Source organism: Halichoerus grypus, chromosome 6, assembly GCF_964656455.1.
Source record: "Halichoerus grypus chromosome 6, mHalGry1.hap1.1, whole genome shotgun sequence".
NCBI lineage: Eukaryota > Metazoa > Chordata > Mammalia > Carnivora > Phocidae > Halichoerus > Halichoerus grypus.
The window spans coordinates 145,583,607-145,655,695 of NC_135717.1; the positions used below are offsets into that span (position 1 = coordinate 145,583,607).

Genomic DNA, 72,089 nt, shown 5'->3' on the forward strand with positions numbered 1-72,089 from the left:
GTTGCCTGCCTATTTTCATATTCATTAGAACTGGGAGGTTGCCCGACGAGCCCAGCTGAGTTTCAAGATATAAAAGCAACTTCGGGTGCCCCCTTTCCAGCCGGGACGTATTAAAGGGCTCGGAGCCGGGCAGCTTCCCCTTCCCTCCTCGGCCCTCCCTTCTCCCGCCCACTTGCTCCCTCCCCCAGCGCTCTCCAGCCTCCGCTCCCCAGGAGCTCCGCGACAGCCTTCCAGGATTATGGAGTTTCTGAGCGAGAAGTTTGCCCTCAAGAGCCCGCCGAGTAAAAACAGTGACTTCTACATGGGCGCAGGAGGCGCATTGGAGCACGTTATGGAGACGCTGGACAATGAGTCCTTTTACAGCAAAGCGTCGGCGGGCAAATGCGTGCAGGCCTTCGGGCCCCTGCCCCGCGCCGAGCATCACGTGCGCCTGGAGAGAGCCTCGCCCTGTCAGGAGAGCAGCGGTGAGTCGCCTGCCCGAACCTCGGCCACCCTTCCGCAAACCCTAAGTGCGGGGACGCGCCCGGACAGGCAGGCGGGGAGGATGGAAGGAAGGAAAGGGGGAGCGAGAGAGCCCGGAGGGCGGAGGAAGGCAATGGAAGAGTGAGCGTTTTAAGGAGCGGTGTTGGCTACAGCCGACTTTGAGGGGCAGGGGAAGGATTAGGCACCGGATTGCCTCCGCGCGGCTCTCTTTTAGCTGTCGAGTGCTGTCCCTTATGGGTCCCGGACTCCCTGTATCTAGGACCCAGGCGTAAACTGATAGGACGGTAAATAGAGTGTAATTGAGTCAAGACAGCGCGCTTCCTCTGTGAGCCCGACGCGCTGCCCCCGCAGAAGGAGCTGAAATCGATCATAGCTCGTTAGAGGACGTCACTGTCGTCACGAATAAGAAAACTTTGAGTTCTTTTAGGTGAAAAACATTTTCAAAACAAGTTTTCCAAGACGTAGCGGTATTTTTCTTTGTGAAGCTGGAAGATTGCTAGATTAGCTTGTGTGAAGTTGTGATGCGGATTCTTTGGGTTTGCAATACAGCACACATAAATTTTTCCGAACACCAAATCACTTTCAATAGCTTCGGGTAAAGAATCCCCAATATAAGCACTCACTCCCGAACTCTGTATTGTCTCTTTTTCTGACTCTACATTAAAAGTCACCTAAGAACCCTCTCTCGGAATGCTTCTGGGTAAAATCTTCAACTTTGAACGGCCAAGTATCTCAAAGTCAAAATGTTATCAAAACAAACCATCTATCTTTTCTATCTTGTAACCCAATACAAACCTATTTTTTTTAGATCGCGAAAGCTAAAGCAAGTTTACAATTGCGAGAGGACTTTTCCTTATCACTGTATATATTCCACAGTTAAGCTGTAAGGAGCGGGTTGCTTTAAAATAACAAACGAATTAAGTGTGAAATATTTACAACAAGCCTCCCGCCCCCTGTTTTAATGGAGGGTCAAAATCTGGCAAGGTATTGGCTCCTAGGAGCTCATTTTCTAAATACTTTGTACACAGTAAGTTTTTTTTTTTTTTTTTAAACCATCTCGTATATTTTACTTATTCAGCGTTGCAGATTCCTTGTGACTTGCAAGGTTGAACCAAAATAGTAGGTGGGAACGACAGAGAAAATCAGTTAAATCGTTTCAGTCATTTATTTGGAAAGACACACGCAATTAATTTTTATTTTTAATATGTTAAATTTTTGGCTTTCTGTTTGTATTTCAGACTGCAGTATCTTTATTTTTGGAATTCTTATATGTATACGTAAAGTTATTCGAATGGACAGGATTTAAAAAAAAAAAAAAGATTCTCTGATATCCTGCTGGATAGGACTACATCCTATTTTAAATTGTCGGGAATCCAAAATAAGAAGAGAAATAGGTGATTTTTGATACCTTAACAACTTTTTAATGAACATCACACTTTTAGGATGAATTTTAATAGGAAAGTATTAAGATGAATGTAGGCAGCAGTTCGCTAAATTTAGGAAAGCTCCTGTCTTTCTCCTGAGATGCCCTTACCCTCACGGCTGCTTCCCCTCCCCCATCCCTAATTACCGAAGTTCCCCATTTAACTCTGCCGAACACAAAACCTTATTGTTAATCAGTCATGGCTCTTCGTTATATCTAGTTTTACATCCCATCTTTTGCATAAAGGATATTAAACATTTAAGTTATTTTAGGTCTTAAAGTTCAAAACATTGGTATAATGATTAGAACAGTTGCTAAAATAGGTTATGAGAGAATTTTAAAAAAGATACAAACGAATAAAGTATGGCAGTTCATTGGAAATTATTGTTCTGGCTGGGTTCACTTTTTCAAAAACTCTTTCCAATTTCATTATGTGCATCCATTGCATGTGTGTGTGTGTGTGTTTGTGTGTGTATGTGTGTGTGTGTGTGTGTGTGTGGCCACAGGATAGATTTTTGTTTTATATCATATTGCAAACATGCAATCAAATCTGGAGGAAATCACTGAAAGTTAAATACCCCTAAACAGAATGGAAGATGGCATCTTTTGTAATCTTTTAATAGATGTTTTAATGCCTCTGCTTTAGGGAAAAATAAAACTTTCTGTCTTAAAACATAGTTCATGAGTTAAACGTAAATACGACCTATTTAGAAAGAACTGCAAGTGAGTTATTACACTAAAGAAGTCTACTTTAATCTTATTCTGTTCTATAAGAAGCACTTCCAGAAACTGATATGAAAGTCATTAATTTAGTAGGTCACTTTTTGAAAAAAAAAGTAAAAAACAGACATGAATATACAGTCAAAATATTCAAAATATAGTAGAAACAAAACCATATCTAAATCTGTAGTCCATATGTTTTGAGTGGAGCAGGAAGATTACTTTTGGGAAGAGTTTGGATTGGGGTTTACAGATATTATTTTTAAAATTGAAATTTTTCAGTTTTTAAAATTGAAATGTCTTTCTTGAGCCATGTAAGTAGCTCGATTTTGTCTGCTGTGAATAAATACGTATATCACTTACATTAAATTTGGTTCACTTTTCAAACATTATGCTCAATTTTTTTAAAAATCTAGAGCATCTTTTAATTTGATCACCTTATTTGACTATAAATTATGTGCATAAGCATTACATTAGCCTTGTAAAATAGAACTGTAAAATCTGGCAAATTATATGAGTTCCATGTAACACATTTTTAAATGGCCCTAAACCTGCCCAAAGTGGATTAATAGTAGTACACAATGTGATGCTTGAATTCATACTGGCACAGTAAATCATTAACAGACTGCTTTCCTGAGGCTGTAAATTACTTCAACTTCATTTCTTCATTGAAATGTTTCACAATCCTGAGAACTGTTGTTTTCCCCTCTCTGGGTACAGTGAACTATGGGATCACTAAAGTAGAAGGACAGCCTCTTCACACAGAACTAAATAGAGCTATGGACAACTGTAATAGTCTCCGGATGTCTCCCGTGAAAGGGATGCCAGAAAAGGGAGAACTGGATGAACTTGGGGATAAATGTGACAGCAACGTATCCAGCAGTAAGAAGCGGAGACACCGAACCACCTTCACCAGCCTGCAGCTGGAGGAGTTGGAGAAGGTCTTTCAGAAAACCCATTACCCGGACGTATACGTCAGAGAGCAACTTGCTCTGAGGACAGAGCTCACGGAGGCCAGGGTGCAGGTAGGAGCCAAATGAAGGCCTTGGGTATGTGTTGGGAGGGAGAGATACTGTTAGAATAATTCAATGGTTGCATTTTGCCACAAAAGAAGAAACTGATTCTCCAGCTAAAGACATAGAACAATGTACGATATGCATGTCGGTCTATGAAAATTTCTTTTTCCATGCAAAGAATTTAATCACTCACACAAAAACATAAAAGAACACTTGACTTATTACATAGGCATACAAATTAACGATTATTTAAAACAACAGAATGTCATAAACATCTCTAATTTAAAAATTAATTTTAAAGGGCAAAAACACAGAATCATAGCTATCTATTTACTAATACATTTATTTTTGTTTTGTTTTGTCCTATTTTATCAGACGTTTAGGTTCTTTTTAGGTTATGTACCAGGTATTGGTAAGTTACATGTGTAATGGCCCGTAGATCTGTAATTTTATTGAGGTTGGGGTTATAATAAAACAAAGAAAAAATGAAACAATTTCACAAATCCGCAATTGTTATAAATACCATAACTTATTTTTACTATGCATAAAGAAAGATCATATAGCTCACCTATAATTTTCCCAGCTCTAATAGTTGCCTTGCCATTCCATTTTAACTTTTAAATGTAGATAGCTTATATCTTTTTTGCAGAGGCAATAAAAAGAATGATCTTGAAGTAATTTTAAAATATATACTCAATTATATTTATAAGTTGTATTCAAATTATCAAATTGGATGGCACAATATACTAAACTTTTAGAATCATTTGAAAAAAATTATATTAGGTAAAATTCTATCTCTTAGGCATATTTTATTTTTACTAGAGTTGGTATTCTTAAACTACCTTTTATTAGTTCTCACGTAACAACAATTTCAGGGAATAGCATGTTTCTTTGTGCATTTTTACCACGCTAAATAGGAGAATATTGAAGCTTGCAAATCCCATACAGTATAAGAATAGAGAAATAAATAAGATAGTGAAGGATTTTGTCCTGAGAGTAATAGTATTTCTTCTGAAGATTAAGCCGTTGTAAGGCCGTTTCATCATTAAAGGCAACATTTGGTGGTGCGGGAATACCAAGCAGCAGGATTTTTCTTCAGCTCGTGGAGGTGAATAGTTATTTATTTTAGTTCAGGAAGTAAATGTACAGAAAGTTGATGCTAATGAAGAATTTTAGAGTTGTCAAGTGTTAATATCAGTCCCACGTGTATGTGCTGTTTTATTTTTTGCCTTGTGTTCATATATTAGAATTAATTATAGTTGTAACCATTGAAAAATATATTTACATCTAGAGTGATCAGCTGTGCACAATGGATGTTCTCCCCTTCACATTTCATCAATTCCTGATTAATTTTTGTCTAAAAACATACAGAGAGCCAACCCAAACCTAATTTACTCACGTTTTCTCTTTCCAGCTTTTCGTATCAGAGTGGTAATTCATACCTATTTTAAGGAGATTGTAAAGATCTTTTTTTCTCATAAAAAAAAAAAAACTCATTACTAAATTTCCTTACTATGCTCCTAGCGCCTGTGAAGACAGGAAGAAAATATGTTTTGTTTTGTTGTTGATGTTATTATGGGCCCTGGGCATTGTGCGTGATACAACTTTACCAACAGTGTTCTAAGAAACCATACTGAATAGATAGCTCTCATTGCCTTATTTTAATTGCTGGAGACTCTTTAAAGTGCCACCTTAAATTTGCAGTACATACTTGCACATTGAACTGAGGCTTAGTATGTATCCATCAGTGTGATGGTAAAGATAGAGAAGATTACAGCTAATTATGAAAAAGAGTAAAAATTTCAAGTAAATTTTAACAGTTTTAACAATCTGCATTTGATAGGTGATTTCCAGCTTCTTTTGTAAGCATTTTGTATTCTGAACATAGTTCTGTGAAGACTGAAGAGCTTCCTGACAGCTGCTTGTGAAATGTCTACTCAAAAATATCAAATGACACATACCAAATATAACTTTTTGTGTCTCCCTTTAACTCATTAAAATATTAAAGTGAAGATTCCGGAGAGCTCCAGGTGTGAATTAGTGATTATTTAACCCTCTGAGGAAGATGGTTGTTATGATGAATATTATTAACATAGAAATAGAGAAATTTGGAGGAGAGCTTTGTGATTCTGTAGAGGTTGTAGTAACTCATAGGCTTTCTTGAACTTGGTTCTATCTTCCCATTTATCCTACTATTTATATTACCTATAAGTCTCTTATACTGGAGAAATGATTTGGAGATTTCTGAGCATTTTCTATAAGGGAAGATAAAAATTATAAGTGGTGTAATTTATGTAATAAGCGCATTTGTATATTTTAAAACCAGAGTTCAATTTCAGATGGTTCCATTTTACCCATAGTCTTTATCATGCTCAATATAATATGTAATCTTAATATTTTCTGTTTCTAAATAATCGTGATATTTCTGCCAGTGCCATGAGTTTTGGATGTAATCTTTGTGTTTAAATTTTTCTAAGATTATCTAAGTATGGGTACAACCCAGCACAGTCTTCACTTTGTGACATGTTCTAAAGATAATTGTTTTGACAGACCCAGATATTAATTTGGTTATAGTTTGGCTGGGTTAATGTTATGTGCATAACCCCAAACTAAAAAGTCATGAATGTCTTCCAGATTTGCAGCATTCTCTGGGAGGAGGATTATCTATGATAATTTGGAGACAAAAGGAGTCTTCAAAATCATATAATCTAACTCCTTTTTATTTTCCAAAATGAAAAAAAAAAGAGGCTGAGACAAATTAAATAATTTTTTAAGTATTTCCTCCCTTTCTATTAATTCATATTCCCTTATGGACATACCACTTATCAGGGTGAAATAGAAAGTAAAATTTGTGGATACTTTTGTGACATAAATTTCTTTCTTAGTGATTTTGTTGACCTGGTTTGTTCTTTCTGATCTGTGTCTTTTAACATCACCATTGCATTTTCAAATATTCCTCAGCTAAAATTGTACTTTTTAAAAAAATTAGGTTTGGTTTCAAAATCGAAGGGCCAAGTGGAGAAAAAGAGAACGTTATGGCCAAATACAACAAGCTAAAAGCCATTTTGCTGCCACCTATGATATATCAGTTTTGCCAAGGACTGACAGCTATCCACAGGTATGGTAAACTTCACAGAATATTGATCGAGAAAAATAGATGTGGTGTGTATATTCTTGAAAGGGATATTATTATTGGCTTTATTATATCTAATACAGAAGTCGAGAATGAAAATTTTAACCTCCAGAAGACTTTTTGCATGTTTGTTAGATGATTATTTTACTAAAATATTTATTTTGTTATTATTTTCTTTTAGAGCTGTTTGTTCAAAAATATTTTAGGGTCTCTTCCTTGTTACACATTGCAACAACTGAAGTAGCATCATTCATAGTATAAGCCTTTTAATCAGTCTACGTTTTAACTATTCAGACTCGTTTCCTTTGTTAACTTTTCAAAATAAATAAAGCATTGCTTGGTGTGCTCTCTCTGTGGCTAATGTTTGATGAACCATCCCCTAACCTAGTGTCTGGTGTGGTCTATGAAACCTTCAGTTCCACTTAAAAATATCTCTTTTCCTATGTTGTCTTTCCAGCTTTGAAGTTGCTCATTGTTTCAAGGAAACATTTAGCCCTTGGTTACTTAAAACATACATAGGATTAGTACTGGAGATCATTTAAAAAATTTATCACATTAAAAAACACATCCACCCCTTTATAATGGGGGCTCTCATCTCATTTTAAAGAGCATTTAGAAATTCCTTTTCTTCTTATTATTTCCTTTCAATTTAGAGGCCTTTTTTTTTTTTTCCACACTTTGTAATGCATGTTAATAAAATACATTTTATCTTTTTAATTGGACATTAATTTTTCCTATTACTGAGTTAGAGTATCCGGAACTGTATTTGATACATGATAAGGAACATTTGTATTATAAGGAACAAGACATTTGTTATTTCATTCCTTAGTTGTTTAAGGATATGCATTGTTACAGACCATTTTGAAAACAAATATGTAACATATATGCTGGGGGAATACCTTGATAGTCCAGTAACCAAATCTTTGCAAGCCCAAACTTAAGGGTATTCATTTTCTTCAACTCTGAGTACATACCTCGTGAGCATGAATTCAGTGCTTTAGTTTTGTGCATCCTTGCATTCTGATGCTTTTTATGATTCTTAAAAACCTATTTTGAGACCTTCACCCTTCCAGATAAATTCACCAAATTTATTAATGTAATGTCATATGTGAGTAAAAGCCTTAGAGATCACCTAGTTCAGTCCTTTTAAACATTAGGAAACGAGACCCATGGGAGTTAAGGAATTGGCCCATGACCACAGGAGTGCTTCCTTATAGGACGGCCTGTGCAGGGCTGCTTGCGCCAGGCCTCACCATTGTGGTCTTTTGAATAAATGTCCATACCTGCCATCAGAAGAACCTTGCTTTTCTTACTCTTCAAAATTTATCTTAAAGGAGATCTTTTTTTTTCTCCAGTTTAAAAGCATATATATATATAAGTTCTGTTATTTATCATCATAGGGCCACTGAGCTTCGACTGACTGAATAGTTTTGAGTGTCCTGGCTGAATTCCGAGCACAGTGCTGGGAGGAAGTCTCCCTGGTAGGCTCTAGGCTCTTGTCTCCACGAGAGCAGGTACTGCAGTGGTTTCGTGGTTGTTAGCCCAGCCGAAGCCCTTACTGTATCGGGCCTTACTATATTCTGAGCAGGTTACATGGAGTAACTCATTTCATCCTTACCACGATCTTATGCAATAGGTGCTACTAATGAATTATCCTCATCTTCCATATGAGGAAACTGAGACACAGGGGGGAGATACTTACTCACCTTCACTCGTGGCAAAGCCGGGATCTCATCACAGGCAGTCTGGCTCCCATGTGCGAGATCTTAACCCGTCCAGTAGACTGTCTCTCCCAAGAACTGAGTGTTGAAAAGATTGAATAATTAATAAATGAATACCAAAGGAGCGTAAGGCTTAAGTTGCATCATTCAAGTCTGCAATTTAGTTCAGGGGAGCAGAAACTATACTCAGAGCCAGGGAAACAACAATGAAAATGACAGAGATGGTGTATATTGGCATGTACTCTATATGTTTTGAACTACTTCACTGTGATGAATTTAGAAATAGTAAAGTTACAAATTAATGAACTCTTTTCAAATGGACTTTATACAGTCTTGCTAGTCAAGTGCTCCACCACACTTGACTACAACATACTTTCTTGGGACCTTTTTATTTCAGTCTTCGATTCTTTCCTTGGAAACCCCATTTCTGTTTGTGTGTGTGTGTGTGTTTTTTTCCCACTTCCTTGTGCCTTGCTGATGGTTGCCTTCTCTCTAACTACCCTTTCTTCTTCAGTGCAACATAAAACATTTAGAATAGTGCCTGGCGCAAACTAAGCTCTTTATAAGGGCTTAATGTAACTTAATATACTCTTAGTCATGCTTTTTTCCTAGGGTTATCTTGCCATTGTGTTATGGTGCCTCATAGCTTTAGAGATTGTCAGCACACTGAGGTAACCTACTAAGGAGCTCAGGCAGGAAGGGAGATGGTACAATCGGGTTATACATTTATAGTCTTTTTCACTCAACAAAGGATTAATTTAAAAATTTCCCCTCACAAATCATGGGAATTTTGCACTAATTCTCCCTGTGGTTTCTTCATAATTTATGTACATTGGTTATTCCAATTCTTAATTTAAGTATGGCAACACAAGCATCATATGTTGAAGTTACTGTTTTTGAAGTTATTTTGACAGTATAATTCATCAACAGTAATAAAAATCAATACTGTAAAATCCATTGTAATTTTTTATATGGGTAAGTCATTAGACGCTTGGTTGCCAAAAATACTGAAATCAAAATGCCTCTCACTCTCCACTGTGGGTATTGGATAAAGTCAGGAAAATTCCGTTTTAACTTAAAAATATGTGGTTGACTTTTTTTTTATTTTGGAGAAATAATTATGCCAAGATCATGTCTCTCAAGCTTCAGCCTAAAGGAAACTTTTTTTTAAAGCATGTGTCTTGAAAATAGAAATTATAATCAGAAAATAGGAACCAAAGCAGAATCCAACAACTCAGTGCAGTCAGACACTGAGCTTGGTTACTGTTACTAATTACAGAAAAAAATATTAATTACCAAAAAGTTAGAAACTAGAAAACTAGAAACAGGACAGAAATAAAGAACTAACAATTTGGCGGGAAAGCAAAAGCATACACAGAAATACATGAAAACAGAAATGGTTGAGAAAATGATTTCCTCAGGTCTGCTCAATGTGGATAATAATCTTACCAACTATAAAAGTATCTCTATATAACCTCTATATAATAGGTTTATTTATGAATAGTAATTAATATTTTCTAAAGTGTTCTAAATACTTTGTTTCCAATGCTCTCATTACAAAATAGTAACAACAGCCCTACTGGTAAAATTAATACCTACCAGTTGAGGGCTTATTTTAAGCCAGGCTTCTTTCTTACAGCCATTGACTCATTGAATTTAAGTCCAGGTTTTCTGAGTACAGGGGTTCAGGGCTCTTTAACGCAGCATCACTGAGCAATGAAATATTTCAGTTTTGACCCTAAAATGCCAAATCACTTTGGAAAGCAAACATGCTTTCATTTTTTTAAAGGTATAAAATAATGATATAAAGCATTTACAAAATGTAGACACTTTTGAGACTGTTTTCAGGTATTCTTTTAAGCTTGCTCATATTTGATAGCAAACAAACAGTGAGAGGAGTGACGTCAGTAGTACTATAAAGTAGTATATTTGGATGTACTGAGAAATGGTATCTGTCTTTTAAAAGCCCTTGATTTTGGCTCATGATATCAGTTGTCATTTGGCAACACTATGATTTTGCTAAATGAAAATACTTGACCACCCGATGTTCTCCATGACCTGACATGTTAAACAACAGTCATGTGCTGCAGCTATTCCTTGTGCTGTGCCGAATTCTCTTGAATTCCCTCCTCTTCACCTGACCTGGGTTTCCTCCAGGAAACCTTCCCTCAATTCTCCTTCAATCAGCACATGACTTTCGCACTGACATGGTGGTGGGGTGTATACAGTATCTGCCGCCCCATTTACAATATAAAGTATTTATGTTTTAAAAAGGATGATTCAGATCTTAACTTTGTATTGTAACAGTATTAAGCAAATTATGTATACACTGAATAGATGTGAAAAAAAAGTTGCTTTGCTTCAACATTCTGGAATATGTTATTAACCCCAAATTAATCAATTTTCAGTTAAAACAGATGATTCCTAGATGTCTGCTATTAACCATCTCTAGGGTCCTCAGCAATTCACTTTCCCTCTCTGAGTCTCAATTTCTTCCTCTATTGAAAAGAGTAGTTTATGAAGATTTTGCAGAACATTTTCGACTTAATTTCTTTTTTTCTTCCAGAGTTATTTGCATTTTAGTCAAGAAATACATGTTGGTACTGTGTGAGGCACGGGGCTTCTGGAAATGATCCAGACAAAATCTCTCTCGGGTTTGGGCAGATTACAAACTAGGTGATATTCGTACCAAATTCTGCAGACACTTCTTGATGCAACCTACACCCAGCAGACCAAAAAGACCTATGTAATTTTGTCTTTGAGTTGAAAAAGCAAGCATCTATCAAGAGTAGATTCTAATTTATTTCTAATTTGTGAACACCAAAGCATTTCTTTAAATAATTGTTCTGTTGAATAAAATATTTTTCAAGGTATAAACATTTTCTGGAGGATTATAGCCAGCCTTCGTTCTTACAAGAAACTAGTTTCATGCCCTTAGGTTTGGCTCAGATCACATGTGCATCAGCTTTATCATTTACTTGCTGGGTAACTTGGGGTAAGTCTCCTGACTTCCTTGATCTTCAGATTCTTTCTTTGTAAAATGGAGGTATTATTGGTGCTAGAGTTGGTGGTGTGGCTGATGGTAATGATCATCTTCTTAATACTTTTCTGTTATTGAGAGGATTAAATTGATTTCCAAACAGTCTGTGGAGCCAAGTCATGGGACTTGAGGAAGGCTAGGTGTTAATGTTTGACTATGGGCTTCACAGCCAGGGAGTTGTGGGTTCAGATCCTGACTCTGCTACTTAATAGATTTTAGACGTTTGGCAAATGAATTAACCTCTAGGCATGTTTCTCCTCATTTGCAAAATGGGTATAAAAATTAATATGATGTTTGTGAAGATCAGAAACAATAGTTTCTGCAAGGTGCTTAGGACATTGCCTAGAATATAACGAGTGCTCAATAAATAGTAACAACTCTATAATAGCCATTAGTCATTATTGATTCTACAGTACAGACGTAGCTAAGTGGTGTGAATGTTCTGTTATTGTAGCATTTAAACTAATCCAATTTTTAAGTAAATTCACTATTTAAGAGTCTAGGGAAAGATCAAATTTAGTTAAATGTACTTTCCTCTTTAAATTAGGACAACCAAATATGGTAATTTAAGGAATGTTTGGGTATATTCTTAATCCACCAAAATTATTTTCTCATGAAGAAAATATTTTCATCAAAAAATTTTAAAAGGTTTGAAGTTGTTTCCCACCAAAATTTTCCATGCGGTTTTACTTAGTGTATAGTGAGAATCATAACTAAATCTATGTTTACATAATATACAAGGGGACCCATGCAGTGTCTTGCCTTCTGTTGTTTAATTGATGACTTAATAAATATATGCCACTTGGAGTTTGAACATACCAAAGGTTGGATTCAAGTTATAAATAATTTGTGGTCATTGGAGTGATTTAAAACACAGATGAAAGCTGTACAACATTTCTAGTTTAACAAATTCTGTTTCAAACATTGTAATTATACAGTTTTTTAAAGGAAATGTTAACATTTCTATAAAACAGTGATTGTGAAAATATTGTTCACTCTGCCCTTCTTAAGAGTAGCGTCAGTTTCTGTATTAATCTTAAAGTTTACCTTTACTTAAGCTAAATAAAGAATATGGAGCTTGTCTCCTTCAACCACCGCGGTTTAGCAATTTAAAGCATCTGAAACAGCAAATAAATAACCAAAAATCTTTTAAAAATGTTAGTAATGTAGCTATACTTGATGCATTGTATAATAAATATTCTCATATCTATGAAACAACCAATGAAATGGTCACATAGTGATACAGTGACACTTCTCTTAGGAGGAAGGAGGGACAAAAATATTAACATCACTGGGTCAACAAGTCATATTGATATAAAAGTGCTAATTTAATTAAATGTATAAACATATATACAAGTTGTATAACAATTTGTATGAAGACTATTTCATATATATGTATAAGTACATATTAAAAATGAGTTACACGTAACATGAGGCAGGTATTCTCAGCGTCAATTAAGTGATGATGCAGCTGGACACAAAGAGGGAATGATTTTTATTTTGTTGAAAATACAAACACTTTACAGAGATAAAAAAAAAAAAACCCTGCAAAAGAAGCAAAGTGCATTCATATCTTAGATTATGAATTTAGACATATTTTTTGAAAAATGTGATATTCAAGTTTAATGTGACTTAATGACTTTACACAGTAATAATAACTTAGCTGATTTTCCTTTTTTTTTTTTTTTTGCTTTTAATAGGTGATTGCTGTTAAAGCATTGAATTTAACTGAATTGGTCATGAGTATTTTATATTTTAAGAGGAAAGAATGAATTAATAAATTGAGTAGATTACCAAAATAAATAATAAGAAAAATGTAAAAATAAATTATTGAAGAGTGCTATCGTTGCTTATACAAATAAAAACTATGGGGGATGGAGAAGAACCAGGGGGAAATAAAGTCTGAGCAGTCTGTGACAACAGACCTGTGGGTTGAAACCTGCAGCACACACTGCTTTTGTTAGTGTGAACTTACGATATATTTTAATTCAGAGTTTTCACTTGCCATATTTATTAAGCCTCGTGTAATCTCTAAATTTAAAGATATTCTTGTAGATTAAAATACTTGCATATTGGATTTATATTTTAAGTTATTAATTCACAAGGAAAACTTAATTTATATTTTAATCTTTGTTTCTTATAATTGTGGATTTTGTTTTAATTGGGGAATTGTGTCATTAAAAATGAATCAAGCACTGTCAACAATGACTATCATTCGTGTATTAAAATACATGAAAAATAATGTGACAATTGGAAAATACCCCATGTTGATCAATGTTGCTGAATAATAAGTAAAATAGCAAATCCTAAGTGCTATTATTTTATTCTGTCCTTAAGTGAGTTGATTTGAAAAGTGTCATTTTAAGGCATATAGAGTGAGATTTCCTATAAGTCTTCATAATGATCATAATTACCATACAGTTTAAGAACACATCCAACACTAAAAGAAGAGAAAAAAAATGTCCTTAATGTTTCTTATACTTTTGACTTGGAGCACATATTTCAAATAGTACTTAAATAATGCAAAATTTAAACACATTTATGTGATGTCATTCTGAAAATTTCCAGACATTAACATTTCTTAGGAGGGTTAATGCTTTTAATTTTTGCACTAAAGAGATACATACACTTATTTTTCTGTAAAGCAGTTTTCTTCTCAAATTTTTAGTCCCATATGATTGTTCTATCTTAGTGATTTTTTAATGGAAAATTCACTCTTCCTTGTTCCAAATCTCTGTATACATTTCTAAGATGGAATTTTATTTAAAAAAAATCAAAGTAGCAACCAATATTTCATATGTGACCTTTTCCTGATAATTTCTAATCACTTCAGGTTAATGATACTATATGTTGAAAAGGTATACTTTGAAATTTTTGAAATATAAATTGATTCCAAAAAATCTTAATGTTATCTGAATTTTTTATGTGAAAATTACAGCTAATAAGTAGGCACTGATGAAAATGTACCCTCATTTCTATCTTAGGTAGTACCTAAACATGCTCAGATTAATCTTTTCACTACATAATTTAATTGGGATTTTTTTTTTTTTTTTTCCAGATGGACAAAGTATCAGTGTTTGAGACTTATTCACTTATTCTCTGGTAACATGTGAGACTTACTCACTGGTAGCAAATTCACAATTTAGAAAAACACTTCTTGATGTAGTTACTAGAAAAGTTAATGGGACCCTAAAATTAAGTCAACAGCTAAAAATACCTGCAAGTTACTAAGTATATGATTCTTACTAACATTTTATCACCCTAAATTTTAAAGGGACGGTTATGCTAGTAAAGAATATAATGGCCTCTTAAAAAATTAAACTGCTTTTGCAGAAAGTCATGTTTGCATTTTTTTAAAGAGACCATATGAAAAATCTGGTAAATTATAGACGTGATAGTGTGGTAATAAATCTGTATAGTAAGTATTGAATTATATACAAAGTGGTCAATAAATGTAAACATTCTCTCAAAGAGGAAAAACAAAAATCAACTTTGGGGTTTTAATGCAAAGACGCTATTGCTAAAACATTATTACAGATACCTCTTTGTGAATCCCTGATCTGTGTCTTTTTAAAGCAACCTTTAACTCCCACAGGGACATGTGTAGGCATATGGTGTGAGGGTAGTATGAGTGTAGCATGATGTGTGTGTGGGCTGTGTGTGTGTGTGTACATATGGACGTTGGTGGCAGGTAAGAGCAATCTATATATAGAAGAGGAGTAAGGTTAAATAAACTTGTTCTAGTGGAAAAATATTTAGTTTTAGAGTTGCTTTAAAATTAAGGAATGATTGTTACTCATTGATTTCACTTTATTGTGCCTCTTAGATCCAGATTAAATTCCATAAGGTAGCATCTTCTAAATAGCACTAACATTAGGAAATAGAATATGTAATGCTGTCATGAAACTATTTGATGTTTTTTATACATCATGGTACTTTATAGCTAATGCAAAGACTAACAAACTTGCATTTCTTTTAAAAGGTTTTTTAAAAGTACCAAAAGTTGCTTACTATAATAAAATCAGTAAATATATTAGAAATATACACTAGGTTTAGTATACTAAAAGTTTCTTGGTAGTTTTGATTATAAAAGAATATATCAAGTTTCTAAGGTGAAGGTAAATGAGATCTATAATTTCTCATTCATTATTTACCATATTACTTCAACTCATGAATATATATCCACAGTGAAGAGCTCTTCGTGTATTTGTGTGTGGGGTGTGTGTGTGTGTGTGTGTGTAAAATACACATATATATTGACCCTTTCTATCCTATGTATTACTTTTAATTCCTTGGAAGAAAAATGAGTGTTAAATGAATTTTACTTCTATTTGGAAAGAATCAGACCAAAAAAAAAACAACTTTCCTCCTAAATTCAAAGTCATGGAATAATTAAGTGTCAACTTTTCACTTGATTAGAAAAACATTAAGGGGCAAATGTTCAAAGTAGAGTGTAGTAAGTCAGCTGAACCTCTATTCATGCTAATGGGATGCAGTTGGCTAAGTTCCCTGGACAATGCTTTGAACGTACCCCTAGAACTTTTTTAAAACGTTGCGAAGCACATTAAAATATGGAATGTTTTTAGATTTTCTACTTCTTTTAAACACAATAAAGAAGAAAAAATTGTAAAGGCAGCCTTTTTTTTTTTTGCACACAGGAAAGAAGGACATGGGTATTATTCAATAATGGTGTTCCTGGTTGTAAAGCTCTTTAATATTATACAGTTAGAGGGCCACAAAAAAACCCTAAAATTTGTTTGGTGCTGAACTCCACCATTGTAGGTGTCTCTGAAATAGTCCAAAAAAGAAAAGTAGTGATCCTATTTAGGAAAAAAAATTATTCTTTCATTCCAAAATCTAACAGCAAATATAATATTTCTTCTAATGAGTCAGTGAGATTTTTGTTTGGCTTCTCTGTTAACAAATATATATACAATTTCAGACAATATGACATGTAAGTTTAAGCACATAGTTTTAAAATGACCACTTGTATAAGAATAGAATTGGTAGAGGGATGGAGGGGCCATAGACTGAGCCCACCTTGACAGCAGTAGATTTATTCAACCACAAGCTCTAACAGCTTTGTTTGATCAAATACTGCCTTTTAGGAATGCTTAAGAAAAAGAGACTTGTGTAATAATTGCCTAAGATAATTGAAGATTTTCACGTGTAAGAAGGATGCTACCTATTCTGTGTCATTTTAAAGAACAGAAAGAAGTGATAGAGGAAGATAACAGCTCACTTTTTTACAGAGTTCTCCAAAAGGGAATGAAAAATTTTTAAAGAGGTGAGCTTCTTATCACAAGAACTAAATATAATTGAAAGTGTACAAGGGGTTTTTGCATTTGGAAGGAAGCTAGACTTGAATAGTGTCTCCTAATCCCGGGTGATTCTCAGAATTCCTGTAATATTGTCATTGCCATTATTTTAATACAGATCCCATAAGCTGCACCCCATGCTTAATGAGTCAGAATCTCCAAGAAGATGTATCTGTGATGAAGAATAAGTACCTGATGGAAAATAAAACTACTTAGGGAGATACAGTCAGCAGTGTCTGGGGATGAAATTTTCATAATTGTCAAGATTATACAGAGTAGTGATTATAGAGCTCAAATTATGAAACAAAATTTAGATATATTAGCATAAATTGTCCATAAAATTTTGGTTACACCTGCAAGATGGATCAATTCAAATTTCATATTCTTCGAGATTTTTCAGTCATTTAATAAATTTGTATTAAGTGCTTATCATGTATTGTGTTAGGCTGAAGGATAAAGAAAAAGTTATGAGCAAACATCAGGGATTTTGGTTTCAGAGAATAAAGCCTATGAACCCCCACAAAGTTAAGATTATGAATAAGCAAATAAACAATTTCAGCTTGTAAGACTTTTTTATATCATTGTTGCATTTATTAAGATTTCCTGGGTTCAGATTTGACCACTACCATTGGAGTTACACATCTTGTGGAAGGTTCTTAAGCTCTCTGTTCCATAGTTTTACCTTTTACAAAATGGGGATACTAAAAACGAAGAAGCATCTTTTAGTGTATAGAAATGACTAGAAGTCTCCACAGTATATCTAATACCATGCACATGGTAATTAATTGATAACCATTAGCTATCATGAGCATGATTTTGGTTGTTGTCATCAGATGTTTAATCATCCCAAGGGAATGCTTCAGAGGAAGCAAAACCTCAATTCACCAGGGGTATTGTCTTTTTATGATTTATATCTAACTTTCGACATCAAAACCAACTAAAACCCTAAAGTCAGATGAAGACATGCCAGAAATTTTTAAATGAAAGAAAGATATGGGTTGGAGGAGATAAAGATCAGGAAATAGGACATACCAGTAAAAATGTGCAACGTTATCACTACCCGTGGGACTATATGGGTATCTTCTCAAATCCAACTAAAATATTGCTGTAGTAACTTGCTTTACCAGTCTGCTCTGTTCAGAAAACATTTCTTTATATATACTAGAAATTCTTTCACCGAAAGTAACACATTTAACTTGTTTGCTCATGTTCAGATAAGTTTTGATCAAAATAAAGATATTTGTCCATGCCAGGGAAACTGGAGAATTTATTTTCAACTTATAGGTAGATTGATGTGAATTATTTTAGGGAGAAAAAAACTTTCTGAATTTACATTCATAGATTACTTTCCTTGCCTTTACCATCCTTATTTTCCTTTTTTTTTTTTAGCCTCGTTATGAAATATATTTCTATGCATTTGGACTATGAGTAGATGATTTTAATAACAAATTTCAGCAATACTATGTATAAATTGAGGAATCCTTTAACAAACTTAAAATGTAAATAATCTTTCTCTACCACTATTTTCCTTTCATTTATTCTTTCAAAAATAAGCAAGCAAGTTCACTTTCATTTCCTGAAAGCCCTTTTGTCAGACATGTGACTGTGGGTTTTGCAGTGTAGCACAAGGTTTGATTGAATGTCAGAGGAAAATCACCCAGATCAAGTTAGAAGAGTGGGTTGACAGAGTAGTAATGACATTAACAGTCCCTCTTGTTGGTTTGAGATACATAACTCAGCAATCAGTGGCACCAATCATTATATTTTGGGTAAAGTGGGATACATTTAGTAGAATAAGCCAAAATTAAAACAACATAGCCCAGGATGACTTGAAGATTAATAGAATGTGCAAATCATTATATATATCTATAGATATGTCTCATAGGTTTAATATATTTAAAGCAGCTTATAAGTATATTTATATAAATAACTATTTCTGAAATAACACTGAAGTGAGCATCATGCCAATCTTTGAAGCCCCAAATAACAGATGAAATTAGTTGTTCAAATTTTCTCTTATGTTTGAAACTGGTTAAGCAGTCTTTTCTTGAGTGACAGAGTAACATCTAACAGTGCAATGTAGAAGATTCATTAACATTTTATGCTATTAATTGAATAAGTCATCTTTAAAAAGAGGATTTAAGCATGGGTATTGTGAGACAACACCAGAGGTCATATGCAGTAGACTGAAATCTTTATGTAAAAATAAATAAAAGCAAACATTATTTATGTGTTAAAAACAATTGATGATATGATTCTAATTATGATGATTTTTAAAAAAGAAGCCAGATGTGATAAACATAGGTATTACTGCTCTGTGGTAGTTCAGATTTTTGAAATAATATTGCAATAGTGTAATAATGTTGGAATTTTTAAATTTTGTTTTCTAAGGCTCAAACTCTCTCTCATTTTCCCCCAGCTCCTGCTGTTTGCATGATTTTTCTCTTCGCTTCTCAGTAATGCATGTGATCACTGTTTTTTTTTTTTTTTCCCTTGTCCTTGTTTAAATAGCTGGTCTAAGATACCGCCTATTTAAAACTCATATTATACAAATTCTACCTAGTGTCTCCTTTACATGCTAGTAAATTTAGAGAAATTTGTGTTTGTTGTTTCTTAATACTAAGAAATGTGAATTTTCTGGGCACAAGTGACAATCTAGTTTTCAGTCTTATATAAGATGTTCTATAGTACTTTAATTGTACTCATATGATATATTTGCTAATACTAGCATATTTTTCCCAGTTGTGCTTTCATGATTTGGTAATGGTCATGTTTTAGAATTTTAAATTATTTTACATATCATAATTCTGTTGCAACCTCACTATACCATATATAAGGCCTAGAAAAAATGTTTAAAACATGTATATATTGCTCATATTTGCAGAGCTATGTATTTAAGACTATAGGAAAGAAAAGGCAATGAAAGGCTAAACATTTCCAATAATGAGTTTGATTAAAAATATCTACAGAGTAAATATCAGGAATGGTTTCCAACAAAAGCTGCCACACTGAGTCCAACTATAGAACTTTAAAAAATGCAGTTGTGTCGTTGAGTTTAGAAAGATGGAAACTATATTTAAACTTAAAACCATATTTTAAACTGCTTTTCTAAACACATGAATTTGTCATGAATCATGACTAAATCTAGATTTCATTTTAAAAATCACGACTATAGAAAGAATACTCAAGAGATTGACATGTCTTGAGAGTATTTTATGTGGTCAAGTATGTGGGTTTTGGTGATCTATTACAGTATAACAGATTGGAAGAATCTTTCAAATAATTATCTTCTAGTAATCACTTTATGTACTCAGAATGTCATCACAGACCACCCAATGGGAGCAAACAATGAATAGTTGACAAAAATTGAGTCAACACTGTTTAACAAATGTGAGGGAACAAAAGTGAGAATGCGTAAATGTAATATTTGTTGTTTTATATATTCCAGATTCAGAACAATTTGTGGGCAGGAAATGCGAGTGGTGGTTCTGTGGTTACTTCATGCATGTTACCACGTGACCCTTCCTCCTGCATGACACCTTATTCTCACTCGCCTCGGACAGATTCCAGTTACACAGGGTTTTCAAACCACCAGAACCAGTTCAGCCACGTGCCCCTCAACAATTTTTTCACTGACTCTCTTCTTACTGGGGCTACCAATGGACATGCATTTGAAACAAAGCCAGAATTTGAAAGGAGGTCTTCCAGTATCGCAGTTCTTCGAATGAAAGCCAAGGAGCACACTGCCAATATTTCATGGGCCATGTAACATACAGTACTCTTTTATTTTTCTTTTAATGGCAAAGTAAAACATTCTATTTCTCATATTTAAAGGATACCACAATAAGCTGCTGTGTGTGGAATTGCTAAAGGTCAAGGTATACAGTGAGACCAGCTTAAATGAATAGTTGTTATTATTTAACATTAAAATCTAAGAATGAACCTCTGAAAAGACTAAATAGATTTACCATCCATCAGTCTCCACAAACTCTGTTTTAGTAGTAAATTTTTTTTCTATTGTACGAGTCGATGAAATACGATCATGCAACTTCTTAAAAGAATAAATGTATTAAACAAATTCCTCTGTTATAGATTGATTTATGTCAGTTCTGTATAACAAGAAATCCCTTGTAAAATAATATCTGATAAAGGAGGAAATGCACTGGGGAAAATGTCAAGATACCAAAGCTGTCAGGTAAACATTGAAGCAGGGTGTTTCGGGGAGTTGACTGTTATTTCTCCCTCTCTGGCTCCAAGACACAACGGGCATATCTCCTGTTGCTGAGAATTTATCTTCAGGCCTCAAAGATTTTTTTACCCCTAGCTGTTTTCATGAATTTCCACCCCATGAAATAGAACTCTTCTAAAATGGCCAGCATTTGCATGAAATATTTGGGCATAGTTTCCCGAAACCATGTGGCTAAAGGTGATAACTGAAATATTCCGGTGTGATTTAAAATATAGGCATGAGAATAGTTTCTATAAATGCTACCTTTTAAATGAAAAAGGCAGCACCAACTCAGTGAAAAAGCCAACACCGACTCACCACACCGACTTAGTATCACACACTAGAAAAAGAGTAAGTTACAAAACCTGCTGCTTTTAAGCTAAAATTGTGTCAATTCAACTGTACACACAAACATCTAATAAATACACTAAAGGAAACCTTTTTTGACATGTCACATTATGCTTTATTATATTATGAAACATTTTCAGTTAAAAGAGCAGCAAATCTGACTTTATATTTATTTCATGGGCTTATGCAAGTGCACATGTGTGCGTGTTTGTTTTTTGATATATAAGCCGTAAGCATTTTTTTGCTACTGTGGTTTTGCATAGGGAATTAAAATGTCAGAAGGCTCTCTAAAATTTCTGGTGGAAAAGAAAAGAAAAATACATTGCATCTGGAAAATTGCTAACCCCTTTGATTTACTTCTCCTCCCTTTCCCCTGTCACATTCCAAGCTTTTTCAGATGAGTGAAATGTCAACCTCCTTAAAAGACTCTTAATTCATAAAGGCAAAGTAAATTAATTGAAATGAAGATGGCTCCCATGGTTTGGATCAGAGCAAGGTCTGCTCTTTGTACTCCCTTAGAATCTTCCTTGTGGTTCCTACAGCTTTTAGGGATATGCTTAGAAGCCCTATAGGCTAAAGGACAGGAATAAATGAATTTAAAAAATTAAATTTCAGAAAAAATACTTAAATCCAGTGTCTCTTCCTAGTAGGAAAAATATTTACAGCAGTTAGACGTCTCTTGTAATAAAACCTTAAAATCAAGCAGATGATGGAGATGAGTGATGTCCTAAACAAACATCCCTTGACTTCATAATAACTCTGTTCTTTATTACTTTTGAGTTCTCTCCTTTTAGTTTTCTTCCCAGGACAAACTTGTTCAACTTTGGCCCTGAGAATTATGCATACATGCAGGAGCTCTTGTTAAAGGATTGTTTAGGCAGCTGTTAAATATCCTTCATGTTTTAAAAGAGAATGACTTCTTTTAATATATTCCTGTGTCTGGTCCATAAGAAGTTGCAAACTAAAACTTAGAAAATGTAAGACTTTCTTTTTAAAAGTTCCCAAGTTAGTAGTGTTCATGTTTATTTTCTTCTGCTTTCTTAATTGAAATTTTAATGTCCCTTGGCTAATACATTATGTTTTTAAAATGAGGGACAAAACTCATTTTTGAATCAAGTGTGCATTTCACATCATCCCTTAGTTTTCCTACTATAAGTTTTTTTTCTCATTATATTCTTTTTTTTCTCATTATATTCTAATAATTAGTTGGAGACTCTGTAACTCATTTTTTAAAAATTTTAACATCTTTTTAATTGAGGTTCTACATCTGCAATGTTTTTTATAAATTAATTCAATCGGCACATTTTTTTTTTCTTTTAACATCTACAATGTGTGAAGCACCTTTGGGGATAATAAAAGAACTCATTGTTCTCGATGAGTTCACAGTCTTCATGGACAGATGCATCCATAAAGTTTACATCCTCAGCCATGCTTCGCATTTTATGATGGCCATTAAGAATTGAATGCAGTTTTTTTTGTGTGTGAACATTCTGACCTTTCTTTTTCATTGGATGGGTGTTATTACATATTTAAATTATTAAGATATAATAAAATGAACTTTTGGTGCAATAGGAAAGATAAAGCTAATACAAAGGTACATAGAATGCATTTCCTGAATTTTCTCTTGCAATTTCTAAACTTATGTTAAACTTAGTTTCATATACCAGAATTCAGATCCCTCACAAAAATGTTGAACTTAGCTGTGCCTGGGGTGGCTCAGTTGGTTAAGCGTCCGACTTTTGATTTCAGCTCAGGTCATGATCTCAGGGTTGTGGGATGGAGCCCTGAGTTGGGCTTTGCGCTCAGCATGGAGTCTGATTATCTCTCTCCCTCTGCTCCTCCCCCTGCTCTCTTTTTCTCTCTCAGATAAATAAATAAATAATAAATTAATTAATAAAATATTTAAAATAAAAATAAAAATGTTGAACTTGTACACTTAAGAGATGAAAAACTAAGGAGTGTTTTAATTTCCTTTTATTTGGGCTCAAGTTATTAACAGTATTGATTCCTAGGAGTTTTGGTCCCTGAAGTGGTTGAGCCACTTGGACAATTGTGTCCAGGCCATTCTCATCCCCTATTGGCCCCTTCCACACGTTTTACTTGCACAGATGGTTTAAGGGGTGATTCTTGTACTCTTTTCTCCTGAGCAATTTGGTTAAAATTTGGTCCTCATGATAGGAGATAAATTTATTGGAGAATTAGGTAAGGTTTGCAGTTTCATTCATAAACATAAAATGAAATTTCAGAAAATGGCTTGTGGATTTTTGAAAAGATACAATTTCCTTGAGAATATTAAATAGTGATTATTTTCTTCTTAAATAACTTCTCATGAAATCAGAAAAAGAAAGCCGCTCTAATCTTTGCCCTCAGTCTTGACAATGTATCTCCAAAGAATAACAGAGTTACTTAACCTATATAACCTTGAGGAAACTCATGAAATTGAGTATATAAATTACTGGAGTGTATTAGCTTCATTGTTTCAATAGGCTGTTGATTTTTTTTTTTTTTTTTTTTTACCTCCAAGGAAGGGAGGAAGGGACATATCGATGCACTTAACAGGGTTCTTACAAAGACGTTAGGTTACTGTTTCAGTATCTTTGCTTTTTTGTCTCAAATACTAGCTGCTTATTTGACCTCCATCTGCAATTCTTTTATCACTTCCCTATATTTTATATAATGTTGTTTTCTATATAATGCTGTAGTTTTAGTCTATCAGCAGCTAAACAATGCCTTGGCTAAAAAAGAAGTGGAAAGATCGACTACAGTGTTTGCATAAGTTCTTTGAAAAATTTAAATAATTTTCTAAACTTACCAGTAACCCTGGCCTTTGTTTTTCAATATTTAATTCAAAGAGAATTATAAATGATGAGTAATTGTTAGATATAATTTTTAATTATTAGTCATTTTTTTATTTGCTGTCAAATATTTTAGGAGAAATCTAGAAATGATCTTATTTTTAAAATCCTAGTTGGGCTCACTTCTTTTTTCTCTTATTGAAATGTAAAGATATATGCTTATTATTTAAAACATAAATGCTAACTTTCAACCATCTCTACTTTAAGAAACTAGGCATCTAAAGTTTCAGCAGACATTATTTCCTTATAGCTATTCATATTTTGCATTGAAGAAAATATGGCTTTTTGTAAGGGACTCTATTTAATAAAACACTATATTAAATAGTATTTTTGTTCTTAGTGTCTAAGTCTCATTATATATATATATTTTATACAAGCCAGGCAGCAATGTCGCTAATGATCCAAATGAAAACAAAATCAGAAGTGAAATGCCTGGCAGTAGAGTCCTCATTTATGGCAGGAATCCTCAAAATCAGATTAAATGTGATATTGGTTTTCCAGGGTATAGAAAATGCTCAAACAGGATTTTTTGTTTGTTTTAATAACTCTCCTTTGTAAATGAACATATTTGAACATATTGCCATTGTTTATCCTAGAAATATATTGCAAAAATTGTGAACAAGTCTTCAAGACAAGGGCTAGCCAATTCTTCAGTTTTACTGCATAAAATAGGAGAGAATTGAAAGAAGCCTTTTCTTTCCTTCCTAGCCTTAGAATTGTATAGCACTATGCATTCTTTAAGTTCCAGGAGCAAATAAATGACTTCATGTGAGTATTTCATGTGCATGACATTATTTTATAGCATGTCTGACTTTAGAGGCAGTACTTACTGAAGTTTTTCATGCATCTTCACACAATGTACCCTTGTAATATTTTCTCTTACTTATTTACCTTAACATACACTCTAAAGACTTAAGAGAATAATTCAGAATAATCACCAGCATTGTCAAAGCATGACAAGTTTTTTCTTTTTTCTTTTTTCTTTAAACATGACAAGTTTTAAGTAGAAGGCAAAAGGAGCCCCCTACAGGCTATTTATGCTGTTCAATTGGCAGACATGAAAAGAATCAAATGCTTAAACTCTCCCCAAATCACTAGAGCAGATTCATAACTTAGGTGGGAGTGCAGGTAGGGGAGGGTGTATCTCTGTTTAGAAGGCAGAGAGGATCCACATACACTGAGATGGGAAAATAGTTAGACCCTTAGTTTCACTAACCCCTAAAAGAAACTTGGCATTTTCTTTTATTTATGACTATGGACAACAAATCTCAGTAGCATTAGCAGAACTGTGATTTTGTCACCAATAAAAGGAACAGATATTTGCATATTACATTAGAGTTAATATAGATATCTTGAAATAATTATAATTCGAGTTTATCACTTGATTAGGACAGTTTTCTTTAAGGTAACTTTTAGCTCTGTTGCCAGGCCTTGTTATTTAATCTATCAGTAAAGATGCACAAATATTACAAATTAATTCTGTAAGTATTCGGACACCTGTGTTTTGATTTAATTGGTTTCCTTCTTAAGCCTATACATTTTATTTACTAAAATACCTTATCTAAGAAGGGGTTCACAAGACCACTAAACTGCCAGAGGGGTCCAAGGAGCAAAAGGGACTAAAAAACCCTCTTTTTTTTTTTTTTAAGATTTTATTTATTTATTTGACAGAGAGAGACACAGCGAGAGCAAGAACACAAGCGGGGGGGGGGGGGGTGGGAGAGGGAGAAGCAGGCTTCCCGCTGAGCAGGGAGCCTGATGCAGGCTCGATCCCAGTACCCTGGGATCATAACCTGAGCCGAAGGCAGACGCTTAACGACTGAGCCACCCAGGCGCCCTAAAAAACCCTCTTTATGTGTCAGCATCACTTCCCCATATCCAATAATTTTTTCACCCCAGAGGATGGTCATAGATTATGGAAGGAGTAGAATCAGGTACATAATAATTCACCATATTATCTCTTACTAGCAGAGGGTAGGATTGAAAGGGAATGGGGCTCTTTATTTATTTATTCATTTATTTTTAAGATTTTATTTATTTATTTGACAGAGAGAAAGAGAGAGAGAGACAGCACGCACATGCAGGCAGAATGGCAGGGAGAGAGAGAAGCATACTCCCCCACTGAGCAGGGAGCCCGACGTGGGGCTCGATCCCAGGACCCTGAGATCATGACCTGAGCTGAAGGCAGACGCTTAACGACTGAGCCACCAGGCACCCCAGAGAATGGGGCTTTTTAAAGCAGGCAGCCCCATAGCATTCATTGTTGAATGAATGGATGAAGAATTTTAATGAGGATCACTGAGAAGCCAGGATGCACTAGATAGGAACGAGGCTTTTTTTTTTTTTTTTTTTTTTTAAGATTTATATTTTAGAGAAAGAGAGACAGAGAGAGGAGAGACCACATGAGCAGGGGGAGCGAGCAGAGGGAGAGAGTCTTTATCAGACTTCCCACTGAGTGCAGAGCCCAAGGTGGACCCTGAGATCATACCCTGAGCTGAAATCAAGAGTCTGATGCTTAACCAACTGAGCCACCCAGACAGGTTGGAACTAGGCTTCTGAAGAAATAGAGAAGTGTTTGGGTAGTATTACGGAAGGAGTATGGCCTTAGGATTCCTAGTTCTACCACTTTTTAGCTTTAAAGCTTTAGGCTGGTCATTCAATTCCTCTGAGCCTTAGTTTTCTCATTGGTAAGTGAAAAACTTATATAAAGCTTTAAGTTAACAAGGCACTTTCACATTTATTTTCTCCTTTGACTTTCACAATTTTGTGACAATGGGCCTTATTATCATCTGCATTTCACGGTTGAGGTAATTTATAGTGAGAGAATATAAGAAATTTCTAAATCCAAAGCCTCTCCTGCCTTCTTATCCTACAGATTTCCTTAAAGCTATGAAGAAAAAAGAATTAAAATATGCATTTAAAAATAATTTATTGTAGACTGTGAGGTGCTTAAATGATATACTTTTTTTTACAGACTCCAATTTTTCCTCCTATTGAGTCAATGTTAATTTTTTTCTTCCCTCATTTTTTTAATCTTTAAATTCAGTTTTATTCAATTAACAAACAAAATTATTGCGAACTCCCTTTGTGCCAAGACCTTAGAGAAACTAACATGCTGGTGGGGGAGGTGAACAGGTACCTTAAAGAACTGTAATATGATAGGGACATGGCTCCTGCAAAATACTATTGGAAAACAAGTAAGTGAGCAATTAATTCAACACTTTATAAGTCATGGAAAGCTGCAGAGAAGAGGTGTTTTCAGTCAGACACTGAAAGATGAATGGGGCAGGGCACCTGGCTGGCTCTATCAGTAGAGCATGGAACTCTTGATCTCGGGTTGTGAGTTTGAGTCCCACATTGGGTGTAGGAATTACTTAAAAAATAAAATCTTCGGGGTGTCTAGGTGGCTCAGTCAGTTAAGCATCTGTCTTTGGCTCAGATCATGATCCCAGGGTCCTGGGATCCAGCCCTACATTGGGCTCTCTGCTCAGTGGGGAGTCTACTTCTCCCTCTCACTCTCCATCTGTGCTCTCTCTCTCTCTCAAATAAATAAAGTCTTTTTTAAAAAATAAAAAAATGAAATCTTAAAAAAGGTGAATAGGAACTTACAATAAGATATCATTTTACTTCTTTTTCTCTGAAAGAAAACCCAAATCAGTTTTAAAAAGCTATCTTCATGCTAGTTAAAATATTTGCAATTTTTTGTTCACATCATACCACAATTTCTTCTCTAATTTTAAATATTTATTTTCCTTATTTTATTAGTATTATATTGTTAATTGAACCAAAGTTCTCAGATTCACCAGAAAAATAATTTGTTTTATTGAATAAGGTTTTACAAGTCTCTATTCTCAAGTAATACAATGAATGGGTGCCGAACTCTTAATATTACAAAATGGAGGTTGTGAATAAATGGAAGCCATGGCCCTTGTGTTCAGGGGATATTCAGTTTAGTTGGATGGATGACATTTGCTGAAATTTGCCTCTCATGAAAATATAGCATACATATTTTAATAAGCTTTCTCTATAAATATATAACAGAAAAAATGGGGAAAAATCGTTAAGTACACCTTCAAAATACACATCTGCAAGAAGTTGATAGAAAAGTTCAGTAAGAAGAAGGTTTCACCCTGGTATACCCCTTGATCTCTGACCAAGAAAAAGACAGAAGATTCTGAGGTCACTACAGGAAAAATACTCCCCACTCCATGAAAGGGAAAAGGAAAAGAAGCGGCAGCTGGGTGTTGCTTTTGTGTCTTTAATTTAACTCTTTGTCTGCCTCAGTATGGTCAAAGTTTGTCTCACTTTATACAAAACTCTTGCCTAAATTCTATAAACAGAGGTTTAATGGAGGAATTGCTCTCTTATCTTGATCCCTCTTTTCCCAGCTGTGAAATTGATCGATGTTTTTAAAGCCCTAGGACGGCTCCCCTTGTAGATACGTTTTCTGGTTCAAAGGGGAAAAAAAGCAGGAAAAAAATTATTCTGAGAAACACCTTAGAAGAAAATTTTAATGACCTAGGAAGAGAGCTATATAGCTAGATGTTAGTCAGAAGGTGAACCCTTAAATTAGTTTAAGTATTACGAGTGAAAATACGTGGCAAGAGAGAATTTGCCAGGCTTTTGTAGTTATGTGACTCAGATTAACTTTTTGTAACTATGAGCAACTTCCTTAGATTTCAAATTCTGTAATATTTCGATTGGCTTTGGCTGAGATCACTAACAATTTAGCAGAAGAGAATCAAGATTCTGATCCCAGATGTGTCACTGATGATCAGTGCCACCTCACCTCTCAGTTCTCAGAGTTCAATTCAATTCAGCAAATATTTATTGAGTGCTTATGGCTGCCGACTTTTGTAAGTCAGAGAAAAATAATGAGATGTGAGTAAAATGTGACAAGTCTCGAGTAAGACAGCAGTACTTATAGAAAGCCATTATCATTGTTGGCGTTTTAACCAGAAGTTTGATTTAATTGCACTAAAAACACCAACAGTGTACATTGCTTTGAGGTACAGTAATTTCCACACTGGATTTTGATTTTTATCTGCATACTGGATACAAATCACAGTCCCCACGGCTTGACTTATAAGTAAAATAACACCATCCCCCACCTAGCATCAGTCATGCACATCCCTAATAGCTCAGCTGAAGGACAGCATTAGCCATTATATAAACTAATTGGGTTAATTCTGCTCTGGAATTTAGTCAAATAATGTAACTGAGATAAACAGAGGGTCACTTATGCGTCTCCTTGTACACATTTATCTACACTTCTTATTTATACTACTAAATGCTTAAAACAACAGTAGGCTATAAATTTGCCTTTTCTTTCTGATTCTCTTGGCAGGGTTTCTTACATGCTTAACTTTTAAAGAGTGGAGTTCGGTCTCCTCTCAAATAAATAAGAGAGCAGTGGAAGGAAAAGCTGCAGCTACAAAGTAGTTCTAACCCATTAAATGCAGATGGCTCACAGGGGGTTTAACCATCAGGAGCGAACACACATCACGCTGAAATATAGAGCTGTTTTCTATCACTTGTTACCATTTGAATGTCTGTCTCAGGAAAGTGAATTCCATATATCTTCCTGGCCATCAGTTGCCCTTTGAATACTCCTCTCTCTGATGTAGCTAGATTTCTCTTCAGAACTTACTGAGATGAATGAGCTCTTGCCACACGTAGAAGTGAAAGAAAACATTTCTTTCTCTGCCAGAACAGATGAGATTCGTCATTAGGAGAATGGATTTGACCTTGTAAAGTAGACCAAAGCAATTAACAAACAAACCCCTTTGGGGCAGATTGCCTTTATCCTAGTCCTCCAACAGAAACTTTGTTTTTTTAATGCCCTCACAGCTATGTTGCAAAGACCTGGGAATCTGATCACCTGAAAAAAAGCCAAACTGCGGGATAAGAAATCATCTCTAATTTAAGCCTTTGCACGCAAAGAGAATTTTATGGACACTTAAAACAATCATATGGATTTAACCTCAGCCATCATACGTCAATTACCAATTATCAATAGGTCGTATTGATCAGAAATCATTAAAGAGATCCATAAAACCAATTTGATGGCAATGTATAAACCAAAACTAGAGAGAAGCATTAGAACCTATATAAAATGAAGGAAAACTCCATTTGAGGACAATTTATAATATCTAAGGAAAAGATTGATTGCGCTTTGCATCTCTCTCAACTCACTAATCTATTCATTTCCTAATTCATGATCTCTTTTCTATAGTTTCTGTCCCCCACTCCTTATCTTTCCCCTTTGCTTCTTTTATCTATTTTCCTCTTTCACAGAGCTCATACCTAGCTAAAACCCACTCTTCAAGTCTAAAGCCTTAGGTGATATTCAGGGAAAGAGCTGCTACCAGTCGCTGGGATAACAGCAGTAGTGAAAAGCGACTTCCTTGCTTTCCCTGCCGTGCACGTTCAGCCAATGCTATTAAAGTGATTGACATAATCTTGAGTAAACCCAGCTGATAAGCCACATAAAGGCTGCTCATCCACCGTGGATCTGCAACAACTTTGGTCTTGCTATTTCATTTGTCTTTCTGACCGAGTTTGTAAACCATTCAGCAATTTAGACACTTAGATACAGATTAAAAGTTATTGTTTCATCCAGAAAATGGTATTTTGAAAGTCATTCCTTCTAAAAATTTTGTGCATGTATTTTGCTCATTTTATGTTTTATTTGGCGAAATCTACCTTTGGAAAAACAAACAAAATATAGGTAAGGGGGAAGGATATCAGACTGGCAAAAAGATCTGAGATCTCAATGCATTTTTAAAAATTCAGAAACTTTACAAAATTTATTCTGGAGAGTAATATTAAATTCACATTATTAATATTATTGTTATAATTTTATTATTATTGTTATTATTTACCAGTAGATGGCACTGCACAGGTGTCAAAATGTCTACACCAATGTGATTTGGGGGAAGAGAGGATCATCAATCATGCTCTCTGGTGTGAAATGCCCTCCGCTAGAGTTCTCTTTTGTAGCGAGAGTATTATATCCAGGAGTCCCAACAGGTGTATGTGAGGGAAGAACATAAATTCATTAACACTCATTTTATTTACCAAACACTTAAACAGGGCTTACTATGTACAGATGAGTGGGTTCTCTTATTTCCTTTTTCAGATAAGAAAACTGAAGCAGAGAGAGATGAAGATTCCCTAATGTCACACAGCTAGTTATGGTAGGACAAGGACTGGCTCCGATATTTGATCTAGTTGTGCTCTCTCTGCTTTGCCCTCTCAGTTTACTAACATGAATTACTTATTCACTTATTTAACATTTTTAAGGGAACAGACTTGAAAATCCAAGGTATAGAAATGGATAGATTCAAATCAGAAAACTACAGAATCTTGGGGGGGATTGGGGGTACTGTTGAGGAAAGCAAAGAGGTCCTCGGGAGGGAGGGCATGTGTTGGTCTATTAAGAAGAACCACCAACAAAGAAGAGGAGAGGATGCCATACATAAAATTCACCAGCTCACAACTTTGCTTAGTGGCAAGATGCGGGGTATTTTTAAAAGAAATATATTCTTAACATGGTCCAACTATACTTCATTTCTGGCTGATGTAGAAAATACTCTAAGTACTTTTAAAACTTTAATAAGCAGATTATAACTTGTTCAGTGTCTTGCAGCATTAACTGCAGTAACTCTTACCTCCCCCTTACTTCGGGCATCTACATCCCTAGTGACAGCTCAGAGCTTAAGCTTACCCAGAATTGTGCCATCATGGACATCTGGAAGCCTGGCTTCTCATTCCCTGGCAGTCCCCTACACCAGTAAACATTTTAACTTAGTTTCTTCAATGTGCCTCTTATCTAACCTCATCAAATCCTCCGTCCCTCGATCTTAGCCTGTTTTCTCTGACACTCTTCCATATTTACTTCCTTTCTTATCCCTTGTACACCTCACAGCCCATCCTTTCAACTACTCTTTGGCCAATACCTTCAAAGGCCTACTGTTTTCCTTTTACCACACCTGCCTCCACCTGGGTTAATGAACTCGCTAAAAAGGAATGTGTGCAGATTATCTCCATTAAAAGAATGTATATTATCTCTACTAAAAATGTGTGTCTTCGGTCCCAAAGGGAGCTTTGCATGGCTAAGTACAGTCATTCCTGCTTCCTATTTTCCATCAGACACATTTTGAAGCTTGTCTACTCTTCAAATCTTTAATTTAATGCTCTCCCACCTCACTGCACCAAAAAGGGGGGAAAAAGCTGTCCTAAGGGAACTGTCAGTTTCTTGCCACTAGAGCTACAACTATACCTGTATCAATAAGTGTTGTTTTCTTCTGATTTATTTTAGGGGAAGAGATTCCCTTTCTAATTCTAATCCTCATTCTGTATTGTATCCCTTCCAATCTTGTCATGGTTTTTCTGCCATCTCCTGTCTGTTTAAACTTCTTTCAGCCATTTACAACCAATCTCATTTGTTAAAAATTAGTAATAATAAAAGTTAGCAAAATATCTTCATGCCTCTTCACTGCTTCCAGATTTGCCCCAAAACGTTCTATGAAGGTATATGTGCACTCAGTATCTTTACTTTTTCATTTGCCCCTCACTGAATACTCAAATCTCTGCAATAGGGTTTGGAGTTCCACCAATCCATGAAAATTATGTGATAATGAGGGCAAAGTTTGGAGTGGTGTGACTGCAAGCCCAGAGACACCAAGGATTGCCAACAACCACCACAACTAGGAGAGAGGTGTGCGGCAGATTCTCCCTCAGAGCCTCCAGACCTGCCATGCCCATCAACACTTTGATTTCAGACTCAATACGTTCTAGCTGTTATGAACCTACCAGCGTGTGGTGCTTTGTTCCAGCCACTCAAGGAAACTAACACAGATTCTGGGCTTCATTTGGCACTTCTGATTCTGACTACCTCCTGCTCAGGGGAGCCTCCCATGTTGGTTTCGACGGCACCGCACTCCCCCAGTTATCCTAGTCCTTCTTCCTCTTTGCCCCCAGCCAGCTCGTCCTCTATGCCTAAATGTGATTCTGAGTGCTCTGCTCTGGCCTCTTCTCACTGTCAATATTCTTTGCAGATGTTTTTACTGCAATAACCATAGCTTTGATCACATTCAATGTGATACAAAGCAGAGCTATGTATCTGATCATGCTCCAGGCTCAAGAGACAGAGGGAAGCTCAAATTGAACATAAAATCTTAACCCACTTCTGCTTTTATATATATATATATATATATATTAGATAAACATATATTAGATATAATAGATAAATATACATAATATTATAATTAATATATGTAATCATATATGTAATTAATATAATTTATTTTTTATTTTTTTAATTTTTTAATTTTTTAAAATTTTATTTATTTTGAGAGAGAGAGAGTGAGTGAGAGAGAGAGCACAAGCCAGGGGCAGAGGCAGAGGGAGAAGCAGACTCCTCGCTGACCAGGGAGCCTAATGCAGGACTTGATCCCAGAACTCTGGGATCATGACCTGAGCCAAAGGCAGACACTTAGCCGACTGAGCCACTCAGGTGCCCCTATAATTTATTTCTTAAAGATTTATTTATTTATTTGAGAGAGAGAGAGAGAGAGCATGGGGGGAAGGGCAGAGAGAGAGGGAGAGAAGCTGACTCCCCACTGAGTGGAGCCAGCCACTGGGCTCGATGCCAGGACCCTGAGATCATGACCTGAGCCAAAGTAAGATGCTTAAACTGACTGAGCCACCCAGGCATCTGAATATAATATATTTTTTATTTATTTTTAATTTTTATTTATTTGACAGAGAGAGAGACAATGAGGAGGGAACACAAGCAGGGGGAGTGGGAGAGGGAGAAGCAGGCTTTCCGAGGAGCAGGGAGCCTGATGTGGGGCTCGATCCCAGGACCTTGGGATCATGACCTGAGCTGAAGGCAGATGCTTAATGACTGAGCCACCCAGGTGTCCCAATATAATTTATTTTTTAAAGCACTTTTAGGTTCACAGAAAAATTGAAAGTACACTGTTCCTGTGTATCCCTTCCTATTATTCACATCATCTTGCATTAACGTGGTACATGGGTCACAATTGATAAGTCAATTTTGATGTATTATTATTATTAACTAAAGTCCATAGTTTATGTTAAGTTTCACTCTTTGTGTTGTACATTCTGTGAGTTTTCACAAATACATCTACCATTACAGTAGTGTACAGGATAGTTCAGCTGCCTTAAAATCCCTCTGTGCTCTACCTATTCATCCCTCCCTCCATCTTAACCACTGGCAATCACTGACCTTTTTAATGTCTCCGTAGTTTTGCCTTTTCTAGAATGTCATATAAATAATTATACAGTATGTAGCCTTCTCAGATTGGTTTCTTTCATTTAACAATGTGCATCTGAGTTTCCTCCAGGTTTTTTTTTTTTTTTTTTTTGTCTTGATGGCTCATTTCTTTTTGTTAAATAATATTGAATGGATGACACACTGTTTATCCATTCACCTAGTAAAGGACAGCTTGATTGCTTCTAAGTTTTGGGAATTATGAATAAAGCTGCTGTAAGCATTCATGTGAAGATTTTTATTTGGACATAAGTATTCAAATCCTTTGAGTAAATACCAAGGAGCATGATTGCTGGATTGTACGGTAAGAGTATGTTTAGTTTTGTAAGAAATTGCCGAACTGTCTTCCAAAATGACTGTGTTACTTCGCATTCCCACCAGCAATGAGCAAGAGTTCCCATTGCTCCACATTCTCACAGCATTTGGTATTGCCAATGTTCTGGATTTTGGCCATTCTCATAGTATGTAGTGGTATCTCATTGTTTTCATTTGCAATTCACTAATGACATTTGATGTTGAGCATTTTTCATATGCTTATTTGCCACCTGTATATCTTCTTTGGTGAAATGTCTGTTCTTTTTTTTTTTTTTAGTTTTCGAATTTTAGGAGTTCTTTGTATATTTTAGATACAAATCCTTTATCATACATGTGTTTTTTAAAGATTTTTTTCTCCTATTCTATGGCTTGTCTTTTCATTCTCTTGACAGCGTCTTTCACAGAGAGAAAATTTTAAGTTCAATGAAATCTAACTTATCAGTTTTTTCTTTTATGAATCATGCTTTTGGTATATATAAAATGTCATTGCCAAACCTAAGGCCACCTAGATTTTCTCCTATATTATCTCCAAGGAGTTTCAGAGTTTTGTTGTTTACCTTTGGGTCTTTGGTCCATTCTGAGTTAATTTTTAGAAAAAGTGTAAGGTCTATGTCTGGATTCACTTTTTTTGCACATTGATGTCTACTTGTCCCAGCACCATTTGTTGAAAAGACTATCCTTTTCCCCTTGAATCACCTTTGCTCCTTTGTCAAATATCAGTTGACTACATTTGTGTGTGTCTTTTTCTGGGATACTTCTGATTTTCATCTTCTATTATTTTAACTTCCCCATGAGAAGCCTGAGGTTCATTCTTTATTCTCTTCTCTCTCATAATCCTGTGCTAAGCACTTCACATGTATTATTTATTTATTTATTTATTTTTTAAGATATTATTTATTTATCTGACAGAGACAGACACAGCGAGAGAGGGAACACAAGCAGGGGGAGTGGGAGAGGGAGAAGCAGGCTTCCCGCAGAGCAGGGAGCCCAATACAGGGCTCAATCCCAGGACCCCAGGATCATGACCTGAGCAGAAGGCAGACGCTTAACGACTGAGCCACCCAGGCGCCCCATTCACATGTATTATTTAATGTAACACTACAGTAATCCTGTTCTACTATTAGGACCATATTAATAGTGAGAACCTTAGTTCAGAGACAACTCTACTTATATAAATAGACTGTTCTTAACCCCCATGATGTATTACCACCCACAGCTCACAAGCAGCAAGCCAACTGGACTTCTGGACACGAACCCTCAACCATTACACTAATTTCTACATATATTTTGAAATCATAATGTCTCTTCATCCTTATGGCCATCATATTAATTCAAGCACCATCACTTTTCAGAAAATTTACTAACAATACTCTCTTAATGGATTTCTTGCATCCAGTCTGGCTCTATTCCAGATTGTTATTTCTTAAGCACAAGTCTGATAACACTAAACATAAAACCATCTCATGGCTCCCCATCACCGCGAAAGAAAGCAGACATTCCAAAATATGTTTACAACTCCCCACTCCATCCAAAACTCAAATTCTGCCATAATGATCTGTTTGTACTTCACGACACTGCCTATGCTTAAATCTGCACCTTTCTGCATTTGGGTCCATTTGACGCTGATGGTCTTTTTTGTTTCTTTACCTGACTCTTTTCCTTCAGATTGTAATTTAAACATCATGTCTTAGTAGAGTTGCCAGATTTAGCAAATAAAAATACAGGACACCTACTTAAAGTATTGCATGATCATACTTATATTAAAGAATTATTCATTGTTCATCAAAAATTCAAATGTAACTGTGCATCCTCTATTTTACTGGCAACCCTATGTCTTGGGGAAGGCTTGTCTGTAACCCCATCACCTAAGATTGGGTTCATTACTTCTCTGATCTGCTCCCATAGCCTCCGATGTGTACCCCATCACAGTACTCACTTCCTGTCTATTATTCATGTAATACATCCATCTCTGCCACCATCCTCAAGGACAGAAATTGTATCTTTTCCAGCAGCATGTTTCCAGCATCCAGACATCCAATGCTTAGTGCTCATCAAATGTTTATTGAGCGTTTTTAAATAAATGGATTCAGGGCGCCTGGGTGGCTCAGTTGGTTAAGCAACTGCCTTCGGCTCAGGTCATGATCCTGGAGTCCCTGGATCGAGTCCCGCATCGGGCTCCCTGCTCGGCAGGGAGTCTGCTTCTCCCTCTGACCCTCCCCCCTCTCATGTACTCGCTCTCTCTCATTCTCTCTCTCTCAAATAAATAAATAAAATCTTTAAAAAATAAATAAATAAATAAATAAATAAATGGATTCAACACATTTAATTCTAGCCCTTTGTCATTGCAGTTGCTATTAACTGTGTGTACTATTAAGATATATTTCACAACTAATTTTGATATATCTAGTTGAAATTGCTTTTTTGTCTTTAGCTTTTGAAGTTCTTGGTTTAGAATTTTGTTTATTTATTTATTTATTTATTTATTTATTAGAGAGTGAGCGGGAGAGAAACAGCATGAGAGGGGAGAGGGGAGAGGGTCAGAGGGAGAAGCAGGCTCCCCGCTGAGCCGGGAGCCCGACGTGGGACTCGATCCCAGGACCCTGGGATCATGACCTGAGCTGAAGGCAGTTGCTTAACCAACTGAGCCACCCAGGCGCCCTTGGTTTAGAATTTTGTGAAATTATATAAATTACCTTCAAGTAATTCCTGGCCAGCCTCAGGTCTCCCAACCATAGAGACAAAAGTATGCACAGTGTAATGGTGGGCTGCCATCTAGACAGCAGCAAGCTGGTGGGCTCCTCTCCTTTCCAGAAGCTGGAAGTGATAGCTGAGATGCCAAATGTTGCTCATTTACCTCATCGAAGGGGAAAAAAATCATTATTTTCGATATTAGTCATCTACATTGATATTCGTTCTCCACAGTGTTTCAAGGAACACTAATTCCCCATGTTGATAGTAGGTGTTCTTCAAAGGCAGACATATGGTTAAGCTTGTTTTTCAGCGGGGTAGCATAATTTTGAATAGATTTCTGACCTCTAGGAATTTTCAGAACTTTTAACATGTCAATAGTGAATCTTCAGGAGGTGATATATAATACAGGGGATTTTACTAGTCTAACTAACCACAGAGGCTTTTCGTTAGTTATCACTAATTTGGAAATACTAATGTAGATTTTGACGTGATCCTCGGGGTAAATGAGTATATCGACCAGATTTTATTGTTAAAAACAGGCTCTTTGGAATGCCTGACTCAGAGATGTGATTATATAATTTATCTAATAGACCCAGCTTTATTAGGTCACATTCATCTGTTTTGAGCTAGAGCTCCAAAAAGTTTCCAAAATAAATGTCTTCAGGACTTAGGGTATATAAAATAAAGTTTGTATTTGACACAGAAATTGGTAAGCCCATACTATAAGGAGCTATGGAAAATCCTAGAGCAGTTATATATAATTCAGATTGCTGAATATTTAGTATTATTGGATTTTAAAACAAGAACTTCAAAAGTAAGATACACTTTTCACTAACGAAAAGCACATGTGATACGGCTGAAGCCCCTCCACCCCCCATAGGCAATAGTCAGGGCAAAGCCGGTGTGGGATCAGAGTACTCGGCCACCTGGGAGGTGCAGTTTGAGGGCCCTACCTTCCACATCACACTTACCTCCATCACTTGAATGAGGTTGAGTGTTACCAGAGGGTTAATATATATCGTGTTGCATCTGAAAGGTGGCACGTTACCTATTAACCCAGAAGTAAGTATGAGTTTGTTCCTATTATTGTTAAATACCATAGCACTAATACTTAATAATAATTTCCATTTGTTTAACCGCATATGCCAAGTACTATGCCCGTTGCTTTACGTGATGATAGTACAGCAACTAATGCTTTTGAACACTCAGTGTGCTTTGCACAACGCTGAATTTGCTGTTTGCATTATTTCCTTTAAGTGCTTCAATAACTCTTTGGAGTAGATCTCACTATCTATATCCATTTTATGGATGATGAAAATTCAAGTGGCTTACTCAGGAAGGTATGGTATGTAGCTCTGAGATGGGCTTTGAAATGGTCGCTATCTGGGACACCTGGGCAGCTCTGTGAGTTAGGCAGCCGACACTTGCTTTCAGCTCAGGTCATGATCTCAGGGTTGTGGGATCAAGCCCCGCAGGGGGCCCTGCTGTCCAGCCCCTCGTGGGACTCCATGCTGGGTGTGGAGCCTGCTTGGGATTCTCTCTCCCTCTCCCTGTGCCCCTCTCCCATCTCTCTCTCTCTTAAAAAAAAAAAAAAAAAAAGAAAAGAAAGAAAAGAAATGATCTCTATCTGTCCTGTGTGTCTGCATTCTTAAGCAGGACTATGCTATTTTAATGCCCCAGTTTGGATAGATCTCAGAACGTGATGTAGGTATTCTTAATACCTTTTTCTCGTGGAAGAAACTGAGGCTGAGAAAAGATATATATTTTGGCCAGGACGTTGAGGTAGTGGGAAAATAAAGGTAAAAATTATGTGAAACAAAATGAGGGTTCTAGAGGGGAGGGGGTTGGGGGGATGGGTTAGCCTGGTAATGGGTATTAAAGAGGGCACGTACTGAATGGAGCACTGGGTGTTATATGCACACAATGAATCATGGAACACTACATCAAAAACTAATGATGTAATGTATGGTGATTAACATAACATAATAAAATAAAATTTTAAAAAAAATTATGTGAAACTACGAAAGTAAGCAGGAGCACCAAAGGTAAGGTCTAGGGCAATAAGAACATATAGTTTTTGGCTGTGTGGAGAGGTGAGCAGAAGTAGAACAAAAATGGTCAGATGAATCCCAAAGGGCAAAATGTTCTTCCTAACAATTCTGTTTCAGATTTTAAGGAAAATCTCCAGCAATTTAAACTTGTTGATACTTTATATCTAATTTACAAACTGTATAAATAGTAAAATAAGTTTGATGTAATATGATTTTTTTTTTTCTGCTAAAAGCATTAGGAAATAGACCACTTGAGGTCAGGGTAACACCAAGAAGAATTTCCCAGCACTAAAGTGAACCACATTGCAAACTCTTTCTAAGTGCTTAGCAATGTCCTGAACTGCCTCCATTTACGTGAAGCTTGAAAAACCAAAGGGGCCTCTTGTGAACATTTTAACCACAGAGAGGAGTGTGCTTTAAGAAAATATATCCAAAGCAATATAGCAAGTGCTGGATATAAGTTGGTGAGTCTCCTTACTTAAAAACAAGTGTCAATAAAAGATATTCTTCCTGTTGAAAACCCAAATAGTTCCATCTTCAGACAGTAAGCTTCTGAAAGCCATAATAATGAAATATTATATGTTTAATGTTCTTTACTTTCTGTAATTGGTTTTTAATTTCTTCCATTATTTTTTCATATATGTACTACATCATTAAAGATCTCACGATTTCTTTTATTCAATGTCCTATTGAATGCCTGAGTAATATAGACGGATATTAATAAAAATGGACTTTTAATGATCTCCGACATTCAGCTAAGAGGCTTTGGAAAATAGAAACTAAAAATTTGTCATGGCTGTTGCTTGATTTCAAACAACCTCCCTTTCAAGCAAACTTCCCTTGGAGAAAATGATGTTTCAGCTCCTACAGCCCAGATGCAGGTGAGATTATTAATAACAGTTGATATATCACAAAGGCCGATAGCAAATTATTATTCTGCTAAGCACTTCATCACCAACTTTCAAAATCACTCCCATAAGGCAGTTATCATTATTATACCCAGTTTATAGATGAGGAAACTGAGGTTTAGAGGGATTAAGTAATTTATCCAAAGAAACACAGCTAGTCAGTGGTGGAGGCAGGATTCAAACTCTGGCAACCTGACTCCACAAACCAACACATGTAATAGTTATGGTCTATATGGTCTCTCATGGAGAAAACATTGTTGGGAAACCAGTTCTGACATGACTCTGACCTTAATTTCTGTGTCTTGGATTCCTCAGCTGTAAAATGAGGGGATAATCTAGCTGACCCCTAAGATCCATTGAAAATCTAATGTTCTATGATTCTCTCTAATTGTTTTAGCAAAACCTTAGAGAAATGACTCCTTGTGCAATGTCCAAAATGGATTATATTATAAATGGAAAAAATATAGAGACTGAATGGTGATTTATGAAAGGGGAAGTTAAAATCATACATATTAATAACGTATGAAGTACAGTGAACTCATTTAATGTTCCCTGTACATATGAAAAAATTGCTTTTACAGATGCCTTTGGCAACTGCATACCTAGATGGTGGAATTTAAACCTGGAAAACATTTACTTTTTTTGGTTTTGTTTTATGTATTTGAATTCGGACAGCTAATATGGAGTGCCCCTTTTCTCAGTTATGTTCATAACTAATGGTAAATTAGAAAAATTTTGCCAGAGAGACGTTAAACCCCGATTTCTAAAATGTGCTTGTCTGCTTTCTTGGGTGTGACCAAAGGACTTTAGTCTTTGGATTTTCAAGTGAACTTTTCCTCTTTGTAACTTCATCTTCCATTTTTATTAACCAGTCAAGCATGTTTTACTTTACACTGTGATAAGGGGATCAGAAACAGCTTCCCCACATCTAAGACGATCTTAATCAATTGCAAGGAATACATGAGTGGCATGGTGTGGAAGCTTCCTGCCTTGAGGAGGAAGAGATCTCCTCTGGATTATTACTTTTGATTTCATTGATAGAAGGAGAAAATTAGGTAACCTTGAAAACAAGGTACTTTTGATTGTGAACCATTTTGAGAGGACATAAGGTAAATTGTCACACACGCCCCCTTGACCTTTAACTAACCTTTCACTTTTAACATATGTTTTGAAGTGCCAGCCATGTTGATTTCCATGGCTGTTTGGGTACAAGTTTCAGAGAAACTTACTACTTCCATGTCTTTAATCACTTTTTTGAACTTTGAATATAAGCATTTAAGATACTCTTAGGACTCACAGGAGACTGGCTAAGTGGCACTGACTACAGAAACTTCTCGCAAGATGTGTTAAGTCGTCCCTCATTCAGCAACCTAACTACGAGGTCTTATTATCCAGGATACAAAATAAGTAACGTGCACTCTCTGTGCTCGCGTGGTGAAGTGGTGATTGTATCACGGAATCTACTGGATATCTTGAATTCCTGTTTGTGGCACAGCCTCGGTAGGCCCACTTGGTTCTGGGGCATTCTCCAGGTCATTTCAGTGTGAATCAAGCTATTGTGTGCTGATATTTCTGTCTTTCAATGCCATAAAGAATGAGAGATGAAAAAAAAAGAAATGTATAGTTAACGTGATAGGAAACTGACATGGCAGAAATGAAAGCAAAGTATCAAGCGTTCATTTTCTTGCTCTTTCACTGCGGAGTAATCTAAAAGTGCAAATGTGCAATTAATCATAAGCATACATAACATGGCCCTCGGCAGAAGAGACTAGCAAGCGTTAAACACATTGGATTCTCTTGCTTTCTCTTTTGGCTCCTGTTAAATAACTTTAATTCTTTTTTTTCTATTGTTTTTGCCACCAATGCTCCCACCTCTGAAAAACCTACCACTATTTTATTTTATTTTTTTTTTAAGGAGAAGGGAGGTCACAGGAATGGAATGAAAATCAAGTCTCACTAAGGTCCAGGGCTGGGGCTGGCAGCCTTCCAGAAATGCTTTTCCAAAATACTGGTCTCAAGTTTTCATTGTGGAGGGGGAAAGGAGAGAACACTGAGAACCTCCGGGGATTATCGCTTGCTCAGACACCTCATTACAGAGCTTTCGCGGCGGGAGAGCCCTGGAGGCCAGGGAGATGGTGAAGAAGGACTTCAGGAAAGCAGGAGTGTAGAAAGAAAGAAATGGAAGAAAGAGAAAGAAAGAGAGAGAGAGAGAAAGGAATGTTTTCATTTGTGATATTAATGGTATTAGCTTCCAATCTTTGTGCCACCAAAAATTACCTACTGTGTATTGGCATCTAGATAACTAATTTCTAATGAAATAATCAGTATCATTATGTGAATTAAATATAGTGAGAGGATTTACCAACAGCGTATAAAAATGTGTATTCCTTTGCTCTTCTGTGAGTTTCTAATGGGCAACGATATATTACACCATGAATGGCGCATAGGAAGTGCTCAACAAAAATTGTTGAATTAATTTAAATTAAATGTCATGCATGGGCAATATAGCTAGTCATCACATCTGAACATATACTTTCTGTCAAGCAGTATGCTAAGTCTCATGGAGGATATACAGGAATACTTTCTTAGATATAGATTCTGGCCTCGAGGGGCTTACAGTTGAACTATGATCATAATACAAGTTTAAAAGAAAGTTTTATGTAATGTCAATTGCATTAAATTGATCTTGAGTGAATGAGAAAATCATGCCACTTTAAAAGTGTTTAAGTCAGACTTTCAGTTGGCAGGGATAGACAAACTTTAGCTTTTTAAAAAACTCATGTGTCTACAAAGAAACTAAAGTTTCATTATTAGGTAAATACATGTGTGTCGGTAGAATTCTCTCATATAAAGAGCCCAATCCCTTTACTATAACAGCACCGATTTATAGGGAGATCTCAGTGTGACACATGTGTGTATGTGTGTGTGAATGTGTATATGTGTGTGGTTGTATGTGTGCGAGTTAAGAACATGGGAGAGAAGGAGAATAAAAGAGAAAGATGTTCTAATGGCCTTAATGAACATATCTTTCACAAGTTAATGATTAAGTGTAGTTTGAAGAAAAAGCTGTTCCTAAATATTCAAAGTAAGCAAGATAAAAAGGGCAATTTCTCCACCTTGGAATAAACATTTAATCTATTCATGTCTACGTGGATTACTGCATCTCTGCGTCTAGTCTTATCAAGACCCACAGTTCATCTCTGTACCACAATAGAGTGGTCAATCACTTCTCTGCTTGAAACTCATCAGTGTCTTCAAGAGCCTCCGATTAAAGTCACAATCCTGTAACGTGGTTGACACGGCCTTCTGGGACCTGGTATCTGCTAACATCTCTAGCCTTTCTCACTTGATGTTCCAGCCCATGGCTGATTCTTGTGCAATCCTTGGATGCACATAAGCTCTTTTTGATCTTTAGGTTTTCCCATACACTAACTTAGCCTGGAAAAAAATGTTTTCTTTCTCTCCTCTGTGTCTAATGATCTTCCCACCCTCTGAGTTCAGACTTAAAATTCACCTATCAGGAGGTTTTTGCTGACCCTTTGCTGACACTGCCTTACGTGATTCTGCTCAGAGTCTCCCTAGCATCTTCTACTTTCCTAGTTAGAGCAATTGTCCGACGTTGCTAAAGCTGTTCCTATAAGTATCTATCTCCTCACTACACTGTAACTTTCCATTAACAAGGGGATAATGTCCGTTTTGTTCACAGTATCTGGAACATAGTAGAAATACAATATTTATGGAATTCATTCATCCAACAAATATGTGTTCATTGGTACTAAGCAGTGTTCTAGGTGCTTGGTATACAGTGAACGAAATGGACAAAATTCTCTGTCCTCATGGAGATTCTATTGTAAAGGAATAAGGAGGTTAGAAATGATGAGTGCTACATCAAAAAGCGAAGAGGAAAAGGGAGATAGAAAGTCGCTGGGGTGGAAAAGAGTTATAACCGAGATGTTAAAAAAAAGCCTCCTGGAGGGGCACCTGGCCGGCTCAGTCCGTGGAGCATGCGACTCTTGATCTCGGGGTTGTAAGTTCGAGCTCCACGTTGGGTGTAGAGATGACTTAAAAAACAAAATCTTAAAAAAAAAAAAGCTTCATGGAGAGGATTATTTGGAGTCACAGGAGAGGTCAAGGGGATATTGGGAGGCAGGGTGCTGCCACACAGCAGGTGACTGTCAGGCCCTGATCGTCCCCATTGTGTGAAGAATGTCAGGAGACGTGAGCTCAGACACGTCCCGGGACTAAATCACTCAGGTACTTACCAGCTCTGGTAAGAACTTGGACCTTCTGTTCACTTTTTATTTGGAAATAATCTTAGATTGGTAGAAGAGTTGCAAAGATAGTACATGGGATTCTCTCATACCCTTGACCTACTTTCCTCTAACCTTAACATCTGTCATAACCATAGTACATTTACCTAATGAGTATATTAACATTGGTACAATATTGTTAACTAAACTCTTCAGATTTCATCAGATTCCCCACCGATGCCCACTTTTTCTGCTCCAGTTTCCCATCCAGGATGCTGCATTGCACTTCCTCATGTCACCTTAGTCTTCTCTCTTTTTTGTTTTCGTAGTGTAAACACTCTATTTTTTTAATTTAAATTCAATTAGCCAACATATGGTACACCATTAGTTTTTGATGTAATGTTCAATGATTCATCATTGCATATAATACCCAGTGCTCGTCACATCACGTGCTCCCCTTAATGCCCATCACCCAGTTGCCCCATCCCCCCACCCACTTCCCTTTCAGCAACCCTCAGTTTGTTTCTCAGAGTCAAGAGTCTCTCATGGTTTGTCTCCCTCTCCTTAGTTTTCTCTTATCTGTGACAATTTCTTAGTCTTCCTGTGATTTTTACATTCTTGGAATTTGTGAGGAGTACTAGTCAAGTACTTTGTGGAATAATCCTCAATTTGAGTTTGTCTGTTTTTTTTGTTTTGTTTTTGTTTTTGTTTTTTTTCTTATGATGAGGGTGGGGTTATGGATTTCGGGAAATAATACCTGCAGAGGTCAATTCCATTCTTATTGTATCATGTCAGGGGGTACATGATATCAACATGGTTCACCACTGGTGATGTTAGCCTTGACCACTCACGTAAGATGCTACCTATTTTCTCCACTGTAAAGTTACTATTTTTTCCCATTCCATACTTTATTTCAAAGGAAAATTCAGCTCCACTTCCTAGAGGAGAGAGTATCAAATAATTTGTGGAATAGGTCAAAACTGCCACAAAATTAGTGGGTCTTCAGGGGAAATACTTTGAGGCTATGCAAATATCCCATTTTTCTTTAGTTTTACCTACTCATTATAGTATTCACTAGTGGATCTTGCCTGCAGTAATTATCATTGTGGTGTTCTAATGTTAATTTTCTATTTCCCTCATTTCTTCTGTTTTTATTATTTGAAATTCTTCCATAAAGTGGTTGAACTACATATATGATACATATATATATGTTGTATATATGTGATATATCTATTTAACTATGTATATTTAAACTCTATGTATCTTTTCACAATAATTCCATTTCTGCTTTTTTTAAATTTAAATATTTATTTATTTATCTGACAGAGAGAGAGACAGCTAAAGAGGGAACACAAGCAGGGGGAGTGGGAGAGGGAGAGAGAGAAGCAGGCTCCTGGCTGAGCAGTGAGCCCGATGCGGGGCTCGATCCCAGGACCCTGGGATCATGACCTGAGCCAAAGGCAGATGCTTAACGACTGAGCCACCCAGGCGCCCCTTCATTTCTACTTTTTAAGGGAAATGGGTTTTGCACATTTTAAACAGAAGTAAATTGTGAAAAAGTGGTTACTATCCCACATCTCTACTCTTCAGTTAGGAGCTCTGTGTGCCAACTTGAATCTGACTGGGTCCAAGCAAGAAGAGACCTGTACTCCTTGTGGTTAGTGTGTCTTCTAAATACCAGCCAAAATGATATAAATATTGTTCTTTGAAGAATGCTTCAAAAGCTGTAAAGCTTGATATTTTACCTGATTATGTAGTAGAATAGCTCATGAAATAAAAAGCAGTCCTGGGAGATAATAACATGTATTATAATTTAGTGACTATTATGTCAAATGTATTTTTACATCAAAATAATAAACAAAAACACCAAAAGTTTCTGAGGTTCAGTTATGGACATAGGTAGAATGCTTGAGGATACCATGCTGAGTAAATAGCAATAATAAAGAAGTTCCCCGGGGCCTGAAATTGGCTTGGTAAATACTATTCACCAGCTTGTTAAAATGACAGTTATTTTTCATTGTTTATCATCATAAGCCAAAGGAAAACAAACTTAGGGTAAAAGAGCTTCCTTCAAATTATTTTAATAAATATCTTTGATTCATTTTTATTCAAGATCCATGTGCGCATCTTCAGTGGACAATTGCAACAAGAATTTTAAGATGGTTAAAATAGAACCTGGGTCCCCAAAGGCTTCTTACACACACGTGAATAAACTGAAATTTTCCTGGATACACACACTCAAAGAAAACATTTTAGCGTGAATCATGTTGTCCAGGTGCCTAAACTCAACTGTCCTCTTACCCTTCCCACAAACAGGACCCACAGATGTTTCATCTTCATGTTTGCTGGAAAGGGATCCATACACATGCTTTTCCCTCCCTCTTCTTCCTTCTTTCCTTCCTTTCTTCCATTTTGTCAAATCTTACTTTCCTTTCAGCTTCTGATCCACTACCTCTCTACCACTGACTTCATATAATTCCTCCCTGTATTTCCTTAGCACTAATAATTCTATTTCTCCATTTGCTTTCCTTTTTTCTCCAGGCATTGCAGGGTAAAGAGGACCACCTGATCATAAAATCCATTTAGCACCTTCACTTTGATCACCTACGTGTCTTTTTTTGCTTGTGTGGCGTGTACGCGTATGTACACTGGTTCTTTCCAGACACAAACAAGTGTGATTGTTTTTTCTGTACCGGTCACATCAGTCACAGAGTACACCCTTCCTTTTTTTTCTCCTGACCTGACTGATTAAGTCAGTCAAAACATCAAACTGGTTTATATGACTAGACAGCATCACTCTGTGTCTTGTTATGACATGCCATGGTTCCCTGACATTTTTGTAAATTTCAAGTTATGACATTTTCTTTGAAATCTGCTGCTACTATTTCTTAAGAAAGATATCTGTGAAGTGTCCAGCTTTCAACTGCCCAGTTGGAAATCATCACTCTCTCCCGAATACTTCCGCTGTACTTTGATCAGCCCTCCATTAGTTCATGTGTATAGTTAGCTGAACATGCAAATGTTTCCTCTGCTGGATTATACATTCTTCAGAGAGTAATTTTAAACAGTAATTTTAGTATTTCAGAGTACTTTTTATTTTGTAGGTGCCTACATATATATTCTATGACTGGGTGAATGCTGGCATTCTAATTTTCAAAATTAAAATTTTGAGTTAACACTAGCCAAAATAGAAAAAGACTCTAAACAAATGGCAGCAGGAAATATGATACCTGATTTCAAAGAAAAATAGTCACTATGTAACTGTTAGGTCTTATATAAGATCATACGTAGCAAAAACTGGGAATAGTTCATTTTTTTTCTATTCCTCTCCCTGACTATATAGATCTGTAGGGAAAAAAATTAGATGTAGAGGAATTCTTGTGCTTATTTATGGTGAGAATTTTTTTATTTTTTTCATTGAATTAAAGGCAATGTACGTTTTCATAGGCCAACATGCTTTGAAGCTTTTTCTTAGATTTAAGTTTATGTAACTCTTAATTGGTAACATGTGCTCTGTGCATGTCTATGTATATAAATGTATATACAGTATACCTATGGATATAGACATAAAAAACGATACAAATCCTCCTTATCTGTTTATATGCTTCCCCTTTGCCACTTCTACAATTTACTAAATCCATCCAAGTACTATCGTACTTGGGCAAATAAAAAACATTTAAAAATGTATTTATGCCTTTGTCTCTCTATATCACAAAAGGACCTTTGCAAGCAGAGGAAAGAATAGAACAAAAAGAAAAAAGAGGAAAAGAGGAAAGAAATACGTATGTGAATGAATGCAATTGTGGGGTAACATGTTTACGTTTGTGCCTCTGGCAGGGGATCCAGGAACACTGGAATAGATGTACAATTACATCTACACCTTTGTATCTCATTCTCCATGTATCATCTGGAAATTTAAAATATCTTTTTGCTTGGGGCTCTCTCTGACCCTCCCCCTGCCCCCTCCCCACTCTCTCTCTCTCTCAAATAAATAAGTAAAACTTAAAAAATATATCTTTTTGTTTATGCATATGCTCTAAATTTGTAAATGAGCCTATTTTATGTTACCACAAATAACTATTAAAAATTAGAATAATAATCATGCTACCAATTATGTAGATAATGCAAAGCTGAAATCTTAATTTTTCAAATGTGGCTGTTTAACTAAAATGTAAATACAACTTTTGCCACTGCTAGTGAATTTTAAAAATTATAATGCTTTTGCTTTCTCCAGCAGAGTAAGATATCAAATTGGAATAATCAAAATAATTATGTAATTCATTTGATCAAGCCAGGTTTTTATTCTTAGGAGAGATTGTGCAATATGCCTGTGTAACTTAAAGTGAATAAAGAGCCAGATACTTTTAAATTTTTGTCATACAAAACATTTTTTTTGCTGTAATTATTATTTTTTCAATAATCTGATTTTACATTACAGTTCAAGGCAACAACAAGATATGATTTGCAAAGCATAAAAACTAAACATTTTTCCCCAAACAGGATAACTTAAAGTTAAAAATACCTTAGATTATTTAGTAAAATAGCATATTCAAGAAGCAGTCCCCATCTTTCTTTTAAATTCTTCATTCTAAATAAGTCTTTCCTTTTATCAGTAGTTCCATGTTGTATATAATTATAAGGAACATCACTTAAATCTCTAGTGTAATCTGGTAACCTGAAAAGTGGTGAATCCTAAATATATATAATCAAACAGCAAAATATTTGTTTCAGTGCCCAGGGAAATATAAATGATTTATTGATAATATAAATATGGACATTTCAGTTTCAGTAAATTAACTAGAAGTTGTCAGCCCTGAGTATGGTATAAGGAAAGCTTTTATTGAAAAGCATGTAGAAGAAAGAATATCTATTTAAACTAGAATACTTAACCATGAGTCTGAAACAGATTCATTGCTATAATTTTTATTCTGATAGCATTTAAAGGATGTGAAATAGTAGATGTCATGAAAATAAATAATGGTCTATTTGTTTTCTGGGATTTTATTTTAAGACCCGAAAAGAAAATCTTAATTAGTCATAGTGTCATAGTAATGAATGTATTTCTCTCAGCATTTTTCAAAACAGAAACTAATTTTTAAAAGTGTAGGCAAATAAATGTCTTTGATAATCAGGCAACAAACAAGGTTACTAACCATTTTTTTTTTCTGAATTCAATAATCTTCAAAACTTGTGTGTCAGAATAGGGCTGGATGTAATTATAAAAAAATGTTCACAAGCCGTGTCCTATAATATTTATGGATTAACCATATATTAGGTTTAGTGAGTCTAATTTTTTCAGTCTAGTTGTTCACTGTAGACTCATTGTTTCTTCTTCACGATTTACATACATAAACACATACACAAACACACACTCATTTTATTAAAAGGGCAAAAGAGCCAGGGGAAACTCAAACCTTTATTTCAACTTTTTAGTTTTTCTTCTGGGCACTGAAAAGGGCGCTGAAGAAAAGAAAGAAACTCTGCATTCACTAAACATAGGACTTGGGAGATTTTTAAAAAATTATCTTCTTTAAAAATTGACCAGATAACACCCCTTCCCAATTGAGGATTAAGGCCATAATGAACACACAGAGATACACAGTTGTTCTCTGCCTGGATGGCACCTGTGAGTCATTCCTGTGCTTCCTCACTCTGATCCTCAGATCCTTTTCTCCCTGCCTTGTGGTGCTCATGGAGTTTCTCCCTTCTGTCCTCTCTCTCCATCTACCATCACCCTCTTCCTTCTCCTTTAGGAAGGGATATTGGAAAATGATGATTTAGATAACATGAGAGAAGTGCAGAAATATAAAAGGCAAAAGTGAGAAAAAGAAGGGACAGCAGGAAAGGTAAGGGTGTGCAAGACAAGATATGCTACACGTTTTCCTTTCATTTCCTCTGATCTCTTCCTTTCTTGAAGATCACTCGACTATATGTGGATATGAAGTATAGGAAGAAACACAGATTATTTCAAAGCAAACATCTAATTCAGAAATTTATGCATGAAAAGAGAATTCAGTATCTAAGGGATTCTTAAAGAAAGAAATCTACACTTAAGAAGAATGTGACACTGGTCTTTCTGCTTATTAGAAATAAAGCTGTGAATTCTTAAAAAAAAAAAAAAGAATGTGACACTGATTTTATATAATCATCTAACCAATTATCATTTTCAAATGATTAATCTATTTTGTTCCAAATTTTAAATGTCTCAATTGCGAATATAGTACAATCCGTTTCAACTGCTGTGGCAGGTACAGTGATAATATTTGGTTCAAGGCTTCCGACTTTATATAAGTAAACTACAACTTCCAAAGGCATTGTATCCTAAAAATGTCTTCTTAATTTGGTTGATTGGATCTTAACAGACCTTTCATTTTCTCCAACAGTAAACAATGTTAAAAATGATGGCTAAGATCTCAGGATAATTCACAAAGACACGTTTAGCCTGACACTGAAGCCCAGATTACTCCTGAACACATATAAGAAACATTCCCCAAGAGGGAAAGATGTGCCCAACTTTACAATGTCCCCCGCAGAGGTGAGGCATCAGGTTTTACTGGCTTCTGTAAGGTATTTTCCTTTTATTTTTCCCTTTTCCTCTCTCCTCACATCATCTTTATTCCTCCTCTTTCTCCCCAAATCATAGTTGTGGGACATCAACCAGCACATGAACTTCTCATCCATACAGTGAAGTCAATTTTTATCTGCCTGATTTCATGAGGCAGAGAGTACTTGTCTAAAGTACTGGGATGGAAGAGAACCGAACAGTTGCCTTGTTTTATAAATGACAGATTTTATTTAAGGATAAGCATTTTCATTTTTCCTTGGACTTTTCTCAGACAGTTAGTTGCCATTGTGTGTGTTATGTCAGACAGAAAGGATTCTGATTGTCTCTGGCTACACAGCCTGGGATGTTTATTACATGGTCACAACAAAGTGCAATATGATGCTGCACTTCTGAGGAATATACATACTGCGTGTATTTATGGCTTTGCACATTAATGGAAGACTGGATTACAAATAACCATTTTTAGATTTTTTTTAAAAAAAGCAAATCTAAAACCAGAAACATTTCATCCTCTCCCGATGTATTTTATAATTCCTTTATGGGAATGATGTTCTGTTTCATGTCTGTAAATTTTACTCGATTGCATCCTCAATTTAGGTTTGGATGCAGTCTTGTGCATTTAATATCACATCTCTAGATCTGGTCAAGGCTTTCCCTTAAACCTAAAGGAAATAGTTGAAAGGAAAAAAACCAGAATATAATATCTTAGGAAGACTCAGACTTGGTCTGGCTATGTTTAGATTTCTTCCAAATTTTGGCTCAGTTTTAAGTTTTATTGGCAGACTCATTCAGAACTGTGGCTTTATCCTCTCTCTCTCTCTCTCTTTTTTTTTCATTTGGCTAATATGATTTGTTAAAACATTCTCTGTTTATTTCTTCTTGCTTAACATTTTTCCACACAGCAGGCATAATGAATTTTTGTTTATGATGGGCCGTGCTGCCTGAATTATGGTATGGAATCTGGATTTGGTTTCCTTGGAAAGGTATTTTATTGCTCTTTTAGCGGATTTATGCTGCTTCTGGTGTTCTCCTAGACATGAGTGTTTCTGAAGTTGATTGCTTAAGAGGAGTTATTTTTAAGGAAAACTAGGCAGTATCTGGTAATAAATAACTACCATAATTTATTAGAAATAGATTTCTTTGTATAGGTGTAAGCATATTCCCTACAAACTATCTTTGCATCTGAATTGTGAAATGTATGGTTAAAAAATATATGCACCTTTTAACTGAAGTTCATCAAGGCTCTTTAAAGTGCCACGTGCACTGGGGCTGGCTGATGCTGATCGATTACAGAGAACATATATTGAAATATACCCTCCCTAAAAAGAGTTAAGGAGATCGTATTTCTTTGTACAAGGAATATCGATATGGGCTACACTTTGAAATGAAAAGTTCCTGGTTTTAACTGAAGAAATGATTATACCTCTTTGAGATAGCCCATTGTAAATTTAAATGATATAAAATAAACTTCTAAAGAGACCAAACTACAGTTTCGGGGTTTACGTGTCACCATAGCGCATAAATGGACTGAACTTGTGAGAGCTTTCCATGAGAAGAATATTCATTAATTAGTTCGTTTTTGAAGTACATACTAAAATGGATGCATTTTCTTTTTACATCAGTTGTTATGGCATTTGTCTTGGTATACAAAGATAAATAAATAAATAAAAGCCAAACCCCTCCAAACCCATGTGGAATTATTTTTAGTTTATTTACTTGTGAAGTGACCATGCACATATCTGATGTCTTACAGAGTACAGAGCACAGGCTTTGAAGGTAGGCTGATCTTATTTGGAATTCCTGTTGTACCTCTGAGTAAATTACTAACTCTATGCTGAGTATCAGTTTCCTTGTCTGTAAAATAAAGTTAGGAATATAAAACTTGAAAGATTGTTGTACGGACTAAGTGATGTAATGGATACAAAATGACTACTATGACATCTGGCAAATATTATATGTTCAATAAATGGCAGCTAGTAGTACTTTTATTATTATGCATTCAGTGGTAATTACTGGATCTTGACAGACATTTTGAAATAGAAAGATGGGCATCTATGATATGTTTTCTGAAAATATATACTTTGTATTTAATGGCTGGCAAACAAGACACAGATCAGTAACATAGAAATGGTATTTTAAGACAATACTAATATAATATTGTAGCATAAAGTAATTTTCCTCTGATACTAATCCTATTAAAGATTTTGCATTCAACCACTCAGGATCAAAGAACTTGAATAGAATTTTCATGATTACATATGATTAAAGTAGTGAAAAAATAAGACCAGGGATAAATGGAGCAAAATAAATATTTGTGGGTATTTGTTGTTTCCTTCAGTTGAGAGTTGTATTGTTTCCATAGCGCAGTTGTTAAGAGCAGAGGTTCTGAGGTCAGACCGCCTGGATATGATCTACTTACCAATTTTGAGATCTTAGACAAGTTGGTTTCCTTTTTGCTTCCATTTCCTTGCCTAGTATTATAAAATTGGCCTAATAATAATACTCCACAAACTAATTTTTATGCTTCCATGTGTTAATACATGTAAAGTTTTAAAAATAGTACTTCCTATGGGGAGTAGGAGATATAGGCTCTTAGCTATGGAATGAATAAGTCACAGGGACAAAAGGTACAGCATAGGGAATATAGTCAATGGTATTAGAATTGCGTAGTATGGTGACAGATGGTAGCTACACTATAGACTTGTATAGACATGTCTAATCACTACGTTGTACACCTGAAACTAATGTAACATTGTGTGTCAGCTATACTTAAATAAATAGATAAACTTGTACCTATGCATAGGACATACTCAAGAAACTTATTTAATAAAATTATATAAAGAGAAGAATAATGATTTCTATTTTCATCTTACTTATATATACAAAAATCAGAAAAATGTGGGAAATTTTCCTTATGTGAATGACATTCCTTTGTTGCATATGAATCTAATGTTTTTCTTTATATTATTTTCTAGTGAAGATAAGCATAAAAATAAAACCAAAAATTAGTATTAGCGGACCTACCCTATTTTATTTTTCTTAGCATTTTCATGTATAATTTTTATAAGAGAATCATATAAAATATCAAAAAGTTTATGCCCTTGTGTTTTTATTTTTTCCCCTTCCTTTTAATGTTTTCAGAGATTTTCCCTTCCTTTTACTGTTTCCTGCTATACTGCCGGTTATCAATTCGATAGATACTGGCTTACGGTTCCTTTTTCATAATTCTAAAATTATGAACCTTGAAAACTGAAAGTGTTTGTGACTTGTTTGGTACACAAACCCAATATAACCAAATACATCATTTGATTACAAAACATGACCTGAAATAATATGATATCTCTAGTCATTTTTTTTGTCCAGTAAGTGTGAATACTTACGTGTGTATCTGTCGGGAAGAACCAGGGTATGCTGCAGTATAAACAACCTCCAAATATCGTGGCTTAAAACAACATGTCCACTATGGTTTGACTATAGTCACTCAAGAACCTGGACTGAGAGAGCACCTGCCATCCCAAATACTGCTAGCTATCATGTCAGGAGGATAGAGAGCTGGAGAAGATCTCCCATTAATAATTAATACTTGGCCTTAGAAATAACACATACCACTTCCACTCACAAAGAGAACTAGCCACATGGCTCCTCCCAACCACAGAAAGTATACTGCTACTCTACCTCCGGTAGGGAAGAAAATTAGAAATATTGTTGGTAAATAGCACTAATGATTGCCACACTATGTTTTACGGCAGAAATATTATTATGGTGATTACAGGTGATTACAGGGTGCAGTCCCCAGTACCTGATTGTGGTCTTATAGATTACACATTGTAAAGACCCTATTCTTTTTCTAAAATCTAAAAGATTTTTGGATTCCACCGAGAAAAAATTTCAGGTATGGTATTAAGGGTTAGTACTGTGTTGATCTCTAGGGATCAGAAGAATAAGACGTAATCTCCGTTTACATAGGACTCATAGTTCAATGAGAGACATAGAAGCCACAAACTTCCAATGCAACACATAATGCATTACGTTAGAGATTTGATGAGTGTGGTTACAGTAGAAGAGGAGTGGGTAGGTAGGCCCGCACTAAGTAGGATGGCTTCAGATAGAGGTTGTGTTTAAGCTGGGGTTTGAAGCATGGCCAATAGGTAGATAAGCATTGAAGGGGATGATAAGCATCTCTGATAGATTTTAATAAAAATGTTTTTGTTGTTGTTGCCGGGGTCTATGCTTTGCTTATACATACATAATTTATATGTGCATAATTTGATTGTACACATAATATTTGGTGCATATTAAATATGATGGTGGTTCCACCATGGGGAAATGATAAGAGACAAGTCTGAAATAGAAATTCATGCCCAATCATGAAGAGATGCTGTAGTAATGCAGTTTTAATATTATTCTGTGGGTAGCAAAGGCACTCAACCAAGTTTTTTGAAAAACTTGGGGCAGGAGATGATCTATTCTCTGGAAAGATCCTCTTGAACCAAAGGATGGGATGTAGGAATGTCAACTCATTGGAAACAGTGATTTATGAAAAGAGAAGTACATCTTTTGTTTTTGTTTTTCAGTCCTTTTTAATACCGTCTTTTCAACATAGAGCTTATATTCAATATTAAACACGCAAACTAAAATCTTAAACATCTTTATACTCATTTGAGCAAAATGGCATGTGGAGATATTCCTCATGTTTATCTTTAGATTTGGTTGACGTCGACTTGTCCTTATGTGTGTTGCATTTCTAGAGTCCTGTCTGGTGTCAAATGCATTTGCCACTGACATTCTATATTTTAATTCTTGAAATATGTGTGTAGAAAATGATGGATGAACTCTGTACAAGAAGTGGTGTAAACACCTCTTAAAAACCACAGCTGCACTTGCATCAGTCCTTGAAGTGAAATTGCAGGAAAATCTCTGAAAATGAGGAAAACATGAAAAAATGGAGCAGTTTACATTTATAGAGGAAACACTTCATTTAGAAAGAGATATGGTATATTTGAGAAATATTGAAGTCAGAGATTCATCATTATATTTTGCACATTTTATAAAATTATAGAATTTACGAAGTGTATAGTCCAGTAGGAGCATATGCTACTAACTTATGGGGAATATTTTGAAGTATGTTCCAGCATATTTTTTTAATAGTACATAAAGTTTAAAATGTTTTTCCATATATTAAGTTCAGTTACTAAATGCTAAACTTATTGAGGTAGTAAAGGTGAAAACTATGTCATATCTTCATCAAGCAGACAGCACTTGAGAAGCACACTGTACTTAACCAATTAAATAAAACTAGCTCATATTAAAAATACTATGATATGAATTTTCATGATAGAAAAAATTATGGAAGACCTTTTTATTGAAAAAATATCACTTTACAAGAGACTGATTAATAATTGCTTATGAAATATAATTTCCTTCTTATTTACTTCATCCTATAGACCAACATACCATGGAACAGTGGAATGAACTGGAATTTTTATTGAAATGGTTATGGATTGAAATCCAGTTTGTCATTTATTAGCTATGGTGGTTCAATTCTCACATGTAAATTGAAGACTGTGACATCAATATGCTAAAAAACAAAATTCAACTGAATAAACTTTAAAGATCTTATTGGCTTTATTTAGTGATTCATGAATTGAATAGTATCCCATCTAACAGATAAAAAGGAGCTCGGAAGAGTTGAACAAAAATGGGAGACTTTTGGGTGCCTGGATGGCTCGGTCGGTTAGGGTTGCGCCTCTTGATTTCAGCCCAGGTCATAACCTCGGGATCCTGGGATCAGCGTGTTCAGCGCAGAGTCTGCTTTGAGATTCTCTCTCCTTTTCTCTCTGCCCCTCCCCCTGCTTGCTCGCACACACAGACACGCATGTGCACGTGCATGCACGTGCTCTCACTCTCTGTCTCTCTAAAATATATAAATAAAATCTTCAAAAAAAGGAGGAACTTTCATAGACAGAAGTGAGCAGGGACAGGGAAAGAATGGATTACTTCCATCCTTTCTTTGGAGGAGGGTGGGGGTCTATCAGGTAGATTACCTCACTAGTACTGACCAGATTTTCTGGTTTAAGATTACCTTCCTGGGAGAAGTTGAAACTATAATTAGTTTAGGTAATGTGGATTTAGCCCACCTGACTTCATTTTGGGTCTGTTGTCTCTCTCTCTCTTGTTTTTTAAACATAACATAAAGAGTTCTGCATGTGAAAGAAATCATGCAATGATTTCAATGAAGTCAATTCAGTGAATAAGAGTCATTGATGGACGAAGAGAACTATCATACCGTTCTGATTTCACAGCTAATGGCCTATCACCTCCTCCCACAGAAATCCCATCTTGATGTTTGTCATCCTTTAGATGGAACAAACTGTTATTTCCCAAGAAGTTCGGAAGAAAAATATTCCAAAGAGAGGAGTCATATTGCATTCTTTTAATAAGAAGAATCAATTGCTGTATGCATGGAGTAAGTTGTACTACAAAGAGAAAGTTGGGGATATCAATAAAAAACAACAGAATGCCATGGAGATGGGTCAGGATAGGAGTACTAAAAATCAGTTTGAATTTGATATTATCTGTGGTATTGTGATTTATTAATAAGAAATATATGTTAGGTTTTCAACCCTGTTCCTGAAACTCCTAAAACTCTTGGAATTTCCTGTGATAAGAGTGGCAAGGGTGTCTTTTGTTGTGTTAATGAGGTGACTTTTGAAAGCCCTCAGGTGCCCCAAGGATGGGAACTGGTTGCCAGAGGAACCAAACTTACGATTAAGGGGTTGGAACTTTTGGTACCATCCCTCCATCCCATCTCCAACCTCCATGGAGGGGAAAGGGACTAGAGGTTGAATCGATTGGCCAGTGGCCAATGATTTAATCAATCACAACTAAGTAATGGAGCTTCTAGAAAACCCCAAAAGGACAGTGTTCAGAGAGCTTCCTCTTGGTGAGCCCATGGAGATGCCAGAAGAGTGGTATGCCTGGATTGGGCATGAAAGCTCTGTGCCCTTTCACTGTACCCCTATGCATTTCTTCCATCTGGCTGTTTCTGAGTTCTAACCTTTTATAATACACGGGTAATCTAGTAAGAAAAATGTTTCTCTGAGTTCTGTGAGCTGCTAGAGCAAATTAATGGAACCTGAGGAGGGGATCTTGGGAACCTCTAATTTATAGCAGGCATCTGAAGTTGGGGGCAGGTAGCAGTCTTGTGGGATTGAACCCCTAACCTGTGGAATCTCATGCTATCTCTGGGTAGATAATGTCAGAATTGAGTTGAATTTTAGGACGCTCAACTGGTGTCCATAACATTGCTTGATAGTGCGGGCAATCACATCACCCCAATCTGGACCCACTCAGTGGAATTGGGTCCAGAACACAATTTAGGATCAAAACTTCACATCAGATGAGACCCATAACATCATTAGTGTTTTGAAATATATATGCCCCAAGATGATATGCTCTCTTCCATTTCTAATTTCTTTTCTGGCCTAATACCTCTTACTTTTCCATTCAAACAGTTTATATGTTCATTAAATTATGAAAACCTTCATCCTGCATTTGACTCTACTGATAACTTCTTTCCATCAGTGTTTATAACACTGAGTTCTAACCCTGATGCTATAGTTTCCCGATACTGCTGTGTTCATCTATTCCTGGTCAATCCTCCTAAGTATTTTTCCTCTGATTGTTTCTTAAATCTTTGTAATTCCAAGGATGCTATCCTCTACATTTTCCTCACACTTTCTAAGTGTGTATCTAGCAGGCTGGTTTTAACTATCACCTACCTACATATTTATTCCTAGAAAATGAGTAAGTTCTTTATCATGAAATAAAAGTTTCTCTGTGATGGGACTGTTTCTTTCTCTCTCATTGAAACTTATTCTTCAGCAATAACAGAATTCATACATGATGGCAGACACACCATGTATTCAGGAAAACAATTTCTTTCCTTTCTGTGTAAAAAGATGGAATATACTTCCCAGCCACCCTTGCAGATAGGAGTGGCCATGCCACAGTGTTATAGATAAATGGAAGTGAGGTCAACTACTTCCAGGACTGGTGCATGAAAACCTCCCTTAGGCTCTCTTCTCCTTCTTTCAACTTGCTTGAAAGCTTGAAGACCTTGCCACCCATTGATGGTGGTGGTTTAATGTGGAAGGATCCTGGGCCCCTGAATCATCACTTTATGAGGAATCTCTTTGACATCAGGAGCACTTGCTTTGATAGTACAAGGATGAGAAAAATTACCTTCTATTAGGTTTGGGTCAATATACATTTTTGGGTTTCTTGTTGTAACAGCAGGATTTTGACTAATACACATGCCATACAGAATCAAAGCTCTGGGACTTTGTCCTTGCAATCCCCTCTGACCGGAAAATCAGTTTCACCATTGTCATTATTCAAGATTCAGCATGGGCATTACCACTTCCAGAAAAACCTCCTTGGGACCCATGTTTTTGGGTAGAAGCTTCTTCTTCCTACAGAATGTAAGCTTAGTCCTATCAGTATGGTTCAACATTAAATTGAAATTATGTTCACCTATCTTGTTACCAACCTCCTCAACCAAGATCGAAATTTCATAAAGGGTAGAAAGCAATCATTTTGTATCTTCAGCCAAGCTTGGCATTGTGCTCCTGGCTGAAGATACAAAATGATTGCAATAAGGTTGCAATAACTTCTTGCTGGACTGACCTCAACGCAATTTCCTCACCTATAAAAATAACATAATAATTCAGACCCCATATGGTTACTATGATGATTAAGTGAGGCAGTCTATGCAAAGCCCCTGGCACTTAGCAGGTGCTTACTAAGTGTTCCTTTTCATTCTTTCACAGAGCCTTCCCTAACGACTTTGTTGCATAGTTTCATCTTTTTATCTTAATTCTCTCCAGTCAGGATAGAATTTGTCTCTTAGTCTTTTGATAATTCTTTTACATGCGTATTAATTTTCTCTCCTCATCCAAACTGTAAACCACTTCTCGAAAGAGCTATGTTTTATCCTTCTTTCTAGCCTCATTGCACCTTGGACAGAAGAGGTGTTCAATATACACTTTTTAAGTTGGCTGAGATCTCTCTGTATGTATTCTATTATGTTGCATTAAAAACAGCTCCAAAGCCTGGTCTTCATGACAGAAAACAAATCTTTGGCCAAGAAATAAGCCAATGCATAAAACATGCTGTCAACTTGGCTTTCATACTAACCTATACAGGTGTGTCTATTTTAGGGAGTAGAATATTATGGAATATCAGTGCCAATTTAGGGGGGGAGAGGAGTGGTGAGGTGTGTGTGTGTGTGTGTGTGTGTTACAGATAATCTGTAAAACAGAAAACTTTCTAGTGCTTGGAAACCATTTATTGGATTTAATATCAGAACAGCAGGTTCTGACTCTAGAACCATATGAAGTTTTGTCAGGACTTGACCTTATATAGTCAAGGATCTCCCTATTTTATATCTTCTAAATTCCTCCAGGAATATATCCCCTCTTAAACCGAACCTTCTACGGCAACAATAATCTGCATTTATCAGTTCAATTTGCACAAGTTGTCAGAGTTGCGAGTGGTGGAAAGAATGGGTATTCAGGATTGAGGCAGAGATGAGCTAAAGGTAATCTCTGAATTACAGTACAAGGAGGAAGAGCATAGTCTGGAATCAGACTACTGGGTTTCAGCCCTGGTACAGCACCTTGCTTTAGGAGGCAAGTTTGTTCAAGTTTATTAGAGCATTTGAGAAGTATTTATTAAGTGCCTAATATGTGCCTGCATTGTTTTAGGTGTTTAGGAAAAAGTAATGAACAACAGACAGAAGTTCCTCTTGCCATGGAGCTTACATTCTAGTGGGAGAAGACGGACAATAGATAACAATAACCAAAACATGTAGAATGTTAGTAAAATTTTCTGAGGAAAAATGAGAAGGAAATAAGGAAGACAGATAAGGAGTGTAGGGATAAATCGGTATGAATTTTTAACAAGGACATCAGGAAAGACCTCACTGAGGATATAGCATTTGAGAAAACCTCCTTAAAAGGAGAGGAAGAAGATTCCACAGATACAGGTGAAAGAGCTTTCTAAGAAGTAAATAGCAAGTGCAAAAATTCCTAGCAAGAGGAGAGGAAGGAGGAGAAGTTATAGGCCACTTAGGGCCTTCTGTGTCATTTCTGGGACTTTGGTTTTATTTGATTGGTTTGGGAAACAATGAAAATGTTTTGAGCAGAATTGTGACCTCATGTTTTCATAGGATCACTCTGGTTGCTGTATTAAGAATAGATTGAAATGGGGTGAGGTCAGAAGCATGAGACCAATCAGGAGGATACTGCAAAAACTTAGCCAAGAGCTTAAGAGGAGGCTTTGACCATATGGTAGCAAGGATGATATAGTAAGAGGTCAATCCAGAAATATATTTTTGAAAATAGAGTTAGTAGGTTTTGTGAGTGGATTGCAGAATGAGGACAATGAGAGAAGATAGTCATGGATAACTCAACAATTTTTGGCCTGATTAAGCAGAAGAGTGGTCAATATTTACTAATAGGGGAAGACTGTGGAGCATATTTTGTTGAATAAAGATAGAAGCTAATTCATTTTGCTAGGTTTGAAAAGCCTATTATACATCCGAGGCAGAAAGACTTATGAGTGTTAAATTCAGATTGAAAGACTTAAACCGGAGATACAAACAAGGAAGTCAGTTCAGCATATAGATAGTATGTAAAGGAATAACATTAGATAACACTAGTATGTGAATATGTGTAGATAGAAAAGTTTAAGACCTATAAAGTGTACACAGTGATGGGACCTGCCTCAATGGATCATTGTGAGGATTAAATAAGTTATACATGTAAAAGGCTGATGGCATTCATTGTCTGGTACATAGTAAGTCTTCAATGAATAGTAAATGTAGTTGTTTTACTTTAAACACTATAGATTGAGACAGCCTTATTCAGATATCCTGACCCCCAAATTATGTTGTTAAATGAAGACTCTATATTACGATACAACAACATTCTCATATGTAGTCTTCTCTCAAACATATTTTCCTACTATTGTCTAATAAAAATAATTGATATTTAATATTAGAATTGGAATTGAGCAATGGTTTTATTTATTCTGATATTTCTTCCAAAGGGAAGTGGATTTGTTCAGTATCTCTATTCTTCCATGATATTCTGTTGCATACCTCTCATTTCATTTATCTCTATGTATCATAATTTGTGTGTGCATTTTACCCACTAGATTATGAAATTCTTGAGGATACAGATGTGTCTTATTTATCTGTGTAGTCCTAGTGCATAATTTATGAAGGATTCCAAACGCTACTCAATAAATATTTGGTGAATGGATGGAAAGGATGGGTGAATATCAACTATGTGTTAGGCGTTACACTAGGGCTCTTGATTGGATGAATGACTTACTTAATCCATAAAAGAACCTGGGCTAGATTGGCATTATTGGCTCCATTTAAAATATGGAAAAAGTTATGCACAGAAGCTAATGGATATGCTTGCGACTAACCATCTAGTTAGTTGCAATGTTTGTATTATACTACAGGAATAATCTAAGGCCCTCCTGTTCCCTCCTTTATCCAAAAATCTCTTATTAATACATAAGTTTCTTTTAAAATAATTATGATGATGAAAGATAGTCATTGCTCTTTGACTGAAAAACTTCCAAACATGTTAAGTTCACTAATAACAAATAAATCTATGCTATTAGATAACCTTAGTCAATAGCAGCCCTTACATACTTTAAACCCAAAGATAAATTATATTAATATGGTGATTAAATATTATGTGTAAAATCTGAATGATCACAAACCTACAAAAGAATTGAAAGTACACAGCATGTAGAATGTTTTTTTCTGAACTATTTAAGTGCATAGTGTCAAGATGATGCTCCAACATCCTCAAATATTTTAGTATGTATCCATTACCAATGCTATGCTGTATAACCACAATACGGAGCATCACAATTAGGAAATTAACACTGACACGTTATAACCATTTAATCTTCAGACCCCATTCAAATTTCACTGGTTGTCTCAACAATGTTCATTAGCACAAGAATCCAGTTCAGAATCATGTGTTATTTTGGTTGCCATTTCACTTTAGTCTTTTTCAATATGGGACAGTTCCTCAAATCTTATGATCATGACACTTTGGAAGATTACAAGTCATTTATTTCACTGAAGTGACTCTCAAATTGGGTTTATCTAATATTTCCCAGAGATTAGATTCAGATTATGCATCACTGACATCACCACATTCTTATTATTACATCCTGTTATATAGTATATGATTTCAACTAGTTCCATGCTGATGATACTCATTTTGATCACTTGATTAAGGTAGACTTCTCCACTGCAAAGTTAATCTTTTGCCTTTTATACTTAGTAATTATTTTGTACATAGTATTCCTCAACAAACTTTCAATTAATTCATCTTTTTATTTATAACAATATGGTTTCACAGTTTCTTATATTTTTTAATATGGTATAATCTGTTTTTATCAACCATTTTGATGCTCATATTTTCACTGATCTGGCCAATGGTAACCCCATTCAAGCTGGCTTCTGTATTCTTTTGACATGTCCTCAATCATTTATGAAGCACCTCCTGCTTCCTGATACATGAAAATATTCCAACCTCATTTTATATTTTTCCAGCCCCAGTCTGGATTAAAAAAAGAAAAGAAAAAAATGGACCAGCAAGTGATATTTTTACAAGTCAAAATATACATGCTTATTTCCAGTTATCATTTTAAAATTTCTTAAGAAACATTTTTCTTTATTTGTGTATATACTTCAGAGTTTCAATTCAAGCTTCTAGCAAATAATAGGCACAGAACCAGTTCGCAGTTTTTTTTTTTTTAACTCACGGTTGCTAGTTTGCTTGAATTATTTCACTGTGTATCTAAACATAAGAAGCAAAGAATTTTAGGGTTGAACAAGATCCTAGGGGCAGGGGCTGTACAATCCCAGCCCTCTCCCGTTGCAGAAATCTCTTTGTAGATTCTTAATTGACTGCCACCCAGTTTCTTGAACCATTATAGAGACAACTTCACTACTTTTTGAGACTACCTTTCTCTATATTGATAATTCTAATCTTTCAAATTGAATCAAAAGGCCTATTTCTCTGACTTCTACCCATTAATACTAGTTCCACATATTTGTGCAAGACAGAAAGGACATAACAACATTTTCTACCTAATGGTTGTTCAAATACAGAAGAAAGCTTTCGTGCCAGCCTTCCTGGCCTTCAGGTCTTCCTTGATCCTGGTGAAATATCTCCAGTTTCCTCATTTTTCACCATACATGTTTTCCTGATCCTTCAGTTTCTTCCACTATGAAAGTATATTAATCTACTAAGAAGATAGAAAATACCTCCAGGACTACAATCTTTCTATTTATTTATTTATTTATTTATTTTTTTTTTAAAGATTTTATTTATTTATTTGAGACAGAATGAGAGAGAGAGAGAGAGCACATGAGAGGGGGGAGGGTCAGAGGGAGAAGCAGGCTCCCTGCCGAGCTGGGAGCCCGATGCGGGACTCGATCCAGGGACTCCAGGATCATGACCTGAGCCGAAGGCAGTCGCTTAACCAACTGAGCCACCCAGGCACCCCTACAATCTTTCTATTTAAATCTAATAATACAAAATTGTTATTTTATATTTGGGATGTCTAAGAAACCCTCTCTCTGCTTTATTTCAATGAGAATTAATCTCAGTGAGATTTCCCAATCCACCTTGTTATAAATTCAGAAATTTCTTGGGCTGCAACTAAGAATGCACTGGAAAGTCTACGCTCTGGTATCTCTATACAGAGACTTTGCAACATAGTCATTTTTTTTAGTATTTTAATAATGCATTGCATTTTTCAAATTCTATATTTCCAATAGTTTTGTACCTTTAGTATAAATTGAATTAATTTTCAAATGTGATATTGAAGAATCTCCTTGAAAGAATTTTTAAATTTTAAATTAATTCCCGGAAGTAGATTAAAGAAGAAAAACTGAGAATGTTTCAGACCACTAGAAGAACTTTAATTAAATTCCAGACCCACGAGCCCTCTGTTGAGAAGAGCTTACTCCTGATCCCTAATCTGAAGCCTTGGCATTCTAGAAAAAACTGTATTCAGTTTCACTGGCATGGAGGTCCAGAGGCTGACTGGAAACTATGGTGAGAAAGAAAAAAAATGTCATGAATTAATTCTCTCTGCATAAGGGTACCTAACTGGGTGTCTAAGACGCTGAAAAGAGAATGCCTTTAGGAGAACTTCATGATATCAGCTCATGACCTTCTCTAAACTAGAAAGAACTTCAAGTAATTATGAGAAACCAGTGACTCTTACATTAAGCTCTGATTTGATAAATTACTTTTTAACACTTTGATTGAGAAATAATTGTGCACTTCCAGATTTCTTTGACCAGAACGTAATACATATTAGTGAGACTGTGCCACAATTTTTTACCTATTTTACCGTAATAAATTTAATCATGATGTTCATTTCAGAGGAAATGGAAGGAGAATAAGATAATAGCATTTGTGGGGGGGAAATGAATAAAAAGCAAAGAAGATAGAAAATAAAAGTGATAAAAACATACCAATGGTAATGCTACTTTAAACGATTCATTTTTGCATATTCATTCTGAAAAAAAGGGGGAAGGGAACAGGCATTACTTTAATTCCCTACAAAGGTAACTCCTCATGACAGATATGGAATCAATTAGTTCATTCTTTCAAGAAAAAAAATGCAAACTCGAATCATTTCGAGTGGGCAAGCAAAACGTTAACTTTTATATATATAGCTTCTTAAAATTTTGCAACATGTTTTGATGCATTTTTATTTTTTTTCTTTTTAAATGACAAAGTAAATCATTTACTAAAGGAAAGAAGCCTTTCTCAAAGTAATAACCTATTTGTCATAGCAGCCAGATACTGGTTATTTCATTTTATATTTCTCAACAATAGATCTTAATTTTTTAGTTTTGACAGGTATGATTAAAATTTTGATACTTTAAAAAAAAATAATTGATCCTATGTAGGAATAAGGGATTTTTTTTAGCTTATTCTACATAAAATGGTTTCATAGATGCATATTTTTCCTTACCTTCTGTTAAGATTATTTAAATTTGGCAATGGAAATAACAAGAAAGTATTTCTTAGCATGTTTCTTAGCAAACATTAGTATCTTTCTAACTAAAGAATAGTCTTTCAAGATTGTTCCTATAAGGCTAAACCATAACAATAATAGAGAAACTTTAGCATCAAGACCAAATAGAGAACAATATTTAGTGGTTTGTTTAAAGAGTGATTCTTAAATCAGTCTATTACAAAATGGTGGGCAAATGTTTTTCCTAATTATGTCTTATAAATAGACAACCAGATGTTCATGTATCAAAGGATTCCACAGGATACATATTTTGAAATTTAAAATTTTACATCTTCCTACATTTGCAGATTTTAGCCTTCACTAAAAGTAGATTTTAATATAAAGGATTTCAAAAGCTTAAACAAATGTAACGCTATATTAAATATCAGGAAAAAGGGAAAATTTAAATATCCCCCAAATTGATTTAAGGTGGCCATTGTAAAAAAGGAACAGGTTCACTGGTATAAGTCTTTTTCTTAACAACAGTTCACTCATCATTATTAATAGCTTGAAAGTTTCAATTCCAAAATTTATCAGATGATAAAAACTAATGCCAAGTGATTTTAAACCTTTGACATAGTAATTTTGTTCTGAATTACTGGAAATTTACTGAAAAGGACTTTTAAAATTTCATGGATTTAAAGTTTGGCATAACTTTATTTCTAAGTAATGCCCAGTTCTGCTGTATGTCTCCTGCCATTTGTGTCCTGGAGACATTCTGCTTTCCTTCCCTAATGAAGTGCATTAGTCAAAAGCTCAGTGACCTCTGACAAGGCTCAGTATGGGATTATAGCCTGACAGGAGGCAGCTGGAGGGAATACTTGACAATTCACACTTAGAGTAATCCCTGAAAATTGCAGGGCAGTTATGAGGAAGTAACAGTTTGGCTCCCTTGTGAAAAAGACTAGTAAAAGAAATTTCAAGTAGAGTTTGAGACACTAACTATAGTTTCTAAATTAAAACTAAATCATCAAGTTCCCTAAGCACCAGTCAATAGGGAACACATTTTCATGAATAGATTCAATCTACAGCCCTATTTCAAGCAGCTACCACTTCAGTCTGTTGAGAAACCTCATTTAGCGCATGGATTATCTATAATTGACTAACTTCTTTAATGCAGTTTTAACACGTCTCACATGTAAAAACATTTCAGCAAGGGCTCACGGAGAATAATAGTTGTAATCAGAAATATAAAATGGTCATTTTCTGTAAAAATTATCACAAGAAATCAATAATACACATTTTGTTGACTTGTATTTTTCTAACATGCTATTTAATCTAAACTGTGTATTTTTTAAAATAACTGCTCCATTATAATTTTGCTTAAAATCCCATTGTCGATCTAACAGCAAAAAGATTTTGCAAAAATAACTTTCAAAAATTAAATATGATAAATAATTTTAAATCATCATACATATTACATCATAATATTTTATATAATAAATAATATACATATGTTTTTAAAATACAGATACCTTAATTTCTCTAGCAACCTCTTCCTCTAAGTCTCAGACTATTAGAGGTTTCTTCGTGCTACCTGCTACGATTTTCTTGCAGTTGTGACTGAAATCCATCCCATAATTGAAAAATGAAAACATCAGAATGCAATTTCCTTGGAAAATTCACCATTTTTATTCTAACTTTGAATTTTCACCAGGTATAATCTATGTGGATTGATTTATACCTAGCTGGCACCAATAAATGTGTGATGGATAAAATTCAAATAATTCCTCATCATTGTTCTTCTAATTGTTCAAACTACAGGGAAATAGTTTTCCCCAGGTCATATAACAAATACTATCTGACATCCACTGTGTGACAATTACTCTGTAAAATGCTGAATTCTGTTTTGCTAAATGTCTTTAAAACTTTTTTTGCTCTGTGGTAAATTCATGGTTTAGCCTCTAAACTTACTCTGTATAAGTCTACAATGTGTTTTAAGAAATCATGGTTAATGAACCCATATTTAATCATATTAATCTTTGGTGTTTTGTAGCATTCCTTGTGTACAGGAAACAAACAAAAAAAACCACACTGAGCTCCTGATTTTCTACCTAATAATAATAGTTTTTTGATCAGCAAACCTAGTGTCTATGCATCTTTTAAAAATATTTGTTCTCTCAAAGATGATCAGAAAACTCGCTCAAGTATGACCCTAATGAACTATCAGAATCAGGGCTGAATGTCCACAATTAGGTTTGCTTGTTTTGATGATCTGAAGATGGCTGAAGGAAAGGAAGGAGACAGGATACCTGCTCAAACATCATTGATGTGTGAACTGCTGGTTTCTTTCAAAAGATTTTGAGGTGTGCTAACCTCTTGCCTGTAGGGGGAAATCAGGGCTCCGCACTAAGGGACTCGGACTCTGGACTGGGAGGAACTGTAGCAGCTGTAGGTAACATGGTAAGTTGAGGGGTCTCCTGGATCTCTCCTCTGGAATGTGCATTAACTACTGATTTACACCATGTGTCTCAGGTAAGAGAACTACTTGTTAGATGGCCAAATTCAGAGCTATCTTCAGTTAAATGTTACTCAAGAGAATGGCAAAATCTTGCTAAGTTTAGTTTTTTGCTTCCCCATTCTTAATTTACATTTTTAAAGAAAATGTTACCTAGAAAGATCTATTCTTCCTTTAATGATTTGTATTTATTGAGATCGAATGAGGGCAATATCATGCCTACGTAAGGCTTACAGGATAACATATAGTATATCATGTTCTCGGTTCTTGCAAATTACTTTAGGTGATTTGTTCTCACTTCACAGGTTGTTCATTTTGACTTTTTTTTTTCCTAAAGATTGATATTTTTCCCATTCTTGATGAGATTCTCAGACACTCTGCTAGATGGGTTAAGAGCCCGAGACTTTACAGAGTAAGACCCAAACTCTGACACTTAGAAGATCTCTGGTCTTGAACTACTTGTTCAATTGCTTCAAGGTTAGCCTACTTTTCTCATTGTTAAAATTGAGATTAAAGTTCCATAATTCACAAGATTGTAATAGTTAAATGAGTGAACATAACTGCACATATTTTGTAAATTTGAAGGCCTCCTAATCATTTAAAATATTAAGCTATGCTTTACTTGTTTCTTCCTTTAATCTACTTATTTATTGCTAATGTATGTAATACAACCAAAACTAGATTATATTTAAGGTGGTTTTTTTTTAAAGCTTAGATATAATACTATCTAAAAGATATTTTCTATAATTTTGAAAAAAAATAATCTGAGAGGTTAGTTTTTTGGATTTTATGGCTACACACTCGTACAGTATTTCTTTTATGGCGGTAGATGGGACTGAAAATAATGATGAGAAACATGAATTTTTTCCTGTTCTGAGCATATTCAATATGCTATGAGAGGCTTTGTATTGCTTGTAACTTTTAGGAAATGATGAACACAAAATGAGACTTTCAGAAATTTTGAGTTGCATTTAATACAAAGCCAATGGCCATCTAAAAACTGCTTACCAAGAATGCCCATGTTTTTTAGCTACTGTTTTGTAATTTTTTATTCCTTTTCTTTCTTTCATTCTTTTTTTTTTTTTTTTTTTTAAGCAACTGCCTTCAGCTCAGGTCATGATCCTGGAGTTCCAGGATGGAGTCCCGCATTGGGCTCCCTGCTCAGCAGGGAGTCTGCTTCTCCCTCTGACCCTCCCCCCTCTCATGCTCTCTCTATCTCATTCTCTCTCTCAAATAAATAAATAAAATCTTTTTATTCCTTTTCTAACCTCACTTTTAAAATGTTTAGGCACATCTGATTGTTTTGTTTTGCAAAATATCAATAAAAATGTGAAGTCTAGCGTAAAAAACTATATATTTCAAACTTCAGGTTCAGTGAATACGCGTTTCCTCTTAGATGTAGTAAAAAGTTCTGTGGTTCAATTGCTCAGCGGTGAGTCCATTTCTTTCAAAATATGCTCAGCATTTTAGGGGTGAGGATATGTCTTTTAAAATTCTGCTGTATAATATTGCAGAACTGCCTGATGGCTCAGACTTAACAGAGTTACCTTCACTTGAAACCAGCCAATGTTTCCTTTTGCCCAGTTAATTGGTTTTTTCAGACCTCATGACCTTCCATGCAGCAAAATCATAATGAGTAGCTCGTATATATGACTAAGGTTGATTATTTCATGCCATGCTTTTACTGAAAAAATAAAATATATTTGTTGTTTACCATTAGGTTTTATTATGTGGCTAGCATTTCTGTGATGTCTTTTTTGCTTTTCAAACTCATCTAGGTAATCTGAGTTGCTGATACTGATGTTCAAGCTCAGACAGTATGTAGAGCTGGCCTGTCTCCTTGAAACTCAGGGTTAGCATGTATGTCTGGATGTGAGGAATAAATCATTCACTGAAGTATCTCATGGGGAACTAGACATAAAGATGCTGTAATTCTCCAGATAATGAAACCTCAACATCAGAGACCACTTTTATAATTAGGTGTATGTTAGGGTCTAATATAATGCCTAACATGCATAGGACATGTTTGTGGTAGATTTCATTATTGAACAGGAAGCTAGAGATTGTTTAGAGATGATGACTTATAAGAACTGTGTGCTCTTAACCTGCTACCTTTCCATAATCTCCTACGTGACTGTTTTGCTCAGGTAATTATCTTCTGACCCTTACTACTCCTAGGATGCTCTAATTTGACGTTAGGGAATGTGCATATCATTTCATGGAATCCCCAACTGCCTGATATAATGTGGGCCTAGATAGAGACTATTATGTCAACTGTTTTTAAAGTGTGACCAACCTGATAACATTGCCTATTTGTTCAAAATTCATTGAAAACCATTTCATCTGGGTTCTATATATAGGCAATAAAGTGGAGAGCAAGATTTTCCTGTCTCAGAGGAAGGAGGAAGAGTACCTCATATTTACAAAGTATTTTCCCATTCAACTCCTTTAACTCATTTTCATTCATTAAAAATGAATAAGACAGAACCGGTTCCATGAAATTCTACGTAAAATTGTGTATACAGGTATAAATTTATCATGCTTATTCTTGTAGCTGAGGTAAATTCATTTTCATTGCAGTACACAAGGATGCAGTACATCCCTGTACACAAGGAATGCTACAAAACACCAAAGATTAATATGAATTAATATGTTCAATATCTTTTTTAATCCGATTTTCAAATGATTTTCTGACATCCTCTTTCCCCCAATTTAGAATCTTTGATGTTGAATTTTCTGAATAAGGCAGCAGAGTAAAAGGAACTTTTACTGTAAGGTGTAATGTGAGTAGAGCCCCGTGTGTAAGTATAGGATGTGTTTAAAGAAAAGTCACCTCATTTGGAGTGATTGAAGCAGAGGGCACAATGGATCATACCTGAAGAGGAGGCTGAGAGGCACTTGTCAGATGTTGTGAGAAGCCTTATGGTTTGGACTCATGATTTTAAGCTGTATCCTATGATTCATTAGAGGAAATTACAAATTTCAAAGGAGGGAATAACAGTGGATTTCTTTCTTTTTTCTTAAAGATTTTATCCATTTATTGGTCAGAGAGAGAGAAAGAGAGCACGCACAAGCGTGGGGGGGAGGGGCAGAGGGAGAAGCAGGCTCTGAGCTGAGCAGGGAGCCCG

The 72,089-nt window shown here is 35.5% G+C and overlaps 1 protein-coding gene across 1 annotated transcript; it reads left to right on the forward strand.

Annotated features, from left to right (window-relative positions):
- The first annotated feature begins 238 nt into the window (after positions 1 to 238).
- Positions 239 to 20,915, forward strand: ALX1 (ALX homeobox 1). Its single transcript, XM_036084358.2, has 4 exons — positions 239 to 464; positions 3,347 to 3,651; positions 6,632 to 6,760; positions 20,303 to 20,915. Exons 1-4 carry the CDS (start codon positions 239 to 241, stop codon positions 20,621 to 20,623), a joined length of 981 nt encoding a protein of 326 aa, XP_035940251.1. The 3' UTR covers positions 20,624 to 20,915.
- Positions 20,916 to 72,089: the final 51,174 nt, after the last annotated feature.

Coding starts and splice junctions, on each gene's coding strand:
- ALX1 (XM_036084358.2), top strand. CDS start 239: ATGGAGTTTCTGAGCGAGAAGTTTGCCCTCAAGAGCCCGCCGAGTAAA. Junction 465..3,346: donor GCCCTGTCAGGAGAGCAGCG/GTGAGTCGCCTG, acceptor CTCTGGGTACAG/TGAACTATGGGATCACTAAA. Junction 3,652..6,631: donor TCACGGAGGCCAGGGTGCAG/GTAGGAGCCAAA, acceptor TAAAAAAATTAG/GTTTGGTTTCAAAATCGAAG.